Here is a 72,089-nt window from a genome sequence, read left to right on the forward strand (position 1 = left end):
TGCTGAGGGTCACCCAAATGTTGTTTCTTTGCCTCTTCACCTCAAAGAAGTGAAGAAAGATGTCCACAGAAGGTGCACGCCCCAGGAAACCAAACAGTATCTCGAAGGCTTTGACGAAAGCCCAGCTGTTAGGGTACAGTTGGGCTGGGGCAGCATTGATTTCCGTTAACAGTTCCCTCTCGAACCTAGAGAAGGGCAGGCGCACACCGACGCTCTTAAAGACTACCTAATAAAAGTAGAAAAAAGGGACCCCGTTGTTGGCCCGCTTGTCCCCACACACCGGCTCCCCTAAGGTGCAAGGACGCACGACGATATCGTCATCATGCCTCTTCGCGAAGGCACGGTGGTCATAGGTACTCGGGTCCCCCACATGTTCCCTCCAGGCCCTAACTGAAAGTAAGCTCGAGCACTCGTTAAGAAGTTCGCGCGAAGCCCACGCGTAAAGTTCTTTATGGTTAACTCTAGGGGAAGAAGGGTTGGCAAACATGTTAGCACGAGCTGTCAATGAAGGAACTAAAAGACCAAAGAAGAAAGTTTTAGCGGTAGTGCAGAAGGAAAAAGTCAACGAGGAAAGAATGCAGCGAGGGTTCTTTGGAAAGAAGATGAACAATATGAAAGGGATGCGAAAAGGTGGAAACAAGGGGTTGAAGCACGGGATTTCAAAGACTCAAGCGTTGCAACTAAAGCGCCAAAGAATGCTAACTGGGCACCGTGCGATTGAGCCACGTATGAGGAGATTGGAGGACGACCCTTAGCGTCCCTTTTTCTCATTCAGAGAGTGTCATATCGACAGAGTCCCCGAGGGTACAACGCGCCGGCAAAGAAGAGAATATCGTGTCAAAGGCTCAGAAAGTGTCAAGATCAAATCGAGCAGGGGAACGTCCCATCAGTAGTATGGAAAATACCACATGAATAATGAGCGAGACCTCAGCCTTTTCGCTGAGACAAGTGTCAGCTGAAGACTGGGGAGCTTGTGTACCGTCCCGGCCCCGGGCGTTGACCAGAGTCAAAGTCAAAGTCAACGTTAAGGGCAAAGTCAACAGATTGATTGCACCAGGCGTCGTCAAGGTAGGGCGTCGGCAAGACAGGGCGTCGTCAAGCAAGTCATCAGCAGTGTTACTCCCCGATACCCATGGGAAGGAAAGACCATGGAGGGAGTGACCCCACGGGAGGCTTCAGGCCCGCCTAGTGCTTGGCGTTTTTAGACACCCGGAGAACGATACAGCGTTGTTGTAATAGGCCTCTCCTCAGGCGTGGGCACCAAGCACCAAGAGATGAGGGACAAGTTGCCTTGGTGTTTGAGACACTCCATGGACGATACGACACTGTTATACATGCCTCTCCATGGACGTGGGCACCAAAGTGCAACTTTGTCCCAAGTGTTTAGACACGCTAAGGGCACCTAGAGCAGGTCCCTCCTCGAGCGTGGACACTCAGTACAGATGAGATAAGCTCTCCTCGCCCTTGAGCGACGTCAAGGCCAAAGAAGAAACGAGATCCCTCCCCCTTTTTCCCATCTTGAAGTGATGGAAGAACCAACTGTGCCTCTAGCAGTAAGTGTCTGAGAGCTCGAAACAAGCAAGTAGAAAGCCAATTGAAAGCCAATTAAGGGCTTTCATGAGCCTAGAAGGCCGGGGAGACTCGAAGAATAAGAAGAAGAAGAAGCGTGAAAGCGTGAGATGCCAAAGGCAAGAAAAATACGAGAGCCTAGTGAGGCTCTAAGAGTAGAGATAGCAGTCCAATGGCGTTCGGTTTCTCAGGAATGAGCAAGCAATAAAACGGAGATTAATAGTGAAAGTAAAGCATAGATTGCGTTCCCAGTAAATGTATAGAAGGGTCAAGTGCTATAAACGTTGAGATATTTACAAGTCACAAAAGCAAAGGAAAAGACAAAAAGTAAAAATGGAGGCTGAGGGCCTGCAGTTCAATCATCCAGATCAAGAGGCACCACCTTTCCATCAACGATGTGGCTGGTAGGGTCGCAGTTCGAGACGTTAATCACTGGGTTCTCACAAGATGCTTGAGCTAGGGCCTCCTTGAAGCCTTCATCGAATACGCCCGCCATCTCGTTGGTGAGCTCCTGGTTTGCCCTCTCCAGCTCGTCAATCCTGGAATCCTTGGACGCCAGCTGCTTGTCCAAGAACTCCTTCCCCACCTGGAACTTGTTGGCTTCAGTGTGGAGTCTCTTACACTCAGCTTGGAGAAGGTCGAGGGCCTCGACCTTTGCCGCCAGGGCACCCTCAGCCTCAGTCAGCTTCTGTCCCCGAGCAGCATACAGTTCTTCAAGTTTTTTCTACTGCACTTCGGAGGCACGAACCACCTCTTGGAGACCAATGTTCTGGATTTGGTGGAAGGTGAGGTGGGCCAGCAGGTCTGCATACGCTTGTTTGACCTCATGCGCGTATGCTTCGGCCCCCTCTTTGGCCTCTTGGGTCATCTTCAGTGAAGCTTGGTGGGCTTCCTCCCTAAGCCCCCAAGCCTGTTTCTCCTCCTTCAGTGCCCCCACCTCCTGTTTCAGCCTCTGGAGGGCCTGCCTCCCCGTTACAACGCTCTGGGCCTGGGAGCGCCAGTCGAGTGCTATCGCCAGGAAGGCCCCCATGTAGAAGGGCATGCCTTCTCCCCTGTTGGGGTTCCCTGGCGACATCCCCTCGGTGAATCCCCGCGTCAACTGCCTGAAGAGGGGGCGGGGGATCAGAATTTTGGGGGGAGATGGAACAGGAGCAGGCGCGGGAGGGGCTGAACCTGAAGCTACAACTGCTACAGGCAGTGGTAGTGGCGGAGGAACAGACTCAGCCCCTTCATCTCGTTCTTCTTGGACTGTTTGAGGTGGAGACGACGTGGCACTTAGAGGGTTGTCCCTTAGAGAATCCACGCCACCTGGAGACGCGGTTAGTAGGGTAGGGACCCTAGTAGCCCTCCTCTTTTAGAAGACCAAGCCGCCATCTGAGTCTTCGCTATCAAAGGTTATCTCCAGCACCCTTTTCCCTTTATCTGGGGGTGCTGGAGCACATGTTGACGTTGCGGCCAGTGGGACCGCATCAATGGGAGAGGGGGAGGTAGGAGTTTGGTATGTTTGGGGAGAGGATGGTGGAGATGGTAGGGAAGTGACGGGCGCGGGGGAAGTAGTGGGAGGCACGTTGAGGGCGAGGGAGTCCCCACCTCCCTTGGCGGGTTTTATTTGCTTTAAGGCCTTGGCGAGTGTGCGGCGCCTTGAAAAGTCCATTATCGAACCTGCATCAGTCAGAATAACCAAGCAAAGATGAATTCGGGTGAGGAAGAATGAAAGCACATGCAGGCAAACCACTGAAGTTCAAGCAATTCAAGTAAGTTCACATAACCTCAACGATTCGAACAATCTAAGTATATTCAAACAAGACCAAGTAAGTGCAAGCAAGTTCAAGCAGATGTAATCAAAAGCAAATACCGAAGTAGGTGGAGAGGCCGTGAGCCTTGAACTCGTTGGCAATGAGCTTGGCGGTGTCGAAGACTACCCCGAGCCCAGCCAAGGCCTTGCATACCTCCCTGTCAGCGGAGGCAAGTTCATCCAAGGCCTTGGGCTTGGTCGATAGGGGCTTCTCCGACCAGTACAGGGGAAAGCCCTCCAGTGCAGTGGGATCGAATTTAGTGGCGCACCTTGAAGAACTTTCCCCTCCACCCCTTGAACGAGTTTTGGAAGAGGGTGAGGATGATGCGGCCGGCGACGCTGGAGAAGCTCATCCAGAGACTCTTGCCCTGCTTCTTCACCTCGAAGAAGTGAAGAAAGACGTCCACGGAGGGGGGGATGCCCAAGTACCCGCAGAGAATTTGGAAACCCCTTACGAACGCCCAGCTGTTGGGGTGAAGCTGGGCAGGGGCAGTGTTAATCTCGGTGAGTAACTCCCTTTCGAAAGGAGTAAGGGGAAGGCGCAAACCCACTCGCTTAAACACCATTTGGTAGATGAAGAAGAAAGGGCTTCCCCCAATGGCCCTTTCGTCTACGCAAACGGGTTCCCCTGGCTTTGCACGGCACACAAAGATGTGGGAGTCGTGGGTCTTATGGAACGCGTTGAAGTTGTAGAGTGTGGGGTCCCCCTGTGGGCTTCAACATCTTCGACAGAGGTCAAGGTGGAGCACTCCGCAAGAAGTTCATCGGAGGCCCAGCGGTATTCCTCTTTGTAGCTGGACCTGGGGGGCGAAGGATTGGCGGTACTCTTGTCTCGTGCCATCCAATCAAGAGCTGAAGAACGAAGGAGAAAAGAAAGGGTTTAGTGAAAGGGGGAATCGAAGAGGAGAAAGGGGGAAAAGAGAAAGCCCTAGACCAACCCTACCCACGCGAGAAAGAGAACGACAATGGGGGAACAAGGAAACGCAAGAACAGTACAACAGTGCAAGAAGATAAACAGTCCCAGGCAGTTCATTAACACACAGGGCAATGCAGTGAAGAGGAAGAGTCATGGAGGGGGAAAAATCATACCTTTGAGTATTGGAGTGGTTGGAGATGGAGAGTGTGCAGGAAGAACGAAGATCGCAGAGAGTCTCGAGCGTTCAGAGAAAGAAGATGAACAGTGGAGTGCGAAAGAGAGTGAATGGAACAGTGGCTTCGAGCGCGGGCTCTGGGGTAACTTAAACGTTACGAAGGAAGCCCAAAGGATATTAAATCAGGACCGTTCGATGAGTCCACGTGTCGCAGGATCATGCGCTCCCTGGGAGCGCAAAAGGCTTTGGATGGTGACCGCGTGATGGGCCACGTGGCGAGCGATTAAGCGTGACCCAAAGCATCACTTATCCCGATTCAGAGGATGTCCCGTCAGCCATTAAAAAGATGTCATGTCAACTGCTCAGGGAATGTCACGTCAACTGTTCGGGGAATGTCACGTCAGCAAGAATGACATGTCACCAGAGTGCCACGTGGATGGCGTGGGCGAGGCCTTAGTCTTTTCGCTGAAGACAAGTCACCAGCTCAAGACTGGGGGCTTGTGTACCGTCTCGTCCCCGGGCGTCAACCAGAGTCAAAGTCAAAGTCAACGTCAAGGCCAAGGTCAACATATGGTGGGACCACACAAAAGGCCCAAAGAAGGAAGTCAACAGAGCGACTACATAAGGCGTCGTCGAGACAAGGCGTCGCCAAGCAAGTCATCAGCAGTGTTACTCCCCGATACCCATGGGTAGGAAAGACCATGGAGGGAGTGACACCATGGGAGGCTTTGGGCTCGCCTAGTTCAAAACAGTAATAAAGAGAAGGGAAAGGTGGCTTCAAGGTCATAGTACTAGCGCCAATAGGGAGTAGCCTGACTCGTGAAGTACCCAGGCCACCTCAGGGAGACCCTTGGGATAGATACGACTCAAGAGAAGGTCATGCCCAGGGGAAACCAGGTGCAGGGTGCGAGAGGAAGGTGGATACACTCCCAGGGCGAGTGACTAGAGGTTGGGTCGCATGAGTTGGCACCCAAAAAGTCACCCCTTTGCGCTAGATGCACTCAAGGAATGAGGACTCACACGATGAAATATCCCTCAATTGGGTTACAGTGTTGTGAGGCCCTCCACGTAGAATAACGGTCAAGTCAGGAGGACACGTGGCGGGAAGAACAGAAACATCAACGCTTTCCGGATAGTTTGTCAGGTATGAGGTAATCAAGATTATGTAATTAAGTTTACATTTCGAACGCTTTAAGGTACTTTAAATGCTTTAAGTGTTTTGAACGTCTTAAAGGCGCCGAACGTTTTTACACCTTAAATGCGCTTTAAGACGCTTTAAATGCTAGAGACGTTTAAAGGGAGCTTTAGACGTTGGAATCGGGGATCGGACCTTTGACAAAATTTCCCCAGAACACACTCTAGTTGCTTGCTCGAGCCCTCATGCTACGCACAAGGGACTAGAAAAGGATTGTTTGCTAGGACCAGAAAACAGCACACAATATACAGTTCTTTACCACCTTCAGAGCGCCTTTCACGGTGCTCCGATACGAAGGTGCAGAGTTTTGGTGTTTCTTGTTAACTGACTTGAGCGTCCGAGTGCAAACGGCCGCTAAGGCGCCCATTTGTTCACTTCTTTGCAGGTGTTCACAGATTACCAGAAAAGGGTGTCACTAGCAGACGGGCAAGGTTGCACAGAAAGACGTACCTAGGTCAACCGGCAGGAACAGTTATATTCATAGGAAGAATTTATATTTCTGAGAGTTGGTCGTCAAATTGTTGAAAACGATAAAAGAACGGAAGAAAATAAAAATATACAAGTGAATATGAAAATTGAGTGAAAATTTTCTATGAGATTGATTTTTTTTCCCAACCTTTTTGGACATGATTGAAGTATTCAAAATATATTTTTATTTGTCATTTAACTAATTATTAAATTTTTACTATCATATTTTATTTTTAAAATTAAATTTAAGGATATTTAAATTGGAGTGGATTTAAAAAACAATTAAGAGATTGTTTATTTGTTAGTATAACAATATTTTTTAATATTATTTAGTTATTGACTAAGGTAGAGAATAAAGTAGAAGATTTGGATATTGACAAAAATGATGCTTTATGAAATTAAACACAAAAATTAAATACAAATCGGGTTTAGAAAAAAGTATTCGAGTTAGTAGAATTTAAATGTTACATATAAATTAGAATTAAGAAGATCTTTCATATTTCTTTAATTAATCGTTAATTGGTAAATTATTTGTATACCTTATATTTAAAATAAGAATATAAATGCTCAATTTTCTTCTGCAAACTAACACACTATACATTTTTAATACTTTTCTCAAAAATAAAGATTTGAACTTTTAAATGTTATTATTTTTTTAAAAAAATTTATCCTATGAATTACCCTCATATAATATTTTTTAACGAAACACTCAATAACTGCTTAAAATCACTCTTAAATTGTGTATTTTTTTTTTATTTTGAAAATTCACCATTAACTTTAAAACCGTTTTTAAACGGTCCATTTTATACATTTTAATTTTTTTTCCAATTAGTTAATTAAAATTTATTTTGCATATAGTAAAGATTCTATCTAATTAAAAAATATTTTTTCATTCATATTTCTAAGCCTAAATTTAATAATTATTTGGAATATCCAAAATATTTTTTATTGACAATTTTTTGTTATTTGTAATCTAAATACACGAAGTTAAATTTTATTTACAAACCATAACCGTATGTAATATAATTACTCCATTTGTGTTATTTTCAACGATTTCTTAAGAACATACTTTTTTTTTACATACTTTATGTCCTTTTTTCTTATCAAACCTATTAATTTGTAATCTAAAAACTATTAATATTTAACCCAACATGAAACAGTATGTTGCAATAAAAGTGTTAGTGACAAATAGTTGTAGTTAGACAAAACAGTATTTTTCCTATATTTTAAAAATGAAGATGTGTTTTATCATTTTATTTTAATATAAAATATAACAATGCAATAAAAACGCGACCAAGTACATAAGACATGTTTTTGATAGAATTAATAAAAAAATTAATTTTTAAACTGATCAAATTTAAATAATAAACACTTTTAATGTTTCATTCCCAATTACAAATGAACAAAATCTCTTAAGTAACGTTAATGCATCCGATGACTCAAACAAATGCTGCTGACTCTTTTCTAACACTTTTTTTCCAGATATTTTTAACACTTTGTTTTTTAAACTATTTTCTTACACTTTGTTTATAAATTGATGAAAATTAAAAAATATAAATTAATTAAGCTTTCGTGACTCGAACAAAGTCTTCATCACAATTAAATTAATACTCAAGTAACATCTTTCTTTCTCAGGCTGAGGACTGAGGAACATTTTTTTAAAAAATTTTACTAAAAGGGATTTAAATTTACGAAACTGTCCCTAATTAATTATCATTTTTAATTGTTCGGAATTTGTAATTTTAACCCATTTTTCATTTTTTCCTTCTCAGAGATTTGAGACAGAAACGTTAAAATTGTAAAATCGTTGCAAAAGTGGAAGAGAGAAAAGGTGCGGTGGTGTTGAGGTGTTTGTTTCCTCTGAAAATTCACAGAACTCGCACACACACAACACACAACGCAAACAGTCGCTTCGTATCAGATCCGAATCTCTCTTCGTTTCGCCGATTCGGATCTCCGATTGATCTTCTTTTCCGATTCCTCCTCGTCGCAATTGGATCCGATTTGAGCTTCTCGCCGTACATAATCACCGTCAATCATGAACCCGTTCTCTTCAGGAACGCGTTTGAGGTAAGCAATTAAATTCTTCTCTTCTTCGCTTGGTCGCTTGGATTTGATCAACGCCGACTGCACGCACGCACACGCTAACACGCACGACCACACTCTCACATCATGTACAATGCGTTGGAATGTTCGTTCTTCTTTGTGCTGGTTTTGTAGCTGAGTAGGGCTTTGCGTTTGGAAGAATCTTAAATTATCTCCGCATTTTTATTTTATTGGCATTTACTGCTTTTTTTAGTTGCGTGGTCGCGATTTTGTGTTTTTCTTTCAGCTGAAATTAGTGATATACATGTTAACAATTTATTTGGTGGCTGGTTTTGTTGTGCTTAGCTCGTCGAGGTTTTCTCTCAGTGTCCGAATCGGATGCTGATATTGAACTCTAGGTTCTAGCGCCGAACTTGAATAAACATTTCAGAGTTTCATTCGTGTAATTATAGAAGCGTTGGAACATTGAACAATATGTATTCTATATATTGTTAGGATGAAGTCTTAAGCGTAGAGATATGTAGTTGCAACATTGTAAGCTACTGAGTGATAGATCTTTATTAGTTTATTTGTCTCCCTCGTCCACAGAATGTCACTGATGCTGTCCCTATTAAGTACTGTGACCTACCTGATTGATAATGGATTTGAATATGACGCCAATAGTCATGAGGTTTTTCATGCCGATTGTATTTTATATATTTCATAATTCCCCATTGTGAAGCAATGAATTTGTAAATTAGCATCCTATGGTTTTTGTTACTATATGTGGCCGGTCTCGAGTCTTCCAATGAATGTAAAGCATTATTTTTACTCACTCGGCTGGTTTGGAAGGGGGCAATATGCTATTCGTTAAGCACTATTGTATTGATTCTTTAATAGTTAGAGTATCTCTCGTCCTCTGCTTCTGTACTGACTCATTGAGATAAAACATTGTGTAAAATAATTGGAATTACAATTCTACTATGCTGTCACTTACATTAAGCAAGATTTTGTTTTCTTTTGTGCTCTTGCAGTTACGTATGTGTTTTCTTTTGTGTATTTGTGATTGAATTTTTATTTCAAAATTCCACTGGTTTAAACGATCAAATGCACTTAATTTTCCAGGTTTCTTGTTAGTTGTAAAGAGGAGACATGTTTAATTTCTAGTTTCTGTTTGACTTTAATTTTGATCAATATCTTTTTCTCATCGGGTTCATATTTCTCAATATCCCAACTTGTAGGGACATGATCCGGTCCATCCGTGCTTGCAAGACTGCAGCAGAAGAACGGGCTGTTGTAAGAAAAGAGTGTGCTGCCATTCGTGCAGCAATAAATGAAAATGATAATGACTATCGCCATCGAAATCTGGCTAAGCTAATGTTCATCCACATGCTTGGTTACCCCACACATTTTGGTCAAATGGAATGTCTCAAGTTGATAGCATCTCCTGGATTTCCTGAGAAGAGAATAGGTTATCTTGGCCTCATGTTGCTTCTTGATGAAAGACAAGAAGTTCTAATGTTGGTCACCAATTCTTTGAAACAGTATCCTGTTGTTGGTTAAATTTATGATTTATTTTTATATATATTCCCTGATTTTTACATTGCACTTTACAAATGTGTTATTTTGATCTTCTACCTACCGAAACAAAATGAGAGAAGGGAAGAATATTAATAATGGGTTATAGATGAGCCTTAACTGAATCACAGAGATCTTAATCACACAAATCAGTATATAGTCGGACTTGCTCTTTGTGCTTTGGGAAACATCTGTTCAGCAGAAATGGCACGTGATCTTGCACCAGAGGTTGAGAGATTGTTGCAATTTCGAGATCCAAATATTAGGAAGAAGGTAATTTCCATTGTACTTCATGTATTGTATCAGTGATTTTTGTCATATATTGGGGGAGAAAATGTCATGAATGATTTTATGGTTTCATAGTGACACAGTATCTTCTACGTAGTGACAGTAACATATTGCCTTTCACATATAATGGTTAGTGCTGTAACTTTCTCTACAATTCTACAATAGGTTGCTTATTTGTCATAGTTATTTCTTTTTGTAGTTTCTTGTAATAAAGGTTTGAGTAATGGATTGTAAAGAATTCTCTTACACACATCTATAAATTATTTTCAACCATCTGATGATTATGCCTTTGTTCTATAAACTTTTTAATTGTATTTGAATCAAGGAAGTAATTCTGATGCACAAATACAATGATGCTTTGTGTTTGATGCCCATTTGAAGAATCTGCATTTTCATCATGTAATATTAATAATAATAATCCTTACCTTAGGGTGGTCTGTTCAGCGTGCTACATCTATTTGACATCACAGTAAATTTTGGTATGTATAATCATGCCTCATATAACAAAAAATGTTGAGTTATGAGAACGGATGTGAAGCATTGAGTGGTTGTAAAGTATCAACTTTCTCATTGATTACCAGGAAAATATTGTTTGCCACCAGTACCTTTTTCTTTCATTTTCATTTTTTTGAGTGAAAGTTCTATCAAACTTTCTCCTAAGTACTTAGCATGCAACAATTGGTTTTATAGTCTTGTCTATATTATCACATGTACTAGAGATCTCCCTATTCTCATTTTCTAGATATTTATAACCTTTTAATGTAATTTAATGTTTGAGTTATTAATAGAACCCTTCCCATTTAACTGCTTGAATGATGACTAATCATTAATTATTCAGAAAAATTCATTCACAGAAGTTAACCGTGTTCACTGTTGTAGGCAGCATTATGCTCTATAAGGATCATAAAGAAAGTTCCTGATTTGGCAGAAAATTTTATCAATCCTGCTACTGCCTTACTTAGGGAGAAGCATCATGGGGTTTTGATCACTGGGGTTCAGCTTTGTACAGATCTGTGTAAAATTAGCACTGAAGCTCTTGAACATATTAGAAAGGTAGTTTTTCATCTCCTTTTTAAATGATTTTCTGTAACACAGTGTACTTTCCTATAACTCACTTTGCATATTAATTGAAGATTTGAGGTAAACTTAAATACTATAGCCTTAGCATGACAAATATTTTCTTATGCAAATCGAAATTATCTATATATACGAGCATTCTTCTTGGTATTTGGGAGTTAATAGCGTCCATGAATTCTTGACAGTGTTATAACCTAAAAGAAATTTAATGAAGTTATAATCTAGAATATGGGATTTGTTGGGTAGTGAATTTGAAATTTCCTTGCAATACTGCAAGGGCTTTTTTCGTGAGATTGCATTATGGTGTTTGTAAACTCGATGGTTCAAAAAATAACATACTGTTTCTAAGCTCATAGCACCATGTGTTAGTTTCTGCAAGCTAGTCTGTTGGTCATAAATAATAGTATACACTTATTTGAACTGTAAATGCACATTAAGTTTCATACATGTAACTTTATGGTCACAGTTAACTTCTAATTGCATTATTATATGAAGAACTCCAGAAAATTGAGCTACGATTTGGAAAGCTTTTATCGTAACAACATTTTGTGACTAATTATTACAGAAATGCACAGATGGTTTAGTCAGAACACTTAAGGATCTAGCGAATAGTCCATATTCACCAGAGTATGATATTGCTGGTATCACAGACCCATTTCTCCACATCAGATTGCTTAAACTTTTGCGAGTGCTGGGTGAAGGTGATGCTGATGCTAGTGACAGCATGAATGACATACTTGCTCAGGTCAGCTGTGTGTTTATGGTGAATTTTATGATATTATATTATTATAGAGCTCATTAGTCATGCTGCGATGCTTCGTTATTTGACCATGCCTTTATCAATTCTCACCTTATAAGCCTATTTTGAAGGGCTTAGTTATTAATTAGGCCTAAATCCACTTTTTAATATGGTATGAGGCGTATCTTAGATTCATTAAAAGGGTCACTCACCATGTTATTCATGTACCATGCCCCATAATGTTGGACATGAGGGAGTGTATTAGGAAAAAATGGAAGTGCATATTGACTAGATAGAGATAATACTAAAATGCAGCATATAAGTGGGGGTAGTCCTTATTTTATAAACCAGTTTGGTAGGGTTGAGTTATATCTAAACTCACTTTCTAAGAGTACATAACCCTATTAACACAAACATTTAAAGGAGTTAATGGTACAAAACTTCTGCTCCAGCTAAATGCATTAAAGGGCTATCTATTGTGGTTTTGGATGTTGGTGTGTTTGGGTGGCACTGGTCAGAGGAAGATGTTTTTATAGGTTTATGTATTGTATGTTTGGTTTTGCCTTAATGTAAGGTTACTTTTTAGAATATGCATAAAGTTGAAGATTTGTTTTAAAATCTTTTATTTATTTATTTTTTCTTGTGTGCATGTGAATGTATGGCAGTATTTGTAAGGGGGAGATGGTCTCACATTATAAATAGCTGTTGATATGGAAGCCCATTGAGAAGCTGGATTTTCTTCTATCTTCAAATTTCGCTGTATATTTCTGTCTAATTCTTTGAAGGATTATAAATTGGGTGAAAGAGAAAGGAGGGAATTTTATAATTGTATACTATATAAATTTTTTGTTCAGGAACTAGTATTTATGTGTGATTTAGTTACTGTTAGAATTCTTCAGTTAACTGGCCAAACTAAGTTTTTTAATCAATTGTGTTAACCACTTGTTGTAGTAATCAAGAGTTAGGTCATTTGTTTTATTATTCTTAGGTTTTCTTCTCTGTAGGCCAAATCAATGTTTATGGGTAAATTAGTTTTAATCTACTTGTCTTTCTTATTGTTGGTGGCCATCTCTTCTGAATTTAAAGGTTGATAATTTGACACTTACTGCCTGTTTTAGGTGGCTACGAAGACCGAGTCAAATAAAGTTGCAGGGAATGCCATTTTATATGAATGTGTTCAAACAATAATGAGCATTGAAGATAATGGTGGCTTACGTGTATTAGCCATTAATATTCTGGGAAGATTCTTGTCAAACCGTGACAACAATATCAGGTTTATTTCTGGTCATTACTTCTCCTTCGTAACTAACTGGAAATTTTAATCAAAACCTACTAACACTAGTGGATTGAGTGTTCAAATTGCAAGTTTCACTATAATACTTAAAAGAAACACAAAAGAAACACTAGTGGATGGTGCTTCTTGGGTTGAGCTATAGTAAACTGGACTCAGCAAGTCATTTGAGCAATCAAATTATTGTCTTACCAATTTAACACATTTAAAAAATTAAGGAATGGCCTGTTTGTTTAAGATAGAATGCGATTTTAGTATGGAATAGTTTAGTGGTTGTTTTCTTGAGATTTTTAAAGAAGTAGTAGTTAATTCAGGTTTGTCTACAATCAGAAAATCACCATTTTTGAAGTAATTAATTTTACAAGAAGCTATTCTAAAATGTAATTTTATTTGTGATGGGACAAAATCCAATTATACCACCATGTGTCAAAGGATCCTAACCATTTGTGATTATTTATAGTTTCTGATTATCTTTAAAATCTGTAACAAAGAAAAGGATTATTTTTTGAAAAAAGAAGTAATTGTTTGATGAAAAAATTTCTAAGCAAATGGACCCTGAAAAAGAATAGAATCCCAAATATAGTGACACCATTTGCTTGATTATAACTCTTAAAAAGTATATTTAAGCCTAAGTCAACCTTACAAAACTGTCTTGTAAGGCGGGGATAAAATTCAAGTAGCTGATGTCTACAGTTATGCATTAGGCTGTATTGTGAAATTTATGTAGTTTGAATTTATTTTGCTCAAAATCTTGGTTGTAATATTATCTATGTTGCTTATAATAATATATGCTATGCTGTGGCTAAATTTGTTCTTTGGCTGTTGACAGAAAAAGGCCTATATAACTTCTATATTACTATAAAATAAATCGTGTGCCCATTCAATTTCTTTAATACTTCATAAAGCTTATAATTAATATTGCGTCTAGTGTTCTTCAAGCTCATTCATTCCATCCTTCTGTTTTTGTTTTTGTTTTAAATTTAATTATTGAAGTGAATCTTACTCTTTTACCCTCTTCCTTTAGATATGTGGCATTAAACATGCTAATGAGGGCTGTAACAGCTGATGCTCAGGCAGTACAGAGGCACCGTGCAACAATTTTGGAGTGTGTGAAGGTATTAAATTTGTCTTCTTCCTTGCTTACTTAGTGACAAAAAAGAGCTTTGTTTTAGAATTGTAGGAGTTGATCACTTGACTCTTCCCTTCAGGATTCAGATGCTTCAATTCGGAAAAGAGCGCTTGAGCTTGTTTATGTTTTGGTCAATGATACTAATGTGAAGCCCTTGGCAAAAGAGCTTATAGATTATCTGGAAGTCAGTGATCAGGATTTCAGAGCTGATCTCACTGCCAAAATTTGCTCCATTGTAGCAAAGTGAGTCATAAGATGCTGAATGCCATTCCTTTTTCAGTATACCTCATTTGTTTTTATTATTTTCTTTTTACTTCTTGGCAAGGAGAGAAGAGGAGGATGCCAACTGTGTGAACTATAATTCTTCTTTTTTCAGTATCAATAATTTCTGGATCACTTATTCCATCATCAAAGGACATTTGATTTGTCAGAGGAACATGCTTTACTGGCATTAGTTCTTTTAGAAGATATAACTGTTTCTCATGTTGGTAGTTGTGAACATGTTTCCTGTTGGCCTTGCAGTCTTTACATTTTTGAATTTTCTGTTCTTTCTTCTACCTCTCCTCTTTGGTAAAATAAAAAATGAAGCCATTTCCCATTTTTGCATTGGTCCTTATTTTGTTACCCCCTTTCAATTTAGAACTAATTAGAGATTTTCTTAAATTGCATGCACACACATATTTAGTTGACTAGCATTTATTTATTTTCAGGTTTTCCCCAGAGAAGATCTGGTACATTGATCAGATGCTCAAGGTTCTGTCTGAGGTAATAAATATAAGAAACAAGCTTTTGTAGTGAATTAAAATTTTAAAGGTGAAAATTTCAAAGCATGCTAGCTTTTTAGGCTATCCATGATGGCCAGTGATGCGTGCTTACATGTAGACGTAATTCCTTTCCTTTAAAGTGAAAATGATTCACTGGAGGGAAAAGTGAGACATGTCAACCATAAATGCTAAAATTAAGGGAGTAGATTTTAACAAATCCATGATTATACATGTGCATGTAATATCAATCGTTTTCATCTATGCTTTTAAATTCCTTGCCTTTTCTTCTAAAGTGAACTTTGCTCTTTAGAGGAGCTAAATTCTTGTATGTTAATATGATAGTTCATTTGCTTCCCATTTGGTATGGAATATTCTATGAAATCATTTGCGTGCTTAAGATCTGTCCTAAGGATAATGTCAACATTTCCCAACTTGTTATCATTTTATGATTGGTGGTGGGTGGTTCAGGTATCAATTTTAAAAGTCTGCCATGTGTATGGCATCAATTTGTTAGAGTCAGAATTGTGTTGTGGGCCATGTGTTGGTCACAAAATGTCTACCTAATAAATTTGATGGTGTATTGAGATTGTTATTTGGAAGGTGTGGTTAAGTTGTACCTTCTCAGGCCCCCTGAATGGTGGAAACTTTATGTATTGGGCTGTCCTTTTATTTTGGTTGTTGTTTTGGTGCTAGCTGTCTCCACATTGAGCCATTCAATTTAGTTTTTATATTGGGTGCATGTTCTGATCTCTATTAGGCTGGAAATTTTGTAAAAGATGAAGTGTGGTATGCCTTAATTGTTGTCATAACCAATGCTTCTGAGCTTCATGGATATACAGTAAGAGCATTGTATAGAGCATTTCAAACGTCAGCTGAACAGGTGCTCACTTCTGTTTTGACAAAATCTAGGCACTGTTATTTTTTTTTTTATGCCATTCACATAATATTACCTAATACTTTTCATCAGGAGACTCTAGTTCGAATTACAGTGTGGTGCATTGGGGAGTATGGTGACATGTTAGTCCATAATGTTGGAATGCTTGACATAGAAGATCCAATAACAGTGAGTGCTACTGCTTGAGAAGTTTATACATTTATCTAACTGTTGCTTCAGGTTGCATGAATATGATATATCTCTTGACCACAAGCAATAATTTAACAAGTTGATAAATGTATTGGCCTGGACCTTCCAGTAAACGATGTTCTAACAATGCCCTGGTCTTTGTACTACTTACTCACTGTCACTTTCATAGTTTTTATAATTCTCCCTAATTGAAGGGGGGAGTGAGGGGTGGGATTTGGTTAACATTTTTTTTAACATGCTCTGTGGCAGAAACTGCTCCAGGTTACCTGCTATTTCAATGAAAACTGGGCATGATATGTTGGTCCTAAAACCATAAATGTTAGCATTATGACTTACCTTTTTCATTTTAATTCTTATTGCATAGTTGGATTTTTTTATAGAGAGGAATGAGTTTATGTTCCGGACCTGTGTTTTTTTGTGAGAGTTGCAGCTTTATTTAACAGGATTGAACTTCTAACAATTGTTGCCTAAATCTGCTCATATATTAGTAACACATAGGAAAATCTAAAAAAATTCTTTCTTTGAATCTAATTTTTAAAAATTATTAGCCTTCACTTTTTATGCTTGCAGGTGACTGAGTCTGATGCAGTTGACATTGTAGAGATTGCCATAAACCGTCATGCATCAGATCTTACCACAAAAGCAATGGCTTTGGTTGCATTACTAAAACTCTCTTCACGCTTCCCTTCATGTTCAGAGTATGATCTGTTTTTCAAGTTGTTATTATCTACTACTGCTTACCTTAAACTGGAGTTTGCCAAGAACCAATTCACCCAAAAACATAAGTTGTTAGGTGAAACCTTATGGATGGTTTTGTGTCTAACAGGCTCCGTCACACTAGAGCCTTTGGGCTCTAAGTGTAGCACCTTACATTGTGCTGAAATCCAACATTTATTTAGAATAATGGAGGTGGAAAGGATTGAACCCATGGCCAATTGATCATAGAGGCTTTAACACTATTAAAAAGTGAACTTTAAGCTTAACTCAATCTTATAAAATCGGTTTATAAGGTGAGGTTTGCACCCACTTGTGAGACTGTATATTATGGGTGGTCCGATAATGGTCCAATAGCGGGTGACCTGATAAGTCCAACAAATTCTTGTTAGAATAGGTTCTAAATGACTCTGATACCATATTATGAAGTGGACTTTAAGTTGGTTTTATAAGATTGAGTTAGGCCTAAAGTTCACTTAATAAACACCAATATCAAGAACCAACTCTTCCAAAAGTTTAAACTATTAGGTGAAGATTCATGAATGGTTTTATATCTAAGAGCGTTGTTTCTTCTTTTCTTCCCTTTTTATTTTAGAGGAATTAGGAATATTATATTCTAGTAGAAATTCACCATACTAGGTTCAAGATAGTTTTAAAATCATATGCTTGCAATTTGATATCTAAGAGGAATCGGGGGAACTTTTTTCTTCCATGGTTGTACTACCTTCTTACTCCCATGCCCAAGACTCATGCGCCCACTGCATGTTTATTTCCTCTTATATTTTTTATTTTTAACATGGAAATTTTATTCTCTTTTGAATATGGATATAGGAGGATCAGAGAAATTATTGTTGAGTTCAAGGGAAGCTTTGTGCTAGAATTGCAGCAGAGAGCTATTGAATTCAATGCGATCATTGCAAAGCATCAAAATATTAGGTAAGGTTAATTAAGCTGTTTATTATATATCAATAGTATGGAATTCTACCACACACTCATAAGAACATGTCATTGTGCAGGTCTACTCTTGTAGAAAGGATGCCAGTTTTGGATGAAGCAACATTCATTGGTAGGAGGGCTGGGTCTTTGCCAGGCGCAGCGTCAACTCAAACTGTACCTTCAGTTAGTCTACCAAATGGTGTTGCCAAACCTGTGGCTCCTCTTGTAGATCTACTCGATCTAGGTTCAGATGATGCTCCTGCACCTAGCTCTTCTGGTGGAGATTTTCTACATGACCTTTTGGGTGTTGATCTTTCTCCAGCATCACAACAATCTGGTTAGTATTGTTGTACCTCTTGTAAATTATTATGATGGCTGAAAACAATATTTTGTGTATTTAGTAATTATCATATTTATTTATGCATCTTTGCTTTTCACCCATCCAACATAATTGTCGTTGTTTTATGAGGCATTCTCTAGTTTTCAAACCACTTGGTCCATAATAAAAACCATTATGAAGAACCTTTCTCTTATGGATTTATTGAAAATTTAGTTTTTGGTAAAACCTAATGACATTGTTTGATCCATGTAACCTACCCTACCTAAAGGGATAAGGCTTTGGTGGTGGTGGTGATTGTTGTTGTGATTTGGATTATGTTAAGAAACATGCAAACTTATTCATTTAACTTTTTATGAATACTGAATAAGTCTATCAAACATATTTGTAACATGTCTGACTTTTATTTACCTTTTTAGAAGCTGGCCAAGCTTCAAAAAGTGGCAATGATGTTCTTTTGGATCTTTTGTCTATTGGATCACCTTCTGCCCAAACCAGCTCCTCTACAGTAGACATCTTATCCTCCAATTCTAGTAACAAAGCACAAGTTTCACCATTGGATGATCTCTCATCTGTTTCACTTTCTTCAAAATCAACTTCGAATGCTGCTCCTGTGATGGATTTATTGGATGGTTTTGCCCCCAGCGCACCAAAAGGTTAACTGTGTTTAGCATTTGGGTAATATCATTGCATGATATTTAGTCAAAGTGCTGACTCCTTGTTCTTTCTTATTTTGAATAGAAAACAATGGACCAGTTTATCCATCATTAACTGCATTTGAGAGCAACTCCTTGAGATTGACATTCGATTTCTCAAAACAACCAGAAAACCCACAAACAACAGTTATCCAGGCTACATTTACGAATTTGACCTCTAATACATATACAGATTTTGTTTTCCAGGCAGCTGTTCCCAAGGTATGCCAATCAATATGCTATTGAGCTTTCTACATAAAGTGCTAAGATCTTCATCATCATTTTAATTATAAAGATATAATTTTAATTTACTGCTTTTAATATTGTGAGAAAATGATAAATGTAATTTTCTGAACGTGCCTGAGTATCTTTTCCTCGCAGCAGCTTGATTTATTTATAACACAAAGGATTACAAAAATAATAAATAACTACTATTTTCAAGAGAACAATTTAATGTCATAACTTTCTAAGGAACATTGAACTATGCTAAACACTAACTGAACTACTTGGAACGATAATAAACATTAAATGCTTCTATTCCCAACACTCCCTCAAGCTTGAGAATAAATGCTTCCATAGCATTTATTCTTTCGAAACTTCACAATCCTTAACTGAGAATATATGAAAGTTAACCTAGTGAAGGTGCCTATGGAGTACAAATCAAACCATTGTCCAGCTTAACTTTGATAAAATGGCTATCAATTTTAATGTGTTTTGTTTAATCATGTTGAACATGACTATGAGCTTATGCTAATTGTTGACTTGTTATCGCAATAGAGCTTTCATAGGTCCATCACATTTAATCTTCAAGTCTTCTAAGATCATTTCAGCCAAAGCAATTCACAAATACCTTGTGTCATAGCTAAGAATTCAGCTTCAGCAATAGATCAAGCTACAAGATTTTTGTTTTTTACTTCTTCCAAGAAAGTTGCAATATCCATTAGTGGATCTCCTATCAATTATTGACCCTACATAGTAAGTGCCAAAATAGGTTTAAAGAATTGTATTTCCATTTCTTTTATATAAAATACATTTTCTTGGTGTCACCTTAAGGCATTATAAACATAGGTATGTGGTCTGCTAGTGGACCTCTCTTGGACAGTGCATAGATTGGCTAACCAAATTAACAACAAATGCAATATTTGGCCTTGTGTGAGACAAGTAAATTAATTTTTAATCTAGACGTTTATGCATCTCTATATCAAGTGCTACACTATCATTTGCATTACCCAATTTAAAGCTCTAACCCATGGGAATACCTTAAGCAAATCAGTGACTTATTTTGGTGAGATATGAAAATACCCTTTTTTGGAGTGGGCCACTTCAATCCCCACAAGTATTTCAACCTCCCAAGAGTTCTTATCTCAAACTCCTTTGCTAGATGTTGATTTAGAAGTTGTTGTTCCTTCCAATCATTGAGAATATTGTCATCTACACATACTAACAAGACAATCACTCCCATTGAGTACGAGTGTTTGATGAATAAAGTGTGATCTCCTTGACTTTGTATCCTAAAGTTGTCATGAGTCATGACCATAGTAAATCTCCCAACCCGTGTTTGAGTGGATTTTTTTAACCCATCTTGAGTATTTTTAACTTCCAAAAAGATGGGAAACAATTTCATATCTTGATGGGACCTCCATATAGATTTATTAAACAAGCTCCCATGCAGGAAAACATATCTTTCACATCAAATTGTTGTAATTCTTGGACATAATTTGTCTAAGAGATAATATTACCCTAAATGTATTCTTTTTTGCAATCACAACAAAGGTCTTTCAGTAATTTATCCCATAGGTTTGAGTGAAACCCTTAGCAACCAATCTCACCTTGTAGCTCTCAATTGACCCATTTCCCTTATACTTTACCCCACTTCCAACCATTTCCTCATGACGGATAAACCATCTCCTGGTTTGGTCAACACCTTCAAAAGATCTTCCTGGATAGTAGCTAGAGGTTGAGAATAGCAATAACAATTCTAGAGGTATTCAGTGAAATCATGGAACACATAATCTATCGGTCCCCTTGGCCTTGGTACATCTTGTTTAGTAACGAAAGAAAAAGTAAAAGCTACCCTGTTTAAGCCAAAAGCAAAGTGTAGAAAACTTCTTGGATTTGTTCTCCAATTCTTTCATTTTCGTATCCATAGATAGCTTCCAATTTTTATCAGATGATGCCTCAAGAGACATTAGTATGAATTGAGAGAGTTTAGGTTTGCAAGAAATATTTTATGGGTGAGGGACAAATTTTAAGACATCATTTGAGAGAGAATAGAGTGGCTTTTCAATGCATTTTCTAGTTCCTTTTTTGAAGGTGATTGGAAGATATAGATCAATGTTAATTGATTGGGTTTCAGTGTCACTTGGATTGTTGTCATAGAATTAAGAATATTGTAATTATCAAAATACGAAGTTCTGAATTTGTTACGTGATATGAAGGAATTGGATTGAGCTCTTGAACATGTGTCGATCTAAAAGTGATCTTTTAGTTTTCTTTCGTCGACTTTAGGATCATTTTTATTTAGTTGATGAGGAAGGAATAAATACAATTTTTTTACTCGATCACTAGAATGGAAATCTCTAGGCTAGGAAGAATTTAAGTTTCAAATTAAGTTTCCTTATCCTCTTGCAAATTCTCCACCTGAATATAAGGTGTTTAGGAAAACAATTGATCTTTATGAAAGGAGATACAATTTTTTAGGAGGAAGATGGTAACACTTAGATATCTCTTTTAGTGAAGGAGTAGACAACAAAAACACATTTTAGGATATAGGATCAAGTATTTCCCTACCCTGACTATGAACATGAACAAATGAGACACTCGAAAATGATTGGTGTAAAGATTATTAGTAGTGAAAAAATTAGGATAGAAAGAAAAAAGAATATCCATAGGACTCTTGAATCCCAATTTTCTAGAGGGTAACCTACTTGCCCAAAATTTTTGAAACAATAGTGTTAGTTTGGGAGATGCCCATTTTTTTCTTTATGTAATCTTATTTTGCATTTTGACAAGAAGATTTATGAATTATGCCCTCTTAATGAAAAATGGTGTTATTAGGACGTGAGTTAAGTCATCCTCACAAAACCGTTTTGTAAGGTGAGGATTGCCCCACTTTGTATAATGTAAATTGGTCTTATCTCTATCTAATCGATGTGGGACCTCTAACCCACACCTCTCACGCTAAGGCATGGACATCTTATGTGTAAGACTAGATATTTGTTAGTGGTCCAATAACGAATAGTAGGTGGCACAATAAGTTCAACAAACCTTGCTAAGATAGACTTTGATATCGTATTAAGACGTGAGTTTAAAACTAACTCATCCTCACAAAACCGACAGGTGAAGACTACTCCCACTTATATATTGTAAATTGACCTTGGGATCTTCATAGGCGGCGTAATGACTTAATCGAAACATTCTTAAAGAAGTTGACATAAGTGAAATCAATAGCAACGAAGGGAGCATGGGAAACATTTATATCCTTTTCTAAGACTAAGGGTGACCTAAAAAGACACGAATGAGACCTAGTTGAAAATTTATCAAAGCAAGGACTGTGATTGTGAACAAAACAGTTGGACCCGAAGACACGAGGACTTAATGGTTGGGGAAACTAAAATAGAGTGAGGTATTTGCTTGTTGAGAATAGTGAATGACACATGATTGATGAGATAACATGTCGTTAGAAAGTAGTATTATCCCAAAATTGTTAAGGAACACAACCATGAAGTAAAAGAGTTTGAGTTGTTGCAATAATGAGTCTATTCTTGTGCTCTCCCACCCCATTTTGTTGAGGGGTATATGTACTTAAGTTTAATGAAGGATACCATGGGAAGCCACGATGAAAAGAATGATAGATATTCAAAAGCATTATCATTATATAAAGTTCAAATAGAAATACTAACTAATTTTTAACTTCATTATAAAAGGATTGAAATATGGAAAACAACTCAACTTCATTAAGAACAACCAAGTACATTAAGAATAGTCATCAATGAAAGTTACATAATATTGAAATCTTGAAGTGCACGTAACATGACTCGGGTCCCACATATTTGAGTGGACTGACATTCCTAGAAAAAAAAACTATGACTATGTGTTCCTAATTGACACGACTCGCATGATAAGATGAACAACTTAGATAGAAGTAGGACATGTTGCAACTTGCAAGGCTAAGATGACCTAATTGAGCATGGATGAAAGAAGGGTGCCACTCCAAGCCAACATGAACAAATGTCTGAAGTTCATAGACACATTGGGATTTAAATCCTATGCCAATCATCAGTCCCAGTCCTGCAAGAAAGCATAGTGTGGTGATAAGATCTAGTGCAAAAGTAGAGTACAAAGCAATGACTTCTACCTCTTGTGAGCTTATTTTCCTCCAACAGTTGTTTAAGGAACTAAGATTTGGCAAGGTATACAAATGACTCTCATTTGTGATAACCAACCTGATGCGGCGGTAGCAACAAAGAGGAGAGTGAAAACTAGTTGGAAAAAAGTGCATGGCGAAAATAGGGGTAGCTGAAAATTAGAGTGACACATTTTTTGGAAAAATTAAATAGCACGGATGAACAATGAGTCCACTAGGGAGGCATGGATTCAAATTAGGATCGGATTCCATCTTAGAAAGTGGAATTAGATTCTGACTCAACCTTACAAAATTGGCTTGCAAGGTGAGTTTTGTACACTTATGTACTATAATTTGACCATATATCTAATCAATGTGGAATCTCCAATAAATCCCTTCACATCGAGGATTGGACATCTCAAGCTTGAGATTAGATATTTGTGGATAGTCCAATAAAGTCTGATAGTGAATGATGGCACAATAGACTTACCAAACTTTATTAGGATAGACTCTAATACCATGTAGAGAGAAGCGATATGCATTCATGTGATAGAATCCTCTAGTTTGTCTGAGCACAACCGAGGAATATGTATACATATATCATACAAGGTGTTAAACATATATCAGAAAGGAAATTTTGTGAATGCCTTGAGTATCTCTTCCACTCAGTAAATTGATTTATTTTGTAACAAAAATTATTACAAAGATAATAAATAGCAAAAACTATTTCCAATAGAACAAATAAAACATTCACAACTTTAAGGACCATTGAACTATGCTAAACACTAATTGATGTACTTTTGGAAATATAATAAACATTCAATGCTCCAATTTCCAACAAGCAATACCATGATCTTTATTGTTTTAATGGAGATATTTGAAGTTCCATGCTGGTTGTTTGTTTCTCTCAATAGATTTTGATTATAAAACTGTTTGCAGCTGTCAATAGCTCGATAATTTCTTTCTATTAGTTATCTGAGCTATTGAGTGGTAAGTTATTTCATTTATTCTTTAATATCTGATAACGGTGTGCAGTTCTACTGGTTGCTCAACCGAATTTCAAAATGCTTTTCACTGCTTGGTTACCTTCCATCATCTAGTACTTACGTGTTTTATCGTTGACTTCCAGTTTCTTCAATTGCACTTAGATCCAGCCAGCAGTAACACTCTTCCCGCAGATGGAAATGGGTCCATAACCCAAAGTTTGAAAATCACTAACAGCCAACATGGGAAGGTAGATGGTCTTTTTTCTTTTGTTATTGCTTTACTGTAATTATCTGTGCCCTTGTATGGTTTAAATTCTAAAAGAAATGTTGATCACTGACATGTTGCTATAAAACGGCTAGTTTATGCTTTATTTTAATATTTGATATTACATGCTGCAAAACTGCTAATGATTTGAGCGTGTGGGTTTCGATTGATCACTACTTTTTGGATTGTTCATCAAAGCCAACCAGGATAGTATGTAGGATTGAAGTCCAATATATTTAGTTAACTGCACATTGCACAAGCACTGGAACTTTCATTTGGCATTATACAGTAAATCACATTTTCTTTGTTATTTTAATGTATCATAGCGGCTATCCCGCTATTTTCTATCTGCCATACCATTTTTGGGGTTGGCCACTCCATCACCTTATCTGAGATTGGCAACAACGGTTTAGACTCCCCCATCCCCTCCTTTTCTCTGTTTGTGCTTTGTGAATATAATTATGGTGTACACTTGCTGCGATTATTTTCCCAAAATATTTATACATATAAGTGCTTCTTAGAGAAGACTTGATTGCTGGCAATTTTTTTTCAGAAATCGCTTGTCATGCGTACAAGGATAGCGTACAAGATAAATGGCAAGGATACACTAGAGGAAGGACAAGTCAATAATTTTCCTCGTGATTTATGAAGCTCAATGATCAGGGGTCATTAAGGTGATGCACAAAACCGTTCGTTTTCCCCAGCTCTCCATAATTACTGGTGCAGTTTTAACGTTTCATTCCTTCGAATGAGGAAGGTATGGTCGGAGCATCTGGACCACTTTTTTGGCTTGAGTTTGAAGTCGATTCAGTGGCTTCACTTCTTTCTTTTACCTTTTTTTTACCTAGGTGGTTTATGTACATTAGTACAAAATATTCCTGTATGAATGTCAAAGTCAAATTTTGTCTCTCAAGGCGGTGAGAGTTGTGTCATGTTGGGTACTTGAGGTGCTTTCTTGCTATTTTTTCGGAGGTAGTCGCTCGGTCTTGCTGTCTAAAGTTATAGTGTTGTTGAATGCAATTTGGTATCCTTTAGACGATTGATATATTTGATTTTATGTAACTTTTTACCCCTAAAGATTAATGAAATGTAATCTCAAAATTATGTCAGTTCTCTTGCTCGGCGTTTGACTGTTTCATTGAAATTTGTAAGTGAGAATTATCCATTGTGAAACATTATGTTTATAAAGTTCATTTCAGTGTATGAAATTATAAGTTCTTACTAATACTGTATGCTAAAATCTATTTAAGCGCTTCAGTTGTAGGTCAATTGAAGAAATTGTCATGGTTCGAAACTCTACGCAACTCTGAACGTACAAAATTATGTTGAACAGTATAAATATACCCTAGTCAATGCGTAATGTTTGGTAAGTTTAAACAATTCCAGCTGAAGAAATTTCGAAAGGTGGGCTAAGATGGCTTCAGTGGGTGATCTGGCACAAGATGGTAATTTCTTCTGCACGTTAGCCCTTTCAGTTTGAATTGGTTCATCGAAAATCCAACTTCAAGCTGTTAAACTTATTTAAGAATTCCGTGGATTCGAAGTTCTTAATTATTATTTTGTAAATATCTTTCAACCCCTCGACCCTAAACATTTTAGTTTCACGGATCCAAGGTGAATAATTAAGAGTCATTCATTGCATGAAACAGTCATGCACCACCCTCAAATGTATATTTTTTTAAGTGTAAGATCCCAAGGTTATTTGTTTTTGTACTGTATTAGTTCATTGATACGATGAAATAAATGTACACTTTTTAATATTCATAAGAGAGTGGAAAACATTTAATTATGTTGAAAACAGAAAAGTGCTCAAGAGCAGTTTAAAAGATGGTCAAACCCGTGTGACTTTTGGGAAAGATTGCCTAGAACGTTTCTTTTCGCACCCCCATAACTTCCATTACACCCCCATAGGGGTGAGTAAAATACCAAATTGCCTTTACTCCTACTATTTATTCTTCATATGTTCTTCTTCTCTCTTAGTCCCTACACCCGCTCTCTCTCTCTCTTTTCCTTGCATTTTGTGTTCTCTAGGAATTTCCTGGGTTTATAATTTAGAATAACATTCATATTACACAATTAAAAAATCAAAATTAACTTAAAATATTATGTCATGGACTTTCTAATTTGAAAATTAATTTTAACTTTTGAAATATACAATTCAAAAGTTAATTTTTTTTAATTATATATTTTGAAAGTTAAAATTGATTTTTAAAATATATAATTCATAAATAAAAACTGACTTAACAAAATGTGTACAACAATCTAAACAATTTTAACTTCTAGATTATACACTTTAGATATTACAATAACAAGTCTATGTTTAAACAAAAACGTTTTGTTAACACCCTCTGCACTATGACACACATTTGACGTTGTCAATGTGACAAAAAATGATGACGTGGTAAGGGTAATTTTGTGATTTCAGAAGCATGTCGGACACTGCTCATCTGAACTCTTGTCCACCACCACCGAGGACTTCTCTGGTGACGCTCATCTCCATATCCTGGTTTTGCCGCCTCCTCGACAAGTTCTTCTGCTGCGAGGCCGAGTTGAAAGTTGTTGTTTTCATAAGTCACGACTCCTCCCAGATCGCCAAACGAGATCGTCATTGTCGTGCTCGACGTGACGACGCACCGGGAACAACTCTGTCGCTAACAACAAGGACCGTGTGCGGTCGCTGTCGTAGACGATGGCGCGAAATTGGTTAGCGTCGAAAAAGATCCACATGACTCTCAGAACACTGTCATTTGATGATTTGACTGTCAGAATGCCCTTCGCCGCGAAGATCGAAGACGAAACTCTAAATTTGGGTCATATATTACATTGGTTATTACTAAGAACCGATGTATATTACACCGGTTTTTACTAAGAACCGATGTAATATGTATATATTACACCAGTTGTTACTAAGAATCGATGTAATATAGCTTGCGCTACTCATTCGCGCACAATCTTATTCCACCACGTCATTGTTACGTCTGCTGCGTCAAATGTGTGTTACTTTCAGAGAGTGTCAATATATCAGTACTCATATTTAAATGATATTCGGAAGATTTATAATAAATAAACAATGATAGATAATAAGTTAATATAATCAACAGATTAAACAACGAACACAAAATAATGTTTTAAATGTTTAAGGCTGGTATGTCTTTATTTAACGAATGGAATTATTGTACTTTATTTTAATATAACAATCCATTGTTTCATATATTTACTTATTGATTTTGGCAGTAATCCCTTTTATTTCAAGACGTGAAAAACACAAATGTATAATGAAATACAGAATTTAAAAATAAAAATAAGGTACTAAAACATTAAAAAAAAAACAAGTTTTATAGGCTAAACTTTTCGCATATTTGCTAAGTTAACATGTATAATTGATTATATTAAACATAATCGATCGATTATGTATTATTAAATATAATTGATCGTGTTATAATCTTTTCTTAATATTTAGGAAATTATTAACTGTGTTTAATAAATATAATTGAGTATATATTTTATTAATTTTTTAATATACTTAATATTTTTTATTATATAAAAAGAACAGTTAAAATAAAAATATTAAAATAAATAAATAAATTTAAATTTTCGTGTTTTATAAAGTAGTTTATTTTAATTAATTGTTTTATATAATTTTTGTATCTTTTAAAATTCTATAATACTCTTTATTTTAAGTTAAATTCTAATTGATATTTTAAATATACTAATTTACAAATAAATTATTTTATTATTCAGAAATTTTTTATTTATTTATTTTCAATTTCCCCAATTTAAACATGTTCATTTTCTTTTTCTTTTTTTCACTCCTTTGTTTTCTAATCTTTAATATTCTCCTTTGGTTTTGTTAATTTTTCATCTAGGTATCTAAAAGTCTAAAGATTGTCTTGGAATTGAGTTTGAAAAACATAACACCAAGATTAAAGTTTAAACGCCAAGATTAAAGTTTAAACAATGCAACACAAGTTTCAAATGGCATATAAGGGAGTTATAAATCTTTTTAATCTTTAATTAAAAAATTCTACTAATTATTTCCATAAATTATTTTTTTTAAATCTCATGCAAGTATTAATTAGATAAATGATGGATATTTAGCTATAGTCAACTGTAAAATATATTTTTTTTTAACAATATCTTTGAAAACTATCATGCACACACTTCATACTTACCAATTACACATTTCATACTTACCAATTCCTTGAACTTTAAAGTTATTATAAGAAAAGTTTAGAAAAATAAATATTCAGTTTAAAAAAATAAATATTCAACGTTCATGTTATGTAATAGAACATCATAATCAGTGGCTTAACTACCTCCTTTGACAACATGTTAAGTGTTAACTCGTACCTAATATAATATCTCTTAATAAAAAACAACTACATATACATGTGAATAGTTGGTATGGTTTTATAAGAGATGCACCCAACCACCTATACTAAACTATGTTTTCTTTACCATAACAATAAAAAAAAATTAAAGTCAAATATATATTTAAAAAGTTATTAAATAAAAACTAATTTTAAATTAAAAAATAATTAATGACTATGTTAAATAAATTAAATATTATTTTAAAGACTAAACAAATTATTGATACTTTTTAATAATAGAAATTACTTTAAATATTAATAAGTTTTTTAGTTTCTGAAATAATATCTAATTTAGTGGATATAATGATTAATTATTTTTTGTTTTTAAAATTAATCTCCATTAATGATTTATTTTAGTTATTTTTTTATCAAAACACCAAGAAAAATATCAAAATTTAATTTCTTAAAGTGTAATTCATAAATTATTACTAGTAGGTTTTGCTGAATAATGGAGCACATATTTTTTTATATGTAATAGATTTGTTAAGAATTTAAGTATAAGTTTAAATTTTTACATTAAATAAAACTAAAAAATATATTATTTTAAATTAAAAACAATGTCATAACATCTTATATAATTTATTTATATTTTATTAATATGGAATCTTTCAGTATATCTTTCTATGAAATCTTTTCAGTATATTTTCTAAAATTTAGGATGGACTTTGATGAGCAAATATAGTAACAAATAGGTTATGTGAGATTTTCTTAATGATATTTTTTAAAGAATGAGCAAATTGCTAACAATATTCCAAGTCAAATGGTTATTCTTGAGAGAGTGAGTTGGATAAAGGAAGTTTTCATTTTTAAAATAAGGTTATACAATAAAAGTAACCTATATATCTTCAATAAAAAAAATTACAAAACTGATTTATATTATTGTATATACTTATAGATCTGAAGTAAATCTAAGACTTTTCAAAAGTTAAGACAAAATATATTCAAGTTTAGTTTTTATGCCCTTATTATGACACAATAAATTAATTGTTATGTTTAATCATAGTTAGTGTAAATTTTAAGAGAATTATTATGTTTAATTATACATTTTACTATCCAATTACTATTATTCTTTTTATAAGTTTTACCATATTATTAATTTGTTTTTCGAGCATTATATAAGCAAGGTTTTAACTTTCTACTGCTAGAATTAGTTTCCTGGATATTTTACTATTATATTATTCTTTAGTTTTTATGCAATTTTAACATCATGTTAATAATAAAAATATGACATTTCTAAAAGTCAATGATAAAACAATTTCGATAATTTGTTACACATTCGATAATATGTGTAAAATAATAATAATAATAATAATAATAATTCATTGATAAAATATACAAAAGTCAACAAATTGACCGTGTAATTTTAACAAGTAAATAGGTTTGAGTTTTTTTAAAGGATTTTAATTGTTTTTTAAATAAAAAAAGGTTGTTTGCAATTTCAATTGTATTTTTAAAAAAATAGTATGATTATAAACTGATTTATGAATTTGAACATTTATATTTAGATTTTTTTAACTATTTTTCACTCAATGTACAAATATTCCTTTTTTTTGTAAAATATTAATATGATTAAAGTAGTTTATTTTAAGGGTTATATAGTTTTTTATGCTTCCAAAGTTGTTCGGTATTAAAATCGATACTTCTTAATCTTGTTTAGTATTAGTATTAGTATCCTAATATTTATTAAGTATGTTAATTTAAAACTAAGAATTACTATATTATTTTTGAATTAATGTTATTGATTTGATAGTGTCACATGTCTGTGTATAAACATACTAAAATAATTAGTTGCACTAATTTAAAACTAGCAAAGTTACAAATTCATTAAATGCTAGGATAAAAGATACAGATATTTTTTTACAAATATCAATTTCAATATGAACAAAAGTCAAAATAAAATTCTTTAACTCTTATTTTAAGATTTATTTATCAATTAGATATAATTTTACCCATTATAGTTAAAATTTTTAAAAAATATTAAAATGGATAAACTATGTTAAAATATTACGACTTATTTATTGTATTGAAATATGAAATCATATGAATATGACATAATTTATCTATTTTAAAAAAATATTTATTTTAATAATTAACGTGTGAAATTACAATTGTTTAAAAAAAAGAAAAATCTTTATTTCTTATCGATTATCGAATAATTTAAAAAATGATTTTTCTTTCATAAATGATTGAATTTTCACATTTGCCGCATTCGCACCAACTACTCATAACATCAACCAAGTTTTCGATGAAAAATGTTAGGATGTGTTTGGCATTTTTTTTACTTTTATATATTTTTAGTACTAATCAAACAACACATTTTGCTTGTTTTTATTTCAAGGATTCATGAAAAAAGAGGTTAAAACAGGTAAACAATTGGTTTTCTTAGTTTTCATCCTAAAAATTTGCAAACAAATAAAAAAGATCTTTTCGATTGAGACCTAGCAGCACAACCCCACCAGCAACCACTGAAGAGTCCACACATTTCAGTTTTCCCCATTTGGTTTGGTGTGCTATGCCAAACCATCCAAAATCATAACTTCAATAGATGGTGTCTTACACAAGAATGACCAAACACAAGAAGGAATAGAATCCTCCCTTTCTAACTTTCACTTCTTTTTAACCCAAGAAAAAGCGAAAAAGCAAGCCTCCACAGAAAACCACAGCATCCAAAAAGCAACCCCAATTTCACTTCACTTCACTTCATCTCCCTCCTCCTTCAAACAACTTGCTAATCAAAACCACTTTTCACACTTAAACGAATAATCACATCACATGGCATTAGGGGCCCACCTTCAAATACTATCTCACTTTACTCTTTTTCCTTACACTCTCTACTACCTTGTAGCTTTCTCATTAACTCTCTGAGCAAACCAGGTTGATTGCTTCTGCTCATATTGGTAACATAACATGTATATTGTATATTACAAACAAAAAATGGTTTTTCATACAGTTTAATTTCTGTGCATAACACTGTCATAGAATAATAACGTTGTCAGTGACAATAGGTAAATCTGATATATTTATTATATATGATGACTGTGATTGGATAATAATATAAAAATTCTTTGTACTGATTTAACATACACTATTTACTTGAGTTTTTGTGTCCTATAGGGAATAGTGTAGGTTTAGTTTTCCCTCCGTCCTTTTACCATAAAAGTTAGTGTAAGGTTCTGTGTGATAAAATAAGGGTAAAAAAATGTTTATTGACATTCAAAATGAAAAATAAGTACATATGTATCATAGGATAAATACATAATACAACACACATGATCGATTTAAGAGTTATATTCCTTCCGCAGACCAAAGATTAATTCTTGTTCAAAGAGCATTGCCTGATTATGTTTATGGCACAATTTACAAGTTCTGTAACTACACATATAAAAAAAGTAAAATCAAAGTGTGAGATGAAGCAGAAGCTCAAGAAAAGGATTCCTTCAGTGAAAATATGAATTAGTTAAAATACAAAATACAAACTAGTTTCATGCATCAAGTACCTCTGGCTTTATTCATCCATGGCAAAGTTGCAGTGACAGTAGAATTATGAAAATGAGCTTCAGATGAACCGGATAATTTATCTTTCCTAGACCATTGCCAGATCTTGGAAACAGAAAAGCTTTCACCTTTTCTTGCAAGGTTGATTTTCTTGCCCTCAATATCGGCATCAATGAAAGAACTTCCATTTGGGGCTGCTCTTCCGTTCAGTTGTCTCATGCTGCAACTGCTCCCTCCATCACCTCTAGGAGGGCCTAAAGCCACTCTCAGATCTGAATCAGCCACCACATACTGAAAAGACCCCATTGAATAGCATCTCCTCACATCCAAATTTCCTCTACTGCTCTCACTTTCACTTCTCTCCACCCCATCTCCATTATTAGAGCTTCTAAATTTTCCAAGCCTAACAGAAAACACCCTTTTCCCATTCAGTATGTGACTTTCTACAGTTTTGTGAAAAGAACCAACCCCAACCCCAACTCCACCACTGCCTGACACCCCATCTTCCTCAAGTTGACTTTCAAAGTCAAAAGCTGAGTTCTCAAAGGCAAAGCCTGGTGAATACAGAGTCCCTCTACAGAGAGGGCACGTTGAGTTGGACAACAACCATGTATCTATGCATTCAATGTGAAAAGCATGGTTACACGTGGGCAACAATCTCAATTTGTCTTGTTCCAAGAACTCACAGAGGCAAACAGCACAATCAAAAGGCTCTTTCAAGCCTATAATCTCTTTGTAAAAGAAGACAGGGAGGGCATCTATGAAAGCCTGATCCAGGCCTGAATCATGAAGATGGAAGAGCTGTTGTAACTGTCTCTGGTAAGCATCTGATTCGGACATGTCAGGGTATCTGTTTGATTGGGAAATTGATGAATTAGAAGACCTGTGCTTTATGAGAAATCTAACAAGCAAGTGAAGGAGACCCAAGATGAAAAACACCACAGCTAAAATGACTATGATGAAAAGAATTGCTGGGCTTATTTTGCTCCCCGATGAAGAAGCTGGGGATGGAGCTGATTGTTTCTGGTAGTTGGAAACATAAGGCACCGAGGGGGAAGAAGAAGATGAAGAATATGGAGAAAGAATAGGGGGGTTGGTGAAAACACCATTGCTGAGAAGGATTTGAGAGTGAACCCTATACATTTTGAGAATAGGATATGCAAAATTCAAATTAGACCTTGTTTAGACTTTGAGGTTGGAATGTGTGCGTGAGAGAGAGAAAGAGAGAGAGTGGCACCACTACCACCCATGTGGTGGTTTTGAAGAAAGTTATTATCTTTGCTTGTTTTGGGATTAAATCCAACTCATACATTGAGGAAAACTAGCAATGATAGGCAAAAGAAAGCATTTAAAGAAACATGCCTGAGAAAATGTCAACGTTGCAGTAGCAGTTGACCAACCACATAGTTGTTGAAAATTTGAAATCTTAGCAGACACCTGACATGGGTTTCTCTTCTGGGGGAAAAAGAAACCCTAATGATGATAAAAATAAGGAAGTGATGATGAAGAGTGCATCTAATTCTGCTGCACCAAATCTAATGCCATTAGTGGCCATGTGAAAACGAAGTCACTTCCAAAACCCAAGGTTTTTGGGTCCCCTACAACTGCACACTATAGTACACACCATAGGCCTCACCTGACCAAAAAAACCAATATGTTAGGCAAAATTGTCATTTTTGTTCTTTCACAAGTTGAGGAACTGTTGCTTCATACACATGTCCCACATTTTCTTCTCACTAGATTGCCTTTACAAATCACGGAATTTCTTTCTCCACCTCCGTAGTTTCTTCTACATTTTCATAAATTTTCTAATTCCAAAATCACCCTTTGCAAAACATGTAGGTTTTTATTTTCATTTCCAAATTCTATAATTTGTATACTTTCTGAAATCTTTAGAGTTCCAAATATATTTTCGAATCAAAAAATATATTCTGAAATTTAAAATTTGAAATACGATGTAATTTTTAAATTCTATAATTCATAATATAATTTTGTATTCTAAGTTTACAAATTTAAAATATATTTTCAGAAAATACTTTTTGAATTCTACAGTTTAGAATTTTCGAATCTAGAAGAAGGAGAAGAAGGGTGTCAATGAAGAAGATGAAGAAAAAGACAAAGTTGTCATTCACTTCTTATTTGGAGGTGTAGGAAGAAAGAATGGAGGTGAAAGAAGAAATCACCTAAATATTATTGGTCAAAATTTGTGCTTTATTATCTAAAAGAAGCAAGTTCTTCCTGCACCATATTAATTCTAACATGCACCTATTATTTTTGGAAATTTTCAAAATTACTTTCTATTCCGGATTTGAAAATCTGTAATTTACAAATTCTATTCAAAAGTTTCAGAAAAAAAAAATGCAAAATGCAAAAAATACATTATGAAAAAAAAAATCAAAACACAATCTAAAAATGCATTCTAAAAAAAATCGAAATTCAAAAATATGTTCTAGGAATCTAATCCCATAACACAAAATCTAAAAATACATTATGAAAAAGAATATCCAAAATTAAAAAATGTGTTCCAGAAATTCAAATCTATAACAAAATCTGAAAATGCATTTTAGATAATAATTTCCAGAATTCGAAAATATATTCCAAAAATTCAAATTTGGAAATGTATTCCAAAAACAAAAGTTTCGGAATTATTTTTTATTCACACCCTTATTTTATGTAAGGTTATTTTTATTATTTTGCAAGGACATTTCGTCATTTTTGTCATCTTAATTACAGATTAGTACAAGCTGGAGTTGATATGGTGCAGGAGAATTTGACTCCAAAAGAGGCAATTGCTTCCTGCACCCGATCAATTGTGACTGGCACCCGACGTTTTTTTAAAAATCCTATTATGCCCTTGTCTTCTTCACTTTTGAAAATATTTAATGGTAAATGTGCTACGGATGAAAATATCCGGAATGCATGAAATGTGTTACGGATAAAAATATCCGGAAGACATGGAATGTGTTATGGATAAAAATATCCGGAATGCATGGAATTGTCTTCTTCAATTTTGAAAACATTGAATGGTGAGGTGCAGAGTAACTTCATTGCAGAAGAAGTGTTTTTAGTGTGGTTGTGGTCGGACATTATGCAACCCCTTTGGTAGCCTACACAGTCCAAAACCCAAAAACATTATCCCCGTGTTCCTTAAAACTATGCACTGCATTGACACTATTGGCCAGTTCCTTATGTTTCTATATTCTTCAGATCACTCCAAACTTTATGCAACCCCTTTGTTTTCGTTCAAACTGATGCGGTCCTAGATATCATCGTCCAAAAGTTTGGACTTTGTATTATGGATGAAGGCATCCGAAACTATTGTATTTACTACGGACAAAACCATCCGCAGGTTTCCATTTGTCCCAACTTTCGGACAAAACTATCTGCAGGTCAAACAATGTATTATGGATAAAAATATCCGTAGCTCAAACCATCAATTCTGGATAAATATATCCGGTATACAAAGTTGAATTTCGAATAAATATATCCGGTAGGCACACATGAGTTCCGAATGAATATATCCGCAGGCATACATGAATTCTGAATAAATTGATCCGCAACATTTATTTTGTCTTCTCCGACGATGCTTCCTTCTCCGACGTTCGCTCCTAGGTTTCGCTGCCTCAGAGGTCCTGCTCTGCGACGGTGGTGTTCCCTCGACGGTGCTGCCTGCGACGGTGGCTGTGACAGACGAAAATAAGTGTTGCGTCGTAAGGTTCACTGCGGAAATGAAGAAGAGAAAAAAATTTGGGTGCAGATCTCTCACTAACCAAATGTCAATGTTAATTAAGGGCAGTTTAGTCTTTTCTTGTTTACAATTGGGTGCCAGTCACAAATGATTGGGTGCAGGGAGAATCAGCCCCAAAAGATTACATAAAGCCTAACACGAAGTTGATCCATTCAGCCCAATTAGTCAAAGCCCATTACTGTTCAATGTAGTAGACTTATTAAAATTTTTGGAAATTATAATGTTAGGAATTATTCGAACATGATTGTTTTTCTAAGAATAAAATTTTGTGATCAAATAATAATGTGTTATTTTTATTAAATGCTTTAAGCCTTTACCATATATGAATGATTTTTTATGCTCTAAATTTTTTATTTTAATTCGGAAAAGTTGAACTCTTATTTTTGTTGGAAAAAGATCAAAGGTGAGAGACACAAAAATGCATCACAAAATAAAAAATAACGAAATATGTAGATTTACTTTATACTAAAAAAATTTACCAACGAATTTCCTTAATACAAAATTCCATGAGTAATGCATAAAAACCACGGTATTAACATTACCAAAGAATTTCCAATGGTACAAAACTTGTAGGTAATATAAATGTAACTACTTTCTAGACATATTTTTTGTTCCTAGGAAAATTGATTTGTGGGTAATTATTTATTGTTAGAAAATTGTGATAATTTTATCTATTGGTATGATTTTATGGGTAATGGATACCTTCTATATTAATAGTGTGGTGGAAGGATAAAAATTTATAGATGTGTTACATGTTGTAATAAAATCCATGAATAATAATTATTCTAATATGTGCGAAAAACTTATAATAGTTTTTCTAATGTGTGCGAAAAACTTGTAGCATCATGGACTACAAAAAATACACGCAGTATATTTAATCAATGTTGTATTTATATTTATATATAATATGTATTCAATGTAATCTCACAATATTCAATATAATCCAATGCAATATAATATACAATCATATATCATAATATTTAAATATAATCTACATCAATTTCAAACATAATCTAAAATTCAAATCTAATTCTAGTAAGATCTAACTTAACACCTTATTCAAAACTTAAAAGATAAATAATCCAAAATATTAAAATAAAATTTAAATATAATATTACAAGTTATCTTCTTTCAAATAAACACTACAATTTTATTTTTTTTATATTGTGGCGGTTATTTTCGTATAAATTGGCGTCTATAACCGCCACAATATACGCATGTGGCGGTTTTCCAAACTGTTATAGAACTGGCCGCCACAAAGTTTGATGTGGCAGTTTTACGCTACCTGTCGCAACACCCGCCACTTTAACACTATGTTTAAAGTGGCGGTTTTTATATGTTAGTGTCAGTTATAACTGTAGCAATTTAATTCATTGAAGAAGATTATGGCGCCATTATATAAAATATAATGTGGCGTTTTTAACTGACATAATTTTATTTATGAATAAATTAAATTTAACCACCATTTTTTTATAATTTGGTTTGTACAATTAACCTAAACATAATATATTTTCATAATAAAATAAAATAATGTATAAAGTTATAATCATCCATTCATTTCATTGAAAATCAAAGCACACATAATATTATTCAAAAGTTGATACGTAACTAAAAATTAAAACATATAAAAAGTTCATACATCCCTAATCAAGTTTAAAATTAAAACACATAATTGTTCAAAAGTTCATACATCCCTAATCAAGTTTAAAATTAAAACACACATCACTAATCAGTTTTGCTTCCAGCACTTGATCATAATATTTGATTAGGTGATGGAGCACCACTTCCATTACCTGATGCCTGAAATAAATAATTTGAAGTTAATGAATATGAATATTTATAATTATAAAATAAAAGACGTCAATAAATATATAAATATATTAATACATCATTGATGAATGCATGAACCAAATTAGCTGCCATTGCAACAAAATGTTCTATCAAATGGTTGAACTCTCAACTACAACTACCACATAAATTCCAAACAGCATGAGCATTTGCATGTAATTAGGATGCTTACTCAAGAGGAAGATTTGATGTATGTCGTGTTATGATCAAGATATGTATGCAAAAAGTCCAACATATCATCATGATCAATACATCATCATCAAAGCAGTCCAAACACTTACCCCAATTTCCAGCGCCTCATCATTCACATATGTGCCATTTTTCCTCTTATGTGTGATCTTCCACATTTCAGCTCGTCCAATATTCTCACCAGTCTCAATTTTCTATATATTCAACAATAATAATATAAGTATAATGTGGTGAAAATTATAATATATTAAAATAGAGAGTACAATATAAGTAAACAAATACCAAATTATTTCTTCTTCTTGATAAAGACATAACACCACCAGTGTGCGAAATACTTTGTCTCGTCCTTATATCTCTATTTCTATTACACATGTTCTACAAAGTGAAAATGAAATCAGTTTTGTGTATACTTAAAGTAAGCTTATTAACAATAAAAAAACAGAGTTTATCATACCACTATAGAAGGCCTTAAACAATAATCAACAAAAACAACTCATTGTTCCATGTTTAATCCAGCTGGAACATTTTTAATGAGGTCACTTTTGCTCATAAGTGAGTCATAAAATTCATTCCAAAGCTTGCATTTGTATTCCCTCCACAGTTTCCCAATTTTAAACATAACATTTCTTTTAGCCAAATCTTCATTTACTTTGAAACAAAATCGAGACATAAAAAAAAAGTTAGTCCAAATGTATTGAATAAATTAAAGTTATTTCAATGTAAGTTATATTACCTTTAGTGCACTCTCCCACACTATATCCTTGTAAGTATCTGGAAAAGTTGACCACTTTTCAAAACTAATAGGGAACAATACATGATTTGTTGCTAGTTGTCCACAAACTCCAACAAGTAGACCAGATGCTTTTCCAATTGGTTGAAAATTGTCATCATAGTTCACCACCACATGTAATCCGTTAGGTAAGCTATGAGCATCCCTAACCTTCACCTTTAGTTTTTGACTAAATCCTTCCCCAACTATAAAAACCAAATACATTATTTCATGTGCAGATTACATGTAAAGAAAAAAACAACAAAAGATTTTACCTATAACATCAACAAGCGGATAGTGGTTTGATTGTCTTGATTTTCTTGGCTGCACTTTTTCAAGTTTAAACTCAGAAGGTGGTTGTGCTAGTGCAGATTTAGAAGTTGCTGGAAGTATAGATTCAGATGATTCAAGATTTTCATATTCAGTTTTTGGTTATGGAACTTGTGATTGTGGAACTTGTGAAGTTTGTGGTTGTGTAGGTTGTGAGGTTTTTTGATGAATAGATTGAGAAGCTTGTGGTAGTGGAGATCCAAATGGACTTGTGGAAGTAGTTCTTGTCTGGTCCTGTGTAGCAGAAGGCGTAACATTAATGTTTACATAGTTGGCCACAAATTTGTCTGAACCAGCAACTGACTTAAGCAAGTTCTTGATCCTTTTAGGTTTAGGCATATTTGCACATGAAAATGAAGTAATCAACAACATCATTTTAATTTGAAGATATATTAAAAGTGAAGATATATTAAAAGCTTCATACATGTACATAGTAGATGAATGAACATATTAATAGTGCTGCTGAACCAAGGTTATTATTACTCTGACATTGAGTCATTTTCATGAAGTTCATCATCATTGTTGTCCTTATTTAGTAATTCATCATATTCATCCTCCCTAAATAATGCCAATTGGTCAGAGTTGTTGAAAAAATCATTTAAGTCTTGTTGTGGACACGGTTCTACTTCACAAACTTCACCATCTCCTTCTCCCATATCATACAAGTCTCGTGGTTTCAAATGGACAACAATTGACCATTCCTTATTCACCTCATCATCTATATAATATACCATTTCCGCTTGTGAAGTTTCAATGTATGGATCATGCTCATCACGATCTCTCATGTGAATTAACCTTGGAAAATTAATACAAGTGAAACCCCAAGGATCCTTCCTCAACCCCAGTCCCTTGTGGTGTCAGCCCATTTACATTTGAACAAGGTCACCTTAAAATGACTATAGTAATTAAGCTCAATTATATTTTCTAATTTGCCATAATATGCTTGTTTAATGTTTTGATCCACACCACTTGCAACACATGATGTTGAAGAAGTTGAGAACACTCCACATTTTTGGGTTTTTAAGTCATGTTCTTGACTTTCAGTTCTAAAATTTGAAACCATTTACATTAAAGGCATAAATTCTTCTAGCATGTGTTGTTGGACTTAGAGCTAGATACTTAAGATCATTTGCAACTGTACTCGAAATGTTTGGGTTATTAATCTACAAAAATAATGATTGTTGTCAATATATCTTTGAAATTGAAATTTCTAACTTGTAAAAACATATTGTACCTACCCTTTAAGGAAACCAATTCATGAAATCCTTATTGATAATCTTTTCTAGCTCCGTATTTGGAATTCTTCTCCCTCTAAACCTTCTTCGTAAATGTTGTCTAAATTCCCTAAGAAAAAAATTGAAACCAATATATTATTAATAATTTCATAAATGACAACTTTTAAATATAATTAGATTTATATTGAGTGTTAATACTCACTCACTGTAAGGTTGAACTTGAAGGCAATTAAATAATACATAGTGATGTGTTTGCGTTCTCTCAATAGTTGACATCTCAAAAGTTGAAGCAACACTTACAACTCTACCAATTTGTGGAAATAGAGTATTCAATTATGAAATATTTGTTAGAAGAGTCATCCACACGTGAAGGTCTATTAGTTCTTGTCTCCATCCTTTTCATATATTGAGAGCAAAAGGTCAGAATCTCTTCAGCTAGGTATCCTTCAGCAATAGAACCTTCAGGTTGTGCCTGTTGAATAAGATGCTTTGATGTCTCCAAATCCAAGAGGAAAGCTTGAAGACCTTGCTGCTGGGTGTGTGTGTGTTGTCTAGTTGTCTGAAACTTGTTAATTCACTCCTTAAGATGATCCAAGTTCATTTGAATCTTTAACCTTTTGAAAAGATGAGTTTCTAAAATGTTGTTAAAATTTCAACAGGTTGTTTCTTGAAACAACAGGTTGTTTTACCTTAGCAGTTTTTGAAAAGGTTTTGAAAAGCTTGACTTTGCTGTCAAGTCAATTCAACCGATTGTTTCGACAAAACAATCGATTGTTTTCCTGTAAACCTTAACAAAATTATGTTAAAGCGGTTTTAATATGTTTTAAATGATGCTAACTAACTTGACTCCTTTATTAAATGCTTTTGACCACTTTGTGGGTCTATATAAAGGTGATTTTACGCTTCTAATCTTGGAGTAAGAGAAAAAATTTATCAAAACAGTTTTTCCAATATTTGAAAGAGCTTTGGATCATTCTTAAGTGTGTGGAATAAGATTGGGTTGTAATTCTGTACTTTAAGCTTTGTAATACCCAGGTGTATTATATTCCCTTCTTCCTTGGTTATTGTATTTCTGTAGTTGTGTTGCCAAGGAGTGTTGTGTGTTCTTGAGGTGTTTAAGATCAACATTCTTGGTGTGGTTTGTCAAAGGTAGTGTGTTTCTTGAGGGGTTCAAGGTCACTACTTTGGTGTGTGATGTTTGTAATCTGGTTTTGATTACATAGTGGATTACCCAGTGGTTTTTGAGGACTGGATGTAGCTCTTGGTGTAAGAGTGAACCAGTATAAATTTGTTTGTGTGATTCTCTCTTTCCCTGATCTCACGTATATCTGTTTTAAGTTGTTTTTATTAACTACTGATAAAAACAACTGATTGTTTTGACAAAACAACCGATTATTTTTCTTATAACATCTTAAAACAGTTTTGGGTATTTGTTTCCTTGATTCTTTTCTTTGTAATTCGGCATTGAATTTCATTATACCTTCAAAGTTTGCGAAAATCTCTTATAAACAATTCAACCCCCCTCTTGTTTAAGGTCATATATTCTAACAGTGCCTTGTTTCAAACATACGATTTTAAGTGCTCCCAAATACCTATAAAATGCTTTCTCAATTAGAATAATCAAGCTTTAAACTTAAAAAAAGTACAAAGGTCCACAAGAAATTTACCTTTTTATGGGATATATCCAACGGTAATGTACTGGTCCTCCAAGCTTTGCCTCATCAGCTAGGTGACATGTTAAATGAACCATGATTGTAAAAAAGGTAGGAGGAAATAACATTTCCAAGTGGCAAAGAGTTTGAATCATGCGAGACTCAAGTTTATTAAGATCAAATTGACTTAAACTTTTCCCACATAATTGTCGAAAAAATGAACACATTTCTACTACCACTGTAGTCACATTGTTTGGTAGAACATTACGTACGACAATAGGTAGTAATTGTTCCATAATAATATTACAATCATGACTCTTGAGTCCAAAAATCTTTCCACCTTTCAAATCTACACACCTTGCAATATTACTTGAGTATCCATCTGACATTTTAGCATTTTTCAACGTCTGCAAAAACGTTTTTTTCTTTAATTTTGACAATGAAAATACACTTGGTCGAATTTTTCCTTTATCATCTGGCCAAAGCTCTTTCCTTATACCCATTTCTTTAAGAACCTTTTGGGCTTTGAGATTATCCTTGAACTTCTTAGGATCATTAAGTAATGTAGACAAAACATTGTCACAAACATTTTTCTCAATATGCATCACATCTAGACAATGATGTAACAAGTTGGTCCGTCAATAAGGAAGTTTAAAAAATATACTTCTCTTTCTCCATTGCTCTACTCCAACTTGAACAACATTCTTTCCACGAGCCCTCTTACTTGTATATATGGGGTTTAATGGTTTTCCAAATGTAACATTCACACCCTCAACTTGATTCCATATGTCTGACCCTGACAAAGGTTCTGGTGCATCCCTTAGATAATTTGTTCCATTAAAAAGATGACGATTCAATCTGAATTTGTGCTCTTTATTTAAAAATCTATGATGTCGCATAAAGCAGAATTTGCCCCTGTACAACTAAGAAGAGTCGGTTTCAAAGTTACAGGTAGGGCAAGCAAGACCAGTGTGCGTGTTCCATTCAGACAAATTACCTAGCCCAGGGAAGTCACTAATTGTCCACAACAAAGCCGCTCGCAATGTAAACATTTCTTTTTTTGAATAGTCAAATGTTTGCACTTCACCAAACCATAACTCCTTCAATTATCTTTTGAGTGGTTCTAAGTAAACATCAATGTCATTTCCTACCATTTGTTTTCCAGAAATTATCATGGAGAGGATAAAAGATGTTTGCTCCATACACTGCCAAGGGGGCAATTGTATGGGATGAGAACCATTGGCCATATATTATGGTTTGTACTCATGTTTCCATAAGGATTGAAGCCATCAACAACTAAGCCTAATCGTACATTTCGAGGATCATTTGCAAATTCTGGATGCAATAAATAAAATGATTTCCAAGCCTCAGAATCTCTAGGATGCCTCATCAACCCATCTTGATCATCCTTTGATGCATGTCTTGTCATAGACTCAATCGTCTTAGAACTCATAAACAATCTTTGCAAACGCAGTTTTAATGGAAAGTAACGCAAGATTTTTGTGTATTGCTTCTTATCTTTATTTTTCCACTTAGACGGTTTACACCATTTACATTCTTCTAAACCTTCATTGTACTTAACAAAGTGTCTAAACAGATTATCGAGATCTCAACACTAGAAACTTATACATAAATTCCTATTAATTTTTTTGACGCACTAATGAAATAGAAGAAAAGGTAAGTAAATAAAAAAAATCAAAAAAGAGAGATAAAAATATAATTAAAATAAATGTGATTAGTGGGACGAAAATGAAAGGTGAATTCAATAAATTAGTTACGTGATTTATTTTACTTAAATTAGCTTCTTTTGATTTATGTGAAGAAAATCTAAGAAGTGGTAGGTAAAATTAGTTATTAACATTTTATTTTTGTTTCCTTCGGTCATTTGAAAAACAAAAATAAGAGATTTGAGGATGATGATTACCCTATAATCTCAACACCTAAAAGTCGAGTAACACCTAAAAGTCGAGTAACTAACTAGTATGTACTATTGCTATATAAATGGAATTAAGTAACATTAAACAAATTTTGAAATATTATTAATCATATTATTAAGGAATATATCAGTTATCATATATATATATATGACTTAAATAGTTATTATTATATATCAATTATCATATGATATAGTTAGTTATTATATGACATAATTAGTTGATTGAATAAATATAATGAGGTTTTATATTCCTTTTCAGTATTACAATTTTGTATGTATATATATATATATATATGTATATATACTACACTCTTTCAATGAGAATTTATCTCATCTGAAACCAATCTATTTATTCTTGACATGGTATCAAAGCACGATCTTGGTGCTCTTGATTATCAAAATTTTCATACTTTCTAAAAACACCCATATCGCCATGGCAAATGATTCGAAGGGTTCTGAATCAGATATTAAAACCACTGATCCCTCACACTCGTTCTATATTCATCATTCAGATCAACCAAGCCATGTCTTGGTTCCTATCAACTATCAACCCACAACAAACATAAAAAAATCTCAGGAAGTATCAAATTCAACTTCTTCTAGTGCAGTACAAGGATTCATCGTGGAGCAGATTCAAAAATTGGCTCAAGCAATCAAATGCCACATGTTTGATTCCATCAACTCTTGTGTCTGTTAATTCTAGTAGCGCAAGTTCTTGGATTTTGGATACCGGCGCCATGGATCACATTATTTCCCACAAGTCTCTTTTAATTGAACCCAAATCTTCCAATATTACAAGTGTCAATTTACTGAATGGTGCTACGACACAAGTCAGACACACTAGCACCGTTATTTTTAATCCCAAACTCACACTTAAAAATGTTCCATGTGTCCCATCTTTTAACTTGAACTTGGTTTCAGCCAACAAACTCACAAAGGACCTAAATTGTTGTATTCTATTATTTTCTAAATTTTCTATTTTGCAGGATTTGGTTTCGGGGAAGATGATTGGCTTGTGTAGACAGTGTGGTGGTCTTTACTACATGCATCCATCAAAGAATAAATCGACTATTTTCCATGTCACTTAGCCATCCGACTTATGGCATTTACGTTTGGGTCATCCCTCTTTTTCTCATTTTAAAATAATGTCACATTCACTCCTTTATCATTCTAAATAACTAGGAAATAATTGTACAATTTGTCCAAAGGCTAAGCAGACACGCCTGCCTTTTCCCAGAAGCTCAATAACCACAAAGTTTCCTTTTTCACTTTTATATTGTGATGTCTGGGGTCCTCATAAAATTCATACGCACACTTGTTTGCGTTACTTTCTTACAATTGTTGACGATTTTTCTCGTTGCACATGGATTTTTCTCATGCATCATAAATCAGAGACACAATTTTTATTAACTAATTTCATACAATTAGTCAAAACTCAATTTCAAACAAATGTTCAAATGATAAGAGTGGATAACGACACACAATTTATTCCTCTTCCCAGTTTTTTTTCAAAATAAAGGAATCGAGCTCCAAAGTTCTTGCATTCACACTCAACAACAAAATGGAGTTGTTGAACGAAAACATCGACACATTTTGAATGTTGCTCGTTCTCTCATGTTTCAATCAAATGTCCCACTTGAATTCTTGGGGAAATGTGTCTTAACTGCAGTGTACCTTATAAATCGAATTCCAACACCTTTGTTATCAAACAAATCTCCATTTGAGGTCTTATATAACTGCCCTCCTTCTCTTGCATATTTACGGGTCTTTGGTTGTGAATGTTACGCGACCAATGTTCACCCAAAACAAAAATTTGACCCTCATCCATCTATTTGTGTCTTCATGGGGTATCCAAATGGCATAAATGGGTATAATTTTTTTTGATTTACAAACCAAAAAAATATCCATCAGTCGTGACGTATATTTTCAAGAAAATATTTTCCCTTTTCTTTCCAAATCTTTTCAGTTCCCTTAAAATTCATCACCATATTTTTCTCTACCTCCCAACAGTTCCTTCGATACACCGATTCAACCGATATCCTCTCCTGATTTTTCTCCCAATTCAATGTTTCCCTTACTTGATCAAAATTCGGAATCACCTACACCTTCCTCTGACGTCGCTATTCCAGAATCCTCATCCTCAAAAACAGCCATACCATCCTCATTTCATTCTCGATTGCCTACTCCGTCTTCTTCCTCACCTTCTGCGACGTCGGAACCCTCCAATCTGTCACCAATTTTGACCCTCGATGAACCTCCTCTCCGCTGTTCCACTCGTCATATTCAACCTCCTGCATGGAAAAAAGATTATGACATGTCTTCCCACATTAATCATTCTTCGATGCAATCAAGTTCTCGTAAAGGTACAAGGTATCCCCTTTCTTCTCATTTATCTATTTTTTGTTTTTCTCCTTATCACTGTGCCTTTTTAGCCCTCTTAACAGCATAAAAAGAACCATCTTCCTTCGAGCAAGCTAACCGTGATCTACTTTGGCGTCAAGCCATGTTTGCTAAACTTCAAGCTCTAGAACGCAACAACACCTGGCAGATGGTTCCTTTTCCACCGGGGCACAAACCAATCGGCTATCGTTGGGTATATAAAATCATGTATAATTCTGATGGGGCCACTGAACGGTATAAAGCTCGTTTGGTTGCCAAGGGCTTCACCCAGGTTGAAGGTATAAAGTATAAGAAAACTTTTTCTCCTATTACCAAGGTCACCACTCTTCGTTGTTTATTAAATGTTGCAACTTCCTACAATTGGTATACCCATCAATTTGATGTGCACGATGCATTTCTTCATGGGACATTACAAGAAGAGGTGTATATGACTCCACCTCCTGATCTTCATCGTCTGGGGGAGAATCTAGTATGTCGACTTCACAAATCTATTTATGGTTTAAAACAAACATCACGAAATTGGTTCTTAACTTTTGCAACTAATGTTAAATATGCTAATTACATACAATTAAATGCGGATTATTCACTTTTTACTAAATCTCAAGGTAAAAGTTTACTACGTTGACTGGTAATGATTTACATGAAATCAAGTTGCTCAAAAGTCATATGCTCAAACATTTTCTTATTTAAGATCTCGGTGAATTGAAATATTTTCTGGGGATAGAATTCTCTCGTTTCAAAAGAGGGATCTTTATGTCTCAAAGAAAATATTCATTGGATATTTTATAAGACATAAGATTATCAGGTGTGAAGCCAACAAAATTTCCAATGGAGCAAAACTTGAAACTGATAGATGAAGATGACAAAATACTTCATTATCCGAGCAAGTATGAGAGACTGGTTGGAAGATTAATATACTTGACAGTTACCAAACCTGACATAGTATATTTAATACGTACCCTTAGTCAATTCATGAACACACCCCGAAAGCCACATTGGGAAGCAACGTTGTGGGTTCTTAGATATACTAAAGGGACGCTAGGTCAAGGTCTTTTTCTACCATATGAAAATAATTTAACTCTTAATGCATATTGTGATTCAAATTGGGGAGAATGTCGTGCTACAAGGCGTTCTATTTCTGGTTACTGTGTTTTTCTCGGATCATCACTCATCTCTTGGAAATCGAAGAAACAAACGAATGTATCACGTTCGTCGGTAGAAGAAGAATACAAAGCAATGACAAATACTTGTCTGTAATTGGCTTGGTTGAGATATATAGTTTGGGATTTGAAGGTTGAATTGCACAAATCGACTTCATTATTTTGTGATAATCAAGCAACTTTACATATTGCAACTGATCTAGTTTTTCACGTACAAAACACATTGAGATTGATTGTCACATAGCTCGGGAAAAACTTCAAGCAGGTGAAATTCATCCATGTTATGTTTCTACAAAAATGCAGTTGCCAGACATTTTTACAAAAGCACTTGATAAAGATCAATTTGAATTTTCATGCAGCAAGTTGAGAGTTCTTGATTTGCACTCTCCAATTTGGGAGTATTAAGCAATACATCAGTTATCATATGATATTATTAGATATTATATGACTTTAGTTATCAAAGAAATTATATATCAATTATCATATGATATAATTAGTTATTATGTGACATAATTAGTTGATTGAATAAATATAATTAGGTTTTATATTGTAGTTATAATTTTGTTTATATATATATATATATATATACTACACTCTTTCAATGAGAATTTATTTCATTTGAAACCAATCTCTTTATTCTTGACACATATTAATAATATTTTATGGTATATCTTATATTATCAATAATTTTTAATAACATTTTTACATATTAATAATTTGTTTAAATAATGTTATTAAGAAAATTTAATAATATTTTTAATAGAAAGATAATATTCCAAATATGTTGTTAAAAATATTTAGTAATATTTAAAAAAAAAGAGTATAATATTATAAAAATATTATTATCACATAATTATCTTACACCTTAATATAAACGAATATGGTGAGAGAAAAAGTTAGAACAAAACGACATGTATGAATAAAAAAGATTTCAAAGACATAGTAATTAATACATGTATTAAAAATTTGCTTTGAAAAGTTATACTGTTAATTTTTAAAACATAATAAAATTAAACACTAACTTAATTAGAAATTAATTTTAATTTTAATTTATATAAGTAATTTTCTTAGTAGCCAATGTAAGAAGATCCATTTATATTTTAATTTAGAAACTAATTTAGTTACACCAATTTGTAAACCTTATTTTAAAAAAAATCATATCATATACATACTTATAAAAATTAAAAGAAATTTAAAGTAATATTATAAAAACTAAAATAAATTTAAAGTAATATTATAAAAACTAAAATAAATTTAAAGTAATATTATAAAAACTAAAATAATTTTGTTTAGTTAACAAGACTCATCATAAATTCAAATGCACCAATAGTTTTAAGGCAAATACTCCGTACACCCGATCACTTTTAACCTGTCCAACATATTGTTTTAATTTCAAAATTGCCCTTAATTCCGGAAATAAAAATCTGGAATTGAAAATAATATATTCTGGAGGTTATTAAGTTTCGGAAATAAAAATCTGAAAAAAAAATTAAAGTTCTATTTCGGACAAAAAAATTCCAAAATTGAAAATAATACATTTCGGAAAAAAATATGAAAAAGAGATTATTCTGTTTCGAAAATGAAAATCCAGAAACAAAAATGAAAAACCCATTCCAGATAAAAAATCCGTAATATAAATTTTCGTTATGGAAAAAAAAATCCAGAACACATTTTAGAATTTTTTTTAAGAACAATTTCGACTTTTCTACTTGAATCGGGGAGTGATATGGTGCAAGAAGCAATTGCCTAGTTTTAATTACATTGAGTTTTTCGGAGTGAGTTAGTTGATTCGGCAATGGCACAACAATTTCTACTTCCAACGCTGTCAAATTACTCTTTCTAAAATATTATTTTATAATGATAATTTGTTATAAAACATTTCAAAGTAGTTAAAATTCATTAAATTATGTATTTTAAATTTTTCATCTTAAAATAACTTTTTTTCAGAATATTTCTAAAATGTTCGATGGATGATTGATATTTTTAAAAGTATAAAGATTTAAAAATATATTTTATCATTTTACAGTGATAAAAAGAAAATGTATTTTTTTTTATGAAGGTGCATAAAACGATGGTCTCTCCACCTAACCATAAACCCTAGAAACTCACTGAACCCACTCACTCAACGAGAGCATACAGTTTTTGTTTTAATTTTTTATTTTCATTTCTCTAATAAAGAAAAACGAAAATTGGAAGCCAAAATCCACAGATAACACACTATGCTATGCTATACTCTCTAATCCGTTTGCGCCGTTACGCTTCTCCTCACTCTCCCCTTCTTCGTCTTCCTATAAACCGTTTCTCCTCCGCCGTTGCCGCCATGGTTGCTCACGCCAAGGACGACGCCTACCTTCAGGCGGCGATTCCTAAGCGCATCCAGCTGTTCCAGACTATCCAGGCGGAGCAGCAAACGCAGCGCCTCTCGCTTTCGCCGGATCCTATCAAAGTTAATCTCCCTGACGGCGGCGTGAGGGAGGCGAAGAAATGGCTCACGACTCCGCTCGACGTGGCGCGCGAAATCTCCAAAAATTTGGCCAACAACGCGCTCATCGCCAAAGTCAATGGCGTGCTCTGGGATATGACGCGCCCGCTCGAGGAGGATTGCCAGCTCCAGATCTTCAAGTTCGACGACGACGAAGGACGAGACACGTTCTGGCACTCTAGCGCGCACATTCTTGGCCAGGTCTAGCTCTGTTCAATTTTTTAAATATTTTTTATGTCAATTTGTATTATGATGAATAATGATATTGTTGTTGTTATTGTTTTTTGTTTTGTTTATTTTCAGTCTCTCGAGACGGAGTATGGATGCAAGCTCTGCATTGGGCCCTGCACTACAAGAGGGGAGGTTCGTGTGTGCTTTTTGTTGGTTGTAATGTGTTTCTGCAGTGTTGACTTTGTTGTGATGTTTTTGTGAGGTGTGCATTGAATGAGACAGTGAATGTTCTATGTTAGGGATTCTATTATGATGCGTTTTACGGTGACTTGGGTCTCAATGACGATCACTTTAAGCAAATTGAAGCTGGAGCATTGAAGGCTGTTGCGGTATTCTTCTTCTTTATTACCTTATTTATGTCCTTTTAACGTTTAGTGCTGCTTTAGATGCTACCGTGGCTCTTGGGATTATTTCCGGTTACCATGATGAACAATAGTAACGGTACTAAATGTTTTTCTGTTTACGTTCATTTCTCCTTGTAATCTTGTGTTTTGTAGACTTTCAGATAACATTTAAACTTTATAGTTGCACAGCTGTGGAGTGTAATATCAAAGATTGTTCCAAATTTCTGACCCCATATATTTCTATATCTGGATCTAATGTTCATCAACAGTATATTTGGAATGTTAAAATTGAATTTGGTTTATTTTGTTGACCAAATCTTGAGTTTGGAATGTTAAAAAAATAGTAAGTGATTTTATTTTTAAGGAAAATGCTATTCTAAAATGATATCTTCCCCAATATGAGTGCAAGGATGTACCCTTCCTTCAACTTTTGTTTAAGATCTCATTGCACTTTCAATTAAATAAGGTAGATGCATCACACCCTAACTCATTTTAGAGATAACCTCACTTTAGAGGAGCCAACCTTATTCAATTTTTCAATTCCATGGATTTCATTGCTTTTGTTATAGAAGTTGTCTCTAATCTGGTAAAAATTGATTTTGATTTTTAAGCTTTTTTGATTGGCCATATCGCCCTTAGTAAAAAGCTAATTTTAATAAAGAAAGATAGGAAGCCTCTCCCGTTTTTAATTAGCTCCAAACGTAAGTTTGATTTCTAAATAAATCCAAATCCCATTTTTATAATGCATGTTTGGAAGCAACACTTGACGCTGTTTTTATTGTAGAATGCATGTAGTGGTGGATGGGTGTCCACTCACTGATAAAGAGTTTCAAACATAGAATTTAATGTCTAAATCATAACATATCATTTCATACTTTCAAATGTTCCTAATACAGCGAAAGATGTTTCAGATTTTCCTTCTTAATCCAGATGTTTTGATCTGGTTGATTTTTTGCTTTCTTTTACCTCTCATTTCCAAGAATTTTCCTAGCATGTTTCTATGGTAATAAATGTTGGCTTTAAATGGAGAACAAGAGAAAAACGTTGCAGTAACAAAGACAAGTATGCTAAGATGGTTATGTGGCAGGATAAGAAAGGATGGGATACAAAATGATTGTAAATGAGGAGATTTTGATGTGACAGCTACTTAGAAAATGATGATGAAAAATCAGTTGGGATGAATTGGAAACATGTAAAGATGGCACTGGAGGCACCGATGAGGAGAGTAACTAATTATTTTAATGCCTTATAAAAAGGGGTGGAGGAAGATCAAGAACAACAGTGGAAGAAATTATAGAAAGGAAAGGTTCACAGTGAATAATATTTCTGAAAATTTAGTTTTTAATTAAACCTGTTAATCTGTGATATATTTAGCTGGCCCCATTTAGTGGAACAAGTTTATTGTTGTTGTTGTTGTATGTGCTGTTCATCATTGTGATAAACATTGCTTTTGTGTTAATTTTGGAGATTATATTTACAGGAAAAACAGCCCTTTGAGCGCATTGAAGTTACACGTGATCAGGCACTAGAGATGTTTTCAGATAATAAGTTTAAGGCAAGCGTAACATTAATTTTTGGAGAGGGTGGGCTGGGGTTAGCTTCTTGTTTTAATGATATTATCTATTACCTTCTTAATTACTCAATCATACTGATCTGAACTATATTTCCAGTTTCCTTTCGCCTATAATATTTTATATCTCAAATTCACAATTTAGCGCTTTGGCTTTGTGTTTATTGTGATCAGATTGAGATTATCAATGATTTGCCTGCCGACAAAACTATCACGGTATACAGATGTGGTCCGCTGGTTGATTTGTGTCGTGGACCCCATATACCTAATACATCATTTGTCAAAGCAATTGCATGTTTAAAGGTATGTGTAAGCTTCCTTTTCACGCAACCACTTCTTAGTTTTTGATTTATCCTTTAATTTGTATCAATGACAAGTGCTTTGGTTTAATTGGGTTGGAATTCCAGGCTTCATCAGCATATTGGAGGGGGAACAAAGAACGTGAAAGTTTACAAAGAGTTTATGGCATATCTTATCCTGATCAGAAGAGTTTAAAGGTGTATTGAATGATCAATTGCAGTTCCTTGTGGGATAAGTAAATAACTAGCTAGTAGTCGTAAATAGTGTCCTATAGCATTTATCAGTGCCCTAGCTCGTCTGTACTATGCTAGATGCACACTGTAGTGTTTTTGAATTAAGGCTTACTGTGTTATTATCATTTGTTAATTGATTCTTTTCCCCATCTTTTTGTTTTTGAATTTTTTAGGAATACTTACATCGGCTGGAGGAGGCTAAAAAGTATGACCACAGGATTTTGGGTGTGAAACAAGAGCTTATTCTTCATCATGAATGGAGGTATGTTGGGACCATTATTGTCTGAGATTGCAACATTTAGTAAGCTTCTCTGACTGATATGTCTTCATCTGTCTTTGTTTATGTCAGTCCAGGAAGCTGGTTTTTTCTTCCACATGGCACTCACGTTTACAACAAACTCATGGACTTCATTCGAAATCAGTATAGAGACAGGGGCTATCAGGAGGTTGAGTGTTAGGCTACATCTGGCTCATTGTGTTGAGTTTAAAAGTCACTCTGATGTTAAACTTATCAAACAATCTTTAAAAGCAATGTGGAACTTGTTTGTCTGTTTTAGCTTAAAAACTTCTTTTAAACTAGAAGCTCTATTTCGTCGTTCCACATTGAACTGTGTAGGATGATTGGGAGAGGGAGGCTACAGTATAATCTTTTATTTTTTTGAGAAAAGCTACTTCAGTTAATTATTTTAAAAGCTTTTTTTCCTTTTCTTTTATAAACTTTAAGCTCCTTCATTTTTTAAAGACTTTTTCTCCAAATATCTTTGACTTAGCTTCTCATTTTAAGGAGAAGAAAAGCAAAAAAAGATAGGCCCAATACTACCGTATTGTAGGAGTTTCTTAAAGTGACAAAGCAATCTTTTTCCATGTACTTAGTACTTATTTACAAATGGAATCAACAGGTCATATCTCCAAATGTATTTAACATGGATCTGTGGGTGCAATCTGGTCATGCTGCAAATTATAGAGAGGATATGTTTATCTTAGAGGTATGCTTTTCCCAATATCTATAAATACTAGTTTCTTTAAGAATGTGGGTTAGAGAGTTGGAGGAAAATTCTTTTTCTCACGGGAATCTAGATGAATCATATTTGTCTTGATGTATGTACTCATGTAATTATTACCTTTATGAATGATCTGTGTGCGAGGACCATGTATGAGGATGTAGGTAAAGAAACTAATAGAGTTGTTGGGATTTCTATAGGATATCTAGTCCATATTTTAAGTTGCACAACCTGAAAAGTATAAAACCCTTCCAAGAAGGTATTTTATTTAAAAGAAATCAAGTTATTGACCAAAGTGTATTTTTTTTTATGTGAACTAGATTGAGAAACAAGAGTTTGGGTTGAAACCAATGAATTGCCCAGGACACTGTCTGATGTTTAAACACAGGGTTCGATCATATAGAGGTAATTTTCAGTTAGATGGAGATTTATCTTTTCAAATGGTATCAATCTTTTATGTTTGTATGTTCAGTGGATGAGCTAGTCCAATCTGTCTGAATTCAGGAAATGCACATGTTTGAGCTCCTAGATAAGTGTATTACAGTTTGCCTATGTAGAAAAATAAGTATTCACTGTTGTTATTTTATGGCTTCAGTTTTTCCTCTTCCTATGATAAGACCGATTCCTTTTGTGTACAGGACGACCAGGGTGGGAAGTGTGACTGTGGTTCATCTAGAATTTGTAATTTTCCACATAACATATTGTTGTTTGGCATAAGCAAAAGTTTTTCAATCTGTCAACTTAATAAAATTGAACTTGACTATGAATTTATGCCTTTGTGGTGGTGATAGGTGGCCAGTCTGTATTTATTTTACAAGTGAGCTCAAATACCAAGGGCTTGTTTGAAACTGATTTTAATATTTTATTTAAAAGCTATTTTGTAAATAGTTTTGGAAAACTATTTTCGAGAACATAAAACTAGAACACAATATGTTTGATAACACAATCTTTCTCTGTTACTGCTCCACCATGCCACGGACCATCATCAATGCTGAACTTGTAGGCCCTTATCACCATCAATATCACACCTTTCTCTCCCTGTATTGTTGACTTGTCCTCTCACCACCATCCTAGATGTACCACCACACTCTTCCACTGCTGGAACGCCTTGCACTGTCAACCAGCTGCCATCACTACTTGCTGCCAGAATGGCTTAGCATTGTCAATGCAAACCCTTTCCTTAGGTTAGGGAAAAATGATGAAAATAAGAGAGGTTAAAGGGTTGACTATGGGTTTCTACAAGGCATCACTTTCTCTTTTCTTGAGAGACATTAATGAGAAAAAAAAAAAAACAGATTCAGAAAACATCTTGAACCTGTTCTGATTTTTTTGTTTTAAAAAACTAATTTTGAAAACATTTTCCCCAAAATTTAAATGAGAACTAATGACATCAAGCAAGTTTATTGTTTTTAAAATTAAAGAATTGTTTTTAAAAACAATATTGAAATAGAGGCTCATCTGTAGTTTGTTTTTAAGTTGATATGCTTCATGGGTTTGAGTGTATATATTGAAGAATGGAATTTGATTGAGCTGATATTTTATATGAAATATTGTCTCAACTTTTCAATGGTTCAGAACTTCCTCTCCGTTTTGCTGATTTTGGGGTTTTGCATCGGAATGAGGCTAGTGGTGCCCTGAGTGGATTAACACGCGTTAGGCGATTTCAGCAGGTAAATATTTCTTCTTTACCAGGATTAACATAATTTTTGGGGTCTACTTTTTATTGGGTTTATCTAATAAAATTAATTTGCTGCTTAGTATATTAAACCAGGAAATACATTCTTTTTCCTGTCAAGGTACAGAGGCAGGAAGGCATACATTTTTGTGCATTATTATGGCTATATTCTTTGATTTTCTTTTTGTAGGTATACATAGTGAATTGAATACTAAGCATAACAAAAATCCCATTGGGGTGTTTGAAATTTTTAATGCATGTTTTGGGTCTCGTTAATTATGAATACTGGAGTAGAAAATGCTATTTTTTCAAAAAAGTTGGGGATTACTGTTTGTGGGCTTAACAATTTTATAGACAGAAACAGTGGATTGGTCTGCTCATATTAAAATTATACCACCTGGGATTGTGTTTATATGCTGTTATAATAGTGTAGTTAAAATGTATTTTTTCCTGGTGATGTTTTTTTTTTCCATTTTTTAAAAATATGATGCGATTACAACTCAAAGAACTTCCCTTATCTTTACTTTCTATTTTCTGTACTGTTTCTGTTAATGACATTGAATTTAAATGTTGCTCAGGATGATGCACATATTTTCTGTAGGGAGTCCCAGGTGAGTTTATCTTTAAATTTATGCATCATAAATCTTTGTAAGTCTCTTTTGAGCTGCAGTTTGAGTTACTGATTTTATTTATTTTACAGATAAAGGATGAAGTGAGGAACGCATTGAGTTTCATCAATTATGTCTATAACATATTTGGTTTCTCATATGAGCTGAAGCTTTCAACGGTATGCTTTCAATCTTAATTGTTCTTAATGGCTTTCAACGGTATGCTTTCTAAATGTCTTTAAAATCAGAAAATCCAGAGTTTGAAAGCTTAGTCCCAACTTAAGGTGCTCTCAATAGTATCTTAATTGTTCTTGCCTGTGGACTGTTTTTAGATTTTATTATGAAATCCGATTTATCTGGCAGTTTCCTCCAGTAGATTAAATTATAATTATGGCTATACTAATTGCTTATTTAAATTTACAAAGAAATGTAGTATTTTTTTTATTGTGGGTTCTGTCATGTATTAGTGTTTAAAACTGGATGAAATTTTGCAAAATCAATGTATTCACCATATATTATTATTTATCTGGCATGGTAACTTTATGGGGGGACTTACATTATAATTCCGTTTCTTCCATGTAGCACTGAATCATTGATGCTCATTTTAACTTCACAGCAAATTTGTTGTCTTTCTATCCTGGTTCCCAGTTAAGGAGAAACACAGAGAAAGTTTTTGCACACCAATACTTGTTTTTATATAGAAAGTTTTTATTTTTTCTTTCTGTTAAAGATCACTGTTTGATAGCGTTTTGTTATTTGTTTTTTCATGTACATGATTAGAGACCAGAGAAATACCTAGGAGATATTGCAACTTGGGATAAAGCAGAAAGTGCTCTTAAAGAAGCTTTAGATGATTTTGGCAAGCCTTGGCAGGTAATTATGTCTTCCTCTATATATCTTATAGAATACTTCATGCCAATGACATATAGTTAGCGATCTTGTTTTGAACATATGGTTATAATTCTGCTTTGATTAGAACTAATTCAAAATGGATATCCAAAAGTGGAGTTTTCTCATCTCACCTTCAATTCAATTATAGGTTTACTTCATTTCATTATTATTTTCTGATAGAACACAGTGCAGTAGTATTATTGAAAGGGAAATATTAGCCTTGTCAGATAGTCCTCTGTAATAGTAAGAAAACACCAAGAACCTCTAAACAGACACTGAAGGGTGTCAAATACCAAGGGAATTCCCAGATTTCTCTCAATTCACTCAACAATTGCCTACACCTGTTTTCTCCCTTCCCTTCACATTTATCCCACCATTCTCTCATCATTTGGTGATAGTTGCACAGAATCACTCTTCTCTCCAATCTGCCTATGAAAGATGAACTTTCTGTTAACAACCTCAAAATCCCCTTGTCCTTTTCTCTACTACAGGCCCATTCCTCAAGTCCACCCTTGACTTCTCTATGCATCATATCACCCAATTTGCTTCTGTTGCCAATTTCGTTCTGTGGAGGACATCACCCATTTCTTCTCTTTCTCTTAATGTTGATATGGGCAAAGGGTTTTCCACTCGCACCTACGCACACTCTTCATTTTTTATTTTCTCAATTATTATTTTCTGTGGAAGGAATGTGACATTTGTTAGCTTTTTAATATCTTTGTGTTTATATTCTGTGTAAAACCTTGCAGTTGAATGAAGGGGATGGGGCATTCTATGGACCAAAGATAGACATCAGTGTATCTGATGCATTAAGTAGGAAATTCCAGTGTGCAACTTTGCAGGTTTGCCTTGTTCAGATGGATTTGTGTTCACATGATTTAGTTTTCGATAACTTTTCATCTGATAGCTGGACGGATGTGATTTCTTGCAGCTTGACTTCCAGCTTCCTGATCGTTTTAAGTTGGAATTCTCTGCCGAGGATGAAGCCAAAATTGAGAGACCTGTAATGATACACAGAGCAATTCTAGGGTCTGTTGAACGCATGTTTGCCATACTTTTAGAGCACTACAAGGGTAAATGGCCCTTCTGGCTCAGTCCTCGTCAAGCAATTGTATGTCCCGTGTCTGAAAAATCACAAGCTTACGCACTACAGGTACACAGCTCTGATTTTTATGCTTTATTCTTTAGTATATTTGCTTATAACTATTAAATGATACAAATGTTGTACTGCATATCTCGACACAGCACCTGTAATTTCATGTCTGTAAATTAACTGTCTATTACTCTCATAGGAGCTTATGTACTTTTCCTTGTGTATTCCTGAGCTTTTCTGTATCATGTTCATACAATTGAGTCAGTTTGGTTTCGTGTTATTAAATTATGTTCAGTCCATCACATGCACTTTGAAGTAAACTTCCAGCTGTAACCTGATCACAAAGCTCGAGCAATCTCCTTCAACAGTTCACCAGCTTAGAGTGTGTTTCATTAATAATCACTAAAGTTCCACCTTGTACAATTCTTTGAAATAGGAAACAAGGACGGACATGTATCATTTTTGTAATTATTAGCAAACGCAGGAAACATTTCTTAAATCAAACTGGCCATTGACTTTTCATTGTTTTATTTGTAATTTGTTTGGATACTTGTACTACTATATTTTGATATGTGAAAAGCAAGGGCTTGTTGTTCCTGTAACATTCTTGGAGTGCAATTTTCTAGGTGCGAGATCAGATCCACCAAGCAGGGTATCAGGTTGATGCTGATACAACTGATAGGAAGATTCAAAAGAAGGTAACGTAAACCTTTAGGCCCAAAAGTTTGATTTCATCACATATCATTCATTCAGAGGACAATAATGCCCACAATTTTTTCTATACTGCCAATGAAATATTGGTTATATGATTGGTATTATATTTGAAATATTTTTATGGTTCATATTATGCAAGTGTTTAGACAGAACACTGGTCTGTTGCCAAAGAGAATTTTATATTACTGGTTGTATCTTTTCTGCCCCAAGCTGTTGGCACTAGTCAGCTACTGATGAGTTAATGTGTTATGTTACTAGATTTTGTACCTTGCACGTTGCCAAAGTGTATGTATTCTTCTATTTTAATATTTTAAAATGTTACTTGTAATGAATTTGATTTTATTCAAGTTATATATTTGGAACCTTAATTAGAGTATTGTAATTTCATTTAATGCAACTAAACTAGTTTGGTCTCCCAGACAATGACTTGGTATCAGTTTCATAACCTGTTATATCAAACAAAGTTAATGGTCGTTTTGTGTCTTTTAATATCTGGGTTTTTATTTTTTATAAAAAGATTATTGTACTAAATGTTTAGTAAATCTGTAATTGATTTTTTTTTAAAATACTGTATACTTGTATTATTTATCCAGTTTCTCGATTGAAGAGAATTGTCTTTAAATAGAAGTTGTGACATTCTGCAGGTGCGAGAAGCACAGTTAGCACAATTCAACTACATCTTGGTTGTCGGTGAGGAGGAAGCTAATACTGGACAGGTTCTTTCTTTTTCCCCTTCATCATAAATAAACCTGTCCTTTTCTCTCTAGACTTATACTCATGCATTTCATATTTGATTGACCTAGGGTTGTTGTCAACTGCAAACAGTTTTTAATGATTTTTTCACACTTGGATAATTAAGTTTGGATTAATTAGAAGTGTCTAAAGGAGAAAGCAAGCTTGCTTATTTGAGCTGTGCACAAATAGTTTCATCACAATATTTCATTTACACATGGCATGTGCATTGTGCATAACATATAACATCATTCAAATTCAGAAACTGAAAGGGTTTGAGATTGAAGGTAAGATATATACCCTTGGCCTACATAACAAGCGAAGCTTGGGCTAAGGATTCTAGCATGGTCAAGTCTGTTCAGGCGTTGTCTTGATTGATTTTAGTTAAAAGAGCTTAAGCATGCTAGTATATCTCATTTTGGAGAAATTATCAAGTAGAACGCTAAGTATCCATATTCCCAATCCAAGCAATATCTTTATAATACATTCAAATTTTACAATTTATGGTACAAAAATATAATACTTAATCATGTGTTATTTAAAGATTAATGTAGATCATGATGGTCTTGAAGCACCTTATAATTTTTCCTTTTAGCTCAAGTATGCCTTAAATTTGAAGGGAGTTTCAAGTTAGATGTAATGTAAGCCTGAGCTACATCCTAAGAATTCTGATTAAGGTTGCATCATCTACTAATCTTGGAGGCTTTCTCCCGCAGTATCTCTTAAGAGGTGGCAATGGTCTGTGATCTGTCTGGAGAAGTATAACACCATTATTGTGCCTGGTTCCTAGGCTCTCTAGACCAAATATAATTTGTTTTTCATTTCTGCACCAGTAAAATATATTATCATCAGGGTTTACACCCACTTGTTGAGCCATTAGTTATGGATCATGTATCTTTTGATGGTTCTCTTTACTACCTGTGGAAAACTGAGTTGATTTGTTATTCCAGGTGAGTGTGCGAGTTAGAGACAAGGGAGATCATAAAGTTATGAGCATAGAGGACCTGCTTAAACATTTCAGAGACGAAGCTGCAGCTTTCCATTGATACTTTGCTTGTGACAACTGTTGAAGAAAATTTTCAGCCTCAAATACCTTAGTTTTAACACATTTGTGTGTGCATTATTTATATTTTTAACCTAGTTATTTATCCTGGTTTTATATATGATTTGAATGATCACTGTATTGCATTGCCATCATACTACTAAGATAATGGTACTTTTGGTTATACCTGGAGCGTAGTCAAGTAGATCTTGTATTGTTTTTTTTTACGTTCCTACCTTATATAAGCAGTCGAGTTTACAGGCCTCTTGAATTTTCTATTTTCTTTTGAAGTTGGTGACTGACATTTGAAGAAAATATACCTTTTGGAGTTGGTCCTCAAATGATGATTGTTTGCAACTTGCCTAGGTTTTTATTAGGATCCAGGATTTTGTCATCTTTGGTGGATTATTAAGCACGTTAAGTTGAACATTCATGTCCATTTTGGATGTAATAACGTATCAAATGTTTGTACGCAGTTAGCTTAACTGAACTGATAAATACATGGCATGACCAACATAGAATTTGCTTCATCTGGAAGATAGTTACGGGTTTAGAGTCTTCGTCAAATTACTTCTCACTCAAATGAACTGATTTTTGCATAAACGTTGAATCTGCAACTTCGAGAGGATAATCTTGGATGCAGTTGTCCCAACTGTGACGTCAACTTCACAAGTGTAGTAGGTAGCTTTAGAAGTTATCCTTTTTTTTTCATTAATCAAATGAACTTGAGCATAAGTAGTTTACTCACTTCACAACATAAATGAAAGGGTTCGTGCTGTATGATTTATTCTCTTCAATATATCTTTTTACTTATTTATTTTCTTTTTAAATAAAATTTTAATAAATATACTTAATTAATATCGGTAAATTTGACAAACCAGATACATTCATGAATAATGTTTTTTTTTTTGCTTTTATTTGATGTATTCCTGACTTTTTATCAATAAATATAATAATATCTGTTCTTCATAAGTTAACAAATAGACCAAATTATCAAGATTGTCATTTATAGATTGACAATATATCTACATCATCTCTTAAAAATTGTTTGATAATAACTTCATTCTAAAAATAGAGATATATTTTAAAACTATTTTAATAATTTGTCTATTCTAAAATAAGCTGTTCCAAACTTAATCTGCATGCAAATAGAAAATTATGGAGTTTTCGGGCAAAATGATGTATTCTCATCAGCATTTGAAAATAAAGAATGAAATGTTGTCGTGAAAATTTATAATTATTATGTCTGACTGATTTTATAAAAAAATTCTATTAAATTTTGAATTATTTAATTGAGATTAAGTTTGATGAATTTTAAATTAATTCATCATACATCAATTATTATAATAATAAAACTTTCTTTGATTTTTTTCTTATTAAATTGTAATATATTTTTGAGTTTCCTGTTTTGTTCTCAAATTTCGACCGGTACAGTGTTATATTATTTTGAATGTTTTCTTAGATATTATTTACTATTTATTTTAAGACTTAACTTTGAAATAATATTGTTAAGTTAATATAACAATTTCTTCATGCACTTCCATAGTTACTGTGAAAAGATAATTTTATCCTTAATAAAAATAATAAATAATTCTAAATTTGTATATCTTCATCTTCTTTATCTTTTAGCAGCAACAACACCTTAGGCACCAAATTTAAAAATACCTATTTCGATGGTTGTTGGTATATGATTGTTTCACCAACTCAAACATTACTCAGATAATAAGAAGTCGTACGAGAAAATCTTTGCAAAAATATTTGAAAATCTAAAGATTGGTTTTAAAACTCAAAAATCTTTGAAGAAAAGGGTTGCAACCATGGTCAAATGATAAACTATTTTAATTGATGGAGGATGTAGAAGAAAATGAACATGAAAGGGATGATAGCATTATTGTACACGATGGAGAAGGAATTGTGGAGGAAGAATTTGAGGAAGTAGGAGACCTTATTGACAAACAAGACAAATAGAAGAATGAGCAAAATGAAGATGGTAAAGACACGAGAAACAAATGAAAGATATAAGTACGTGGATCATAACGAATATGAAAAAGATATACAATCAAAAATTGAGAAATATAACAAAGAAACTGGCAAATACAAGGTTATCATAACTATGACAAAAAAAAGCTTAGATATGGGAGTGTAGGAAAAAATATGGAAGCCAATAAAAGAAAAAAATATGGAGCTAAGATATTAGATATAAGTAAAACTTGAATAGTATCATCCTAAAACTATTTAATATTGGATTCAAAATTATAGTCACTTGAAACTTCTTAATTATATTTTTTTTTACATTAAATTGAAGAAATAATTATGAAATTATTTATTTTGTAAAAATTATTTATCTCAAAAAAATATTTCAAAAGGCGCTAATTTATAAATACCACGGAAATTTTATTTTCTATTTCCTGTGTTTTAAAATTTATTACAATTATTTTCATAAAAAAAATGAGAGAAGAAATTTTGAGTATATGTATATGATGATAGTATGTTAGATGAAACCTATCTTGAGTCCCTTCATTGAATAAGTTATGTTGATACTTTTTTTAGTACAAAATAAATTAAGTTTTAGGTGGTACAAGCTATTGTAAATATTATTATTATTATTATTATTATTATTATTATTATTATTATTATTAATTTATATATTTCATAGAATTATTACTTATTTTATATTAAACTTAAAAAAATAAATTTATTAATTAATTTGAAACTAATCTATTACTAATTTTATCATAACATTACAAGAAAGTTATGAAATAAAAATCAATTTTAAAGACAAAAAAAATTAGTTGCTACATACAGTGACTAAATTGGTGACCATTTTAAAGACTACACAAATTTTTGGTTTCTAAATTAGTTTCTATTATTGTTAAATAGTTTCTAAATTGGTATCTAATTAGCTATTAAAGTCTTAACTACTAATTATTTAAATTTTAAATTTGGTAGCTAATTAGTTACCGATTTAGAAACATTTAACAATAATAGAAACTAATTTAGAAAACAAAAGTTTTTTTAGTTTCTAAAATAGTCTCTAATTTAGTCACTATAACAATTAATTATTTTTTATATTTAAAATTAGTTTCTATTTATGATTTTCTTGTAATATAAAATAATTTTTAGAAAATTTATATAGAATAAACCGGATGATTATGAGGTAGTCTTATTGTTTACAAGCGACCTAAAATCAAAATTTAATTCAAGTAAGAAGGATTGACATATATGACACATTTTTATCTATGTGAAATACTTTTTAGTATTTCATTCATATTGTCCTCAAAATTCAAAATGATAGTTTATAATTCCAAAGGAACTAGTTACTCTACCCACTAATATAACACATTGTTATTAAGAAAATTAAGATTTTTTTTAATATATATTTATTAAGAAAAGAAGTAAAATAATTAAATTTTCAATTTTATAGAAAAAAAGTCAAAGTCATGTTTTTTTTTATAAAAAAAATTAAATAAAGATCACACACTAACAACTTGATGCGTAGTGTTTGATAAATAATTATTTACACATTGTTTGGTTATTTTTTATCAACAATAAATTAATAAAATTAAATGAAACATTTTAGAGATATTCCAAATTAAGAATCCATCAAATACAGTATAAAACTTTTTGAGGAGTCACCTCTTCCCTTACTACTCCAAAAACTGATTACCAGCTAATACCAACTAGTTTCCAGCACCCTAAAACCCCCCCTACAAAACCATTAGAATTCTGCACCACCACATCACCTTCCTTTGAGAACATCTTCAAAATAAAATAAAATTATGTCCTTTCTACATCACTCTCCATTATTATTTTCAACCATACAATGTTCAGGGTGTTGTATATTGGTTTCTATCAAGGTGTCTAACTTTTTTTTTTATGATTTATTATATGATATATATTTTTTTTCATTTAGATATTGTTTGTTTCTTACTATTATTTATGTTTATCAGATACACTAGTTTTAGATTATTTTTTTTGTATAATAATTGAAATATTTCCCAAATATTCTAATATATTTATTTTTTAATTACCAACAAAACAAAATTCATAGTTTATATAACAATTTCTGAGTGTAATACACATGATATAGTCAGAAAATGTATATATATGTAGCAATTAAATTAGCAGATTTGTTGGTGTGAGCACTAAAAGATAAATATTTGTCAATACTTCTTATGCATTGCACATTGGTGAACATAATTTTGAGTTTATTTTGATGAACTTATGCATAAATACTTTTAAAAAAAGAAAAATATGAAAATAAAGAGTAAAATAAACTTATTTATAGACTAAACTTAATTTATATTTAAATTAAAAAATTAGAGAAATTATTAGAAATGACCCCAAATTACTTTTAGGTAGACTAATTTGAATTCACATATAAGTTTTATTTATTTATTTTGCCTTTCAAAATTCTTTATTGAAAACTTCACAAAAAAAACAATATATGTTGTCTTTCAGTTTATTAGAAAATATAAGAGAATATTCAATGATTAGCCCACTTAGTTGTGGAGAGATGAGTTACTTATTTACTCATAATTGTATCTTATCATTATTAATCTATTTTAAAATTTCAATAAATATAAATATGTAACCAATTCTATGAATAAAAGAGAGACTATTTAGTCTGAACTCATAATAATTCTAACATATGTTGCTTTTACTTTTTTTTATTGTCATTCCAACAAAAATCAAATCAGTAAAAGATAAGAGACTATTTTGATGTTAATTTATTATTATTATTATTATTTTTCTTATATTAATTACATTTGACTATTTATTAAGATAATTACTCACGTAGCCTTAATCTTTTCCCTAGAAGTAAAAAATAATATCTGTGAATCACCTATATATAAACAGAACCTGCTGAGTGAATACTCTTAATATATAAAGTATATATATTTTCTTTGTTCTGATAGAACATGTTTGGCTTATTCATGAGATTTTATTAAAGTTATTATATTATTAGTTTCAACACTTAACATCCTTAAACCAGCTGTAACAGTTGATTTGTAAGTACATTGTGCTAGATTCGCTGTGTGTGACTACGTGCTACGAACCCATACACACGCACACCCACTGACAGACACATCATGATCAGTAGCTGCAGATATGCACACGCATGCATGAAATACAACTTCCTTTCTCACAACTACAACATATATCAAGAATTAGAAGTATCTAGAATAAATAACAAAGCTAAATTTCAATGGTTGTTAATTATGTTATTATTATGTTATCATTATTATAATAATTATTATTATTATAGTAATAATGAAGCTAACTGGGTAGAATGTTAGGACTTAATAATTAGGACTAAATTTTCATTAATGCGAGTGATTGTTTCCATGTGTTTTGGGAAAAGTGTAGTGATACTCAAAATCCATCGTTGGCTCCACTCCTAGTTACATTATTCTGATCTTGATGGAAGTGATGTTGATGGTGGTGGTACCCTGGCATGGAACTGCTACTCTCACCTATGTCAAGTTCTGGCCTGTATACCTCTTCTTCTAACTCTTCTTTTGCCACTTTTTGCATTGATCCCATGAACTCCAGTGGCCTTTGCTGGGGTGATGCCAGGAGTTGATGATGAGACTGTGGCTGTATTGGATGTGGTGGTGGCACCACTGAGGGGAGTTTAGAGAGAAGTGCCTCCAGGCTGCTCATTGAGGGAGTTATCTTGAGTGGCAAGTTGAAGTGGTTCTCATATAACTCAGCTTGAGGTGCAAGATGGTTGCCTTGAAAATGCCATTGTTCTGGGACTCCATACCCTCCTTCTACTTTACAAGGATATGCAGAAGATGATGGATGTGGCAACAGCACACCAGGGATACTCTCAATGTAGCTGAACTTTTTTCTTAAAAGAACCACATAGCTCAGGTCTTCAATCACCTTCAGTTCCATCCAGAGAGACATAAAAGTGGACATGGTACCATGAGTCATGAGTAAAGTTGTAAAATAGATTTTTCCAAATGTGAGAGAAAGAGAGAGGAGAAGAGGGAAAACCTTGTGAACAGCTCCTAATTGAACCACACCTTCTCTCACAGCAATAAGAGCTATGGTCTGAAAGAATGATACAATTGAATTCAATAGAGAAAGGAGATCCTGCAGTCTCAAATCAAAGATAGTGGCTTCATATTTGAGACTCATACCTTTATACCAGACAGGAACTGGGCTTCCCAAGTCCTAGGGTGCTGTAAAAGAGCATATATATTCTATAAGGATATACCTACAGTTTTTCTTTTTGAAAGCATACAAACATACATAAACATGAAATCATGACTATTAATTTGTAACACGCGAAATTAATAGCTAAACTTAGATGATTCTGTTAGCAATTAAATTTGACATTTAATGCTGTTCACTTCGCAAGCGTAGGAAAGATATAGGTGGGGTTTTAATTTCTTTCTCACCGAATCTGCTGAATTGTGCCATGCTGACAAGAAGTTGATTTCTTGATCATTAGGCTCTTTGTATATCCACTTGTGGCTGTGATCTGCAGCAACTTTTCCTATTAACCTGCTCCATTGAAGATAATTACTTTGCTTTAAAATCTTACAAGAGAAAAACAAGACAAGTGTGACACAAAAGGATAAAATATTATCGATTAAAATATACAGATATTGCATACCCTTCTCCGTAGTTATAGATCTCATGGGACATCTTGAAGAAGAGTTCCGGTTGCAGTCCTTGGTAGGGCTGAAATTCACAGTTCCCATAAACCGATGAGGTAGGACAATCTCCAGAATTGATTTCAGGAGCTGCCGATGCAGCAAAATTGCAGAAACCATCTTCCCAGACCAATATCCTGCATGCATATAAACACATTTGTTAACCCAAAACACAATAATTCTGCACCAGTGTTGAAGCTAACCTCAACACTGGAAACATACCAATTCCTTCTGTTTCCTCTTGATCTATCATAAGCCCCTTGTCCTTCCCACCTATATGATTACGAAGAAACAAGATTCAAGAATCAGCACATGTATTATGGAAATGTTTTCATAAAGTTGTAGTCAAGTAGTCCATTTATAGATACTATATATATATATATATATGTATGTGTGTGATCTTTGTGCCTAGTCAATGCACAAAATCTGTCTTTACAAGAGATATAGAATTGATTGATCTCTAATTCCCCTCTCCTTACTTGGGTGGAGGGTAGTTTCTAGGCAAGATCCTCCAGAAGACTGCATAGACCCATTGGGAATTTTCATGGATGCACAAACTTCTGAGAGTGTGTTGAAGGAGATGGGTAACAGCCAGTGGAGTGAGATGTTCTTCCATCAAATCCTCAGAAAGCAAAACAATTATAGGCTCTATGTATATATTCGATCTCTTTCCCTTGCACCCCCTCACCTAGCTATCTTTAAGAGTGGGGAACTGCAACATCCTATCCTCCTTTATATAAGCCCACCAACAAGGAAATCTCACATTTATACCCCCCCTTTCTCTCTCTATATCTTTCTCTCTCTCCTACACATACTATACATTTAGGTGGGGGAAAGTTGGGGTGAAATAAATGAACCATATACTTTTCATTGTACACTAAATATTTTAATATTTTCTTCAGACCCCACCTCCCGTTTTCCTTCTCCCTTCCCCAAATCCTCATCTTTCAATATCCTCCAAACTTCAAAACATTCAAACTCAACCAAATTCATGAACCGTCCATCACCACCACCATAGGCCGTATATAATGTTATTATATCTATATATGTGGTTCAAAAACAGCATTATATGAGTCACGTAGCTCCATGTCTTTGTGACTCTTATCTAATTTCTATAGCCTTGATCCTGAACAACAATGCTCCTGCAGCAGCATCCATCTTTTCATACATATTTTATATTTTAATTCATGTTCCATCGCTTACCGTTCTGTTCCCTGACACTCTTAGGTATCAGCATGTACTCATGATTCCAGTCCCAGGCTAACTTCCTAAACCACAACCATTTATTCTACTCAACCGGCCACAACACCGCACCTAATAAATGTTACCACCTTTTTAATTAACTTTAATATGTATGAGACACTACTCTTTTATTTTTCCATTAACTTGGATTTGTAGTTTTGTTCGATCGGTTGTCTGCTACGTGAGGAACAAGATAATGGTGCCAGGATATCCCTTAGAGGAAGCGAAATATCAACATCAAATTACTGTTTGAATACTATTCCATCAGACTCTCGTAGCAACTAGTAGCAAATAACTAGTTTGAGTAATAATGCGTAAATTGGATAACTAATTACTTCATAAGCAGAAAAATCATGTTTCTTTATATATATGAGTGGTGTCAGATATTAGTATTCTTATAATTTTCTTTTACTCCAAAAGGAAGAGCTGAGTTATTATTTTTTGAACCCAAATGAGAAAATGGATCAGTCTAATTAATTTCAACTTATAATCTCTTCAAGGTAAAATTGTGGAACACTTCTTGTTCATAAGATCCATTAGGTTGCAAGAGGCTAAAACACTATGAACACAACCCTTGTTGCAGTTCTAGGGAAGACATGGTATTTCCCCATGTTTTCTTCTTTATTATTCCCATTTTGTCACCCTCTTTTCACATTCTCCATATGATAAGCAAATTAAAACGTTGATAGAAAAAGTTTCTCAGTTTTCTCGAGTAGTTTGAAACTGGAAGTTGAAAGCAACGTATGATACATAATTAGTAACAACCAAAGAGAAAGCGCAGCACACATAAAATGACACCAGCTAATTCAACCGCTTGTAACCATAACCTGGTAGTAGTGGAAAATTTTCCCAACCAAAATCATGATGAACAAGCTTCAGAAAACAAAGTTTCAACGACACCATCTATACACTTGAAATTTAAGAACTCCACCATCTCTCTCTCTCTCTCTTGGTATAGTCGGTATCTCCTTTCTTTGCACCTGCTACCCTCCCATCTCTGATGAATCTGTAAGTTACATAATGACTAAATGGAGAAGAACTCATTACTTTCATTTCCCCACTCTGACACACCAGAAAAAGCTTGACAGGCAGGCCATTATACTCCTATCCCTTTGACCATACATTATTATACATAATAACTAAGAAATACCTAATAAAAACACTTTTCAAAAGAATATATATATATATATATATATATACACAATATATATGTATATGAAAGCTAGGCAAGCATTAATGTTATAGATTACCTAATAACCCAACCATTTATTTATTGCCTTCATTTCATGACAGTGACACACATTGCTGTCTCCATGATTTCCCAAACGGATTCTTCCTGTGTAATGTACCAACAACAATGCTTTCATGTCTATGTGAGTGTGTCCCGCGTGTGAGTGAGAAAACGGGGGGGTTGGTGTGATTAAGGTGCTAAAATAAACTGTACTATGCATGTATAATTCATGATGTGTACGATGGTAAGGCAGAGAAAGTTACTTAGCAGTGGTAGAGAGTTGGGGACAGCCTCTGAAATGGCTGATGTAAGCCAAGGGAAAGTGCTGGGGGCTACAAAACAATTCAATGAGTTTTGGATTTTATTGGAGGTGGGTGATGCCCTCTAGTGGACATAATATATTGCTATCTTGTTTCTTTTCACAATATAATAAAACACCATAACTCTACACAAAACAACTTTAATTAATCATCAACAACTCATTAGTAACTGTGAAACCAAACTCATCAACTTTGAGTATATATAATTAGAAAAACCTAACTAAAATAAAAAGATTTGATCCCTGGTGAAGGGAATGGGATGGAAGGAAGTTTGGTATGGGAGCAAAGAATGGCACAATAGTCTTGGTCAAGGAACAGGTGTTGAATCTGGAAGGATGCCCCATCCCTTTCTTCAATTAAAGGAAGTGGAATCTCTGCTCTCCCATCCTTCCCAACGTCTATGTCTCATTTCATCATATTAAATAAATAAACAAATACAAGAACAATGCAGCAGATAGAGATAGAAGGACAAATTAATCAAACTAACCATTTAATTATTTGGAAAGTGCATCACTGTGATTTCCATAATGTGTCCTTAGAATCAGATAAATTATTAATTAGGAGACAACGAAACATAGGATCTAGTAATGCATACTTCTAAGCAGGCAAAGATATTTGTTAGCTCCACCTCAAACTTATTGCACAATATATATTATAAAATAAAATAAAAAAATACTAGATGGTAGGGGATAAAAGAGTGTAATTAGATATTGTTTTGGAATGTTTGGTGGCATGTTACAGGTTATAGTTAATGGCTAGGGTTAGATTCCCTCTGGCCCCCCCTTTTTGTCTTAAAAGAAGCAGACACATAACCCTCACACTTCACTTACTTAGGCTTCGTAAATAAAGGATACCCTAATTGGTTATCCGTGATGTCTATCTATCTATATCTAAATTTCAGTGTTTCTTGAAGTCATGGAATTTCTTATCTTAACTAACTCATTTGTTTCTACCCTTAAAGTCTATCAAAACAATCAACTTTCTTCACATTTCCCAACATCAAAAATTATTTTTCTGCCTGTTCATTCATTTTAATTATTTACCTTGCTCCTCGAATACACCATTCTTGCACACCTCTTTTTTTAACTACAAATTTACTTTACATTTGGTTTTGTTTTAATACATAGTGATTCTTGACATGACTCACCTTTTGTGTTGAACATCAATTGTATTGAAAATTGAAAATGATTTTAAATTAGATTTCAACTCTATAGCAACAAAAAAATGTGAAATAGCAACTACAATTTGTTGCTAAACAAACAATTATAGAACTGCAAAATTATTTTGTGACCAAATTGACAACCAATGAGAGGCTGTTGCCAAAATCCCATCGCAACGAGTTCATGAAATTACAAGTCTCGAAATTCATAACTTAGCAATGAACAATATTCGAACATTATAATAATTTAAAATTGGTATAACTTGATCTAATCATATGTAGTTCTTGGTGATCTTGATCAGTAATTTAGTTGGTCACTAAACTTGTTACCAATCAGATGCAAACTTCAATACATCTATATCACTTCATACATACTAACTTTAATCCCTCGTTATATATAGTGAAACATATTTGAGGACATAGAGAGTTGATAGAAAAATTCAGTATGATAGGATTCTCAATCTTTTTGAGCTTTTAGTACAAATATTTGTCGTGCCAATTTGATTGTACAAGACTTATTAAGTCTCTTTTATAATAGGATTGAAACATTTTTAAAATATTCTATTTAATTTTATTTATTTTTTGTGATCAATAAAAGTATACAATATAGTTAGTAATTATCAATTGGTTGCTACTCGGATGGGAGCTTTCTCATTGTGCATTGCAGCAAAGCTAATAACAAAAACATTTAATACTAAAACAATGTTCAAAATTAGTTGTTGGAGGCTTTGAAAAATTGTAAAATAAAGGACAAGATATCATTGGGAAGCACGTTTACAATTGTTTAGTATAGTGTTAAGAGGTTTTCTTAAATCGAAAAAGACTAAAATATAAAGTATATTCATTTCTTATGAAAGGAGAATACAATTTTTTTAAGAAAATAAAAGGAGAAAATTATAATAAGTATCTCTTAAGATGGAGTAATTTACTGAAAAATTGCGTATATGTTAAGAGGATATGCAAGTAAGATATGACATGTTCATATCTATATATATATTCCAATTGTGTGTTTTTTTCTTATTGACATTAAGTTCAGTTCATATTTGT

At 33.8% G+C, this 72,089-nt stretch overlaps 5 protein-coding genes across 5 annotated transcripts; 2 read left to right on the top strand and 3 right to left on the bottom strand.

Annotated features, from left to right (window-relative positions):
• Nucleotides 1-7,747: 7,747 nt before the first annotated feature.
• LOC137810638 (AP-1 complex subunit gamma-2-like) lies at nucleotides 7,748-25,480 on the top strand. The gene is made up of 18 exons (XM_068612021.1): nucleotides 7,748-8,188; nucleotides 9,385-9,687; nucleotides 9,853-9,994; nucleotides 10,889-11,062; nucleotides 11,652-11,831; nucleotides 12,944-13,098; nucleotides 14,141-14,231; nucleotides 14,325-14,488; nucleotides 14,956-15,010; nucleotides 15,767-15,889; nucleotides 15,977-16,072; nucleotides 16,664-16,791; nucleotides 17,639-17,743; nucleotides 17,824-18,080; nucleotides 18,500-18,736; nucleotides 18,822-18,997; nucleotides 24,250-24,354; nucleotides 24,925-25,480. The coding sequence occupies exons 1-18, from the start codon at nucleotides 8,157-8,159 to the stop codon at nucleotides 25,018-25,020; spliced, it is 2,619 nt and encodes an 872-aa protein (XP_068468122.1). The 5' UTR covers nucleotides 7,748-8,156; the 3' UTR covers nucleotides 25,021-25,480.
• Nucleotides 25,481-31,927: 6,447 nt separating this feature from the next.
• On the bottom strand, nucleotides 31,928-33,861 carry LOC137810639 (RING-H2 finger protein ATL47-like). Its single transcript, XM_068612022.1, has 2 exons — nucleotides 32,239-33,861; nucleotides 31,928-32,113 (listed from the first exon to the last, which is right to left on the bottom strand). Exons 1-2 carry the CDS (start codon nucleotides 33,377-33,379, stop codon nucleotides 32,052-32,054), a joined length of 1,203 nt encoding a protein of 400 aa, XP_068468123.1. The 5' UTR covers nucleotides 33,380-33,861; the 3' UTR covers nucleotides 31,928-32,051.
• A 3,875-nt stretch (nucleotides 33,862-37,736) lies between these two features.
• On the bottom strand, nucleotides 37,737-39,459 carry LOC137809037 (uncharacterized). Its single transcript, XM_068610179.1, has 5 exons — nucleotides 39,330-39,459; nucleotides 39,066-39,173; nucleotides 38,755-38,996; nucleotides 38,114-38,215; nucleotides 37,737-37,784 (listed from the first exon to the last, which is right to left on the bottom strand). The coding sequence occupies exons 1-5, from the start codon at nucleotides 39,457-39,459 to the stop codon at nucleotides 37,737-37,739; spliced, it is 630 nt and encodes a 209-aa protein (XP_068466280.1).
• A 10,099-nt stretch (nucleotides 39,460-49,558) lies between these two features.
• LOC137810640 (threonine--tRNA ligase, mitochondrial 1) lies at nucleotides 49,559-60,683 on the top strand. Its single transcript, XM_068612023.1, has 19 exons — nucleotides 49,559-50,186; nucleotides 50,289-50,348; nucleotides 50,456-50,545; nucleotides 52,041-52,115; nucleotides 52,305-52,433; nucleotides 52,538-52,627; nucleotides 52,837-52,925; nucleotides 53,013-53,109; nucleotides 53,563-53,649; nucleotides 53,985-54,069; nucleotides 55,240-55,334; nucleotides 55,918-55,950; nucleotides 56,040-56,126; nucleotides 56,728-56,820; nucleotides 57,588-57,680; nucleotides 57,770-57,991; nucleotides 58,558-58,629; nucleotides 59,290-59,361; nucleotides 60,328-60,683. Exons 1-19 carry the CDS (start codon nucleotides 49,728-49,730, stop codon nucleotides 60,421-60,423), a joined length of 2,124 nt encoding a protein of 707 aa, XP_068468124.1. The 5' UTR covers nucleotides 49,559-49,727; the 3' UTR covers nucleotides 60,424-60,683.
• A 5,032-nt stretch (nucleotides 60,684-65,715) lies between these two features.
• LOC137810641 (protein RICE SALT SENSITIVE 3) lies at nucleotides 65,716-67,833 on the bottom strand. The gene is made up of 7 exons (XM_068612024.1): nucleotides 67,570-67,833; nucleotides 67,313-67,363; nucleotides 67,051-67,227; nucleotides 66,833-66,938; nucleotides 66,572-66,613; nucleotides 66,426-66,482; nucleotides 65,716-66,311 (listed from the first exon to the last, which is right to left on the bottom strand). The coding sequence occupies exons 1-7, from the start codon at nucleotides 67,704-67,706 to the stop codon at nucleotides 65,796-65,798; spliced, it is 1,086 nt and encodes a 361-aa protein (XP_068468125.1). The 5' UTR covers nucleotides 67,707-67,833; the 3' UTR covers nucleotides 65,716-65,795.
• Between the last annotated feature and the right edge of the window lie 4,256 nt (nucleotides 67,834-72,089).

The sequence above is a fragment of the Phaseolus vulgaris genome, chromosome 2 (genome assembly GCF_000499845.2).
Source record: "Phaseolus vulgaris cultivar G19833 chromosome 2, P. vulgaris v2.0, whole genome shotgun sequence".
In the NCBI taxonomy this organism is placed as follows: Eukaryota; Viridiplantae; Streptophyta; class Magnoliopsida; order Fabales; family Fabaceae; genus Phaseolus; species Phaseolus vulgaris.

Excerpts from the sequence above, each read along its gene's own strand:
- LOC137810638 (XM_068612021.1), top strand. The coding sequence starts at position 8,157 with ATGAACCCGTTCTCTTCAGGAACGCGTTTGAG. Across the intron at positions 17,744-17,823 it reads GCAAAGCATCAAAATATTAG|GTCTACTCTTGTAGAAAGGA; the intron begins GTAAGGTTAATT and ends GTCATTGTGCAG. Across the intron at positions 18,081-18,499 it reads TCCAGCATCACAACAATCTG|AAGCTGGCCAAGCTTCAAAA; the intron begins GTTAGTATTGTT and ends TTACCTTTTTAG.
- LOC137810639 (XM_068612022.1), bottom strand. The coding sequence starts at position 33,379 with ATGTATAGGGTTCACTCTCAAATCCTTCTCAGCAATGGTGTTTTCACC. Across the intron at positions 32,114-32,238 it reads ATGGATGAATAAAGCCAGAG|TTACAGAACTTGTAAATTGT; the intron begins GTACTTGATGCA and ends TTATATGTGTAG.
- LOC137809037 (XM_068610179.1), bottom strand. The coding sequence starts at position 39,459 with ATGCCTAAACCTAAAAGGATCAAGAACTTGCTTAAGTCAGTTGCTGGT. Across the intron at positions 39,174-39,329 it reads GACAAGAACTACTTCCACAA|CAACTTCTAAATCTGCACTA; the intron begins GTCCATTTGGAT and ends CTATACTTCCAG. Across the intron at positions 38,216-38,754 it reads TGTGGGAGAGTGCACTAAAG|AAAATTGAGACTGGTGAGAA; the intron begins GTAATATAACTT and ends TTGAATATATAG.
- LOC137810640 (XM_068612023.1), top strand. The coding sequence starts at position 49,728 with ATGCTATACTCTCTAATCCGTTTGCGCCGTTACGCTTCTCCTCACTCT. Across the intron at positions 50,546-52,040 it reads GAGCATTGAAGGCTGTTGCG|GAAAAACAGCCCTTTGAGCG; the intron begins GTATTCTTCTTC and ends TTATATTTACAG. Across the intron at positions 53,110-53,562 it reads GAGACAGGGGCTATCAGGAG|GTCATATCTCCAAATGTATT; the intron begins GTTGAGTGTTAG and ends TGGAATCAACAG.
- LOC137810641 (XM_068612024.1), bottom strand. The coding sequence starts at position 67,706 with ATGGAAGAACATCTCACTCCACTGGCTGTTACCCATCTCCTTCAACAC. Across the intron at positions 67,228-67,312 it reads AGAGGAAACAGAAGGAATTG|GATATTGGTCTGGGAAGATG; the intron begins GTATGTTTCCAG and ends ATATGCATGCAG. Across the intron at positions 66,614-66,832 it reads GGCACAATTCAGCAGATTCG|CACCCTAGGACTTGGGAAGC; the intron begins GTGAGAAAGAAA and ends GCTCTTTTACAG.